Raw genomic sequence first — 72,089 nt, forward strand, 5'->3', positions numbered from 1 at the left:
CTGAAAGCAGACAAATATATAGAAGCAGAACATAACACATCCTAACTGAATGATAATACTGTGCATATCGGCAGAAATCTGAAACGCTTCACATAAGATTCCACTGGGCTTTGTGCTTTTGCCCGTTTCATTTTCAATATCTTTCCGCCTTAGGGAGATGCACTTTGTTTTACACTGATATGCTTTTTGTCTGCTTGGTCTTTGTCTGGGCAGAGAAAATCAGCATACTGAGATGCTGGTGTGATGCTTGTGTGGTCTACAATCTTATTGTGTTGTTTTTTTTGTGTTCACATTTATTGGAGTTCACCCAGAGACTACGTTCATGTGTTTGGTAGCTCTACTTTTCTGTTTTCTTTGAATTTTATATTCTATTTAAATAGTTTTAAATTCCAAATAAACCACTAAAATCCAATACTGAAAACTAATCTTGCCTAAGTAAAAAGAGTCTCATGAAATTGAACATATTCCACACAAAAAAATAAAAATAATAATAATTTTTTTTGTTAGATTCTGTTCAAGGTCCTTGTATTATCTATTTGCTGAAGAAACAGCACACGAAACTCCTGCTAAATATGTAATTTGCAAGCATTATTTCTGAAAAGGAATCACAAAGAAATGAAAACAAGACAAATAATATACTGTTTTTATGTAACTGATCACGAGGATCTGTCCATACATTATTTGGCTTGCAGTGATGTATGTTCAAGTTATTCATGTAGCTAATCAAATAAACATGCACATGTAATATAAATGTATATTTTATACATATATTTAAAACCCATAAGACCCATTCAGATCTTACATAGATAAAAAAAATGCATATCTATTTTTAATATTGATTGCACAGGGACAAAATGTTTATGATCTGACAGCAGTAAATATCTAGCATTTAAAATAAAGCCACTATTGGCCCAATACAGCCAACATAACAATCTAACTGTAACACAAACAGTCAAACCTAAAGGACTATCATTGCCTCTCGCCGTGTAGTGTTGGGCAGACGAGCAGCATCTTCAGTCTTGGGGTAGTGTCAGAGGAAAGGCCTTGAGATCATAAAAAATTTAAAGTGCAGTTCATAATGTGAGTCTATGCTCATTTAATTTTTATGTAAATTTTTATGTTAATTTCATCCTGCTTATTTTGATTGTGTTACTTTATGTGTTAGTGAAATGTGTTCAGCAGCAAGAACGCTCAGCTGTTGTTAGTTGCTGAGAATTCCTTCGTCCAAACCACCATGTTTAATGGATCGCCATCATCTTTTTGGTGGCTGGTGAGGCAAACATCAGCCTGTCAGTCAGTCTGATGGCTAAACTATCCCGTCAATCATCTGAAGCAGACTTCAACAGATACAAATCTTCTTGTTTCTCATTTATTTTTAAAAGAGATTATTTAATATTAGAGAAAATTTCACAAAGCCTGCCTATGAACACTGGTACAAACAAAGCAAGAGACACTGAGGTTATCAAATAATGATATGGCGCCTGTTTTTTGCAGTTCTGCCGAGCCGCAACTTCCTGTGCTGCCCTGACAAATGATATAATCTGTGAGTGACAAACAGCCCGGCGTCACGGTAAAGCCTTCCTGCGGGAAGTGTCTTAGCCTTTTATTTCTGATGCACAGCAAACATCTTTCCTGATGAGGTCAGAGACTGTATGCGGTATAATACATGCAAGTATAATTTTGCAAGTTCATGGGTGCATGTTCGTGATTGTGCACGCGTGCGTGCAGAGCACGGGCAGATGATGCTGTTCGGATGCAGGGCACACAGGATGTATTTGTGGCAGAGGTAGGATCGTCTCATTGCATGACAATGAGCTGGCGTGTCAGTCCTGTGTGTGTTTTCTGCAAGGAGTGACACAACCCAGGCCTCCAGACCTCACAGGCGCCTGGTGAGAGAGGAGGTGGAAGGGATGATACAGAAGCAGCGATTATTTTAGAAAGAGTGAGGCTTGATGTTCTTAGATAGACTTGAGGATGTCGTTGCACTGTTTGCTAAAGTGTGCATGTCCTTCCTGCCAAACACAACGAGCCTTCACGGTGATGACAACCAGCTGAGCCCCACGCACACGTCATCTTGCTTTAACATAATGTCACCAGAGACTTTGGCCTTTTACTGCAGTGTGTATGTGTGCTGATTCACACTTATTCACAAATAGATACAAATAGATCTAGATATACAGTATATATAAAGTACATTTATTACACAGTTAAATGGCTACAATCTGTGGTCTGTGTGAGACACAATAAAGGTGACAATATTGCTGTTACTGATGGCATATTTCACTGAGTCCCAGTGGGCTGCATCTGGAGAACACACACACACACAAAAACACACATTCATACATATACACATGCACAACTGTGCTCTCTTAATGAGTGTATCAGAGAACAAAGCTGATAAAAATGCGTGCCATAACCCAGCCTTTAAAAAGGAATGTGAAATAGTCTTGCATGCAATCGTACAATCATGCAGCGTGCCTGATCCCTCCACACAGTGCACACAACTTGGATACTGTACTAGAAAGAAAAAAAAACCTAAAGACACACATACATATGCATACTGTGATACAAATATAAATTTAAAACACACAAACAATATCTGTTTGTGTGTATCTGCCGTCTTCTCTCTAACCCATGCTGCTGCTGCTTTCAATGATAATTCAGTAATAATAACTCATTCACATGATCTTTTGCTCGCTTTCACTGCCCAGCTACTTTCTCACTCTCGCCAAAGCAGCCTCCTGTTTTCCTGAGATTCGTGCCCTTTGCTGTTTGCTTCTTCCCCACTAGGGGGCAGTGGTACTACATAGATGGCTGCAGGTGTGGCGGGAGCTCCTATCTACTCGGGAAGTTTCTCAGCATGTTAGCGGACTGAGCTGCATATCAATGAGTTATGATGAATAATGAAGGTTCGAGGAGGGGGAGAACATTTTGTTATTAATGTGAATCTGTTGTCTTTCATTTAGATTGCAGAGTTTGTCCCTTTGTAAAGAGAGGTGTGTTGACACACTCTTATGGTGGGATGGTAATTTACTCAGTGTGTGGGTATGAGAGTGTGCAGACAGCAACATGCATCAGTAGCTGTCACTCAGCTGTAATTAGAGGGGTCTCTCTTGCTGTCTTTAGATAGGCTTTGAATTTACTTAGCAAACACTGTGTAAATGTGCTCTGTGTGTGTGTGTGTGTGTGTGTGTGTGTGTGTGTGTGTAGAGAGAGAGAGAGAAACAGCTTGTGTTCATGGCTTGTGTGATCATCTGATTTGTTGCAAGCAAATGTTTTAGACTGCTTTATTTGGCATGTTTCTGTTACGCAGACCTATTTTCGACCCAGTTTAATTTTTAGTGTCTTACACACACACGTTTTGCGTTTTTCCATTGGTGTATTTACGCACATGACAGAGTGTGAGGGTTTGTGAGGGAGAAGGGGAGAGACGTGTGATGTCTAGAGTGGGGATCACATTCAGCCTGGGGGTAGGTGAACCTATTGTAAACAATGGATCTGACAGAATCTGGGCCTTCACATCTCCACCCCCTGTGTGTGCGGGTGTATGCTTGTTTGTGTGTGTAGACCTTCATGCAAGGCCATCCGAGGCCACTGAGGAACTCCAGGGCAGCCTGGCCTCTCTGACTGAGCGTGTCTTTGTACCTCCTTTCTCCAGAGCCTTCTTCTGTTTGAGGTGAGGAAAAGGTGGAAGCAGGAGGAAGAAGAAAAGGAGGAGGTGATTTGAGGTGGTGTGAGTGAATGCAGCCATGGCCTGTAGCCGCTGTTCATAAAGAAGCCACACAGTGGAAGCGAGACCAAAGGAGACAGATGACCATCAGGTGAGATGGCGTCCCGCATCACGTACTGGCAAGTGAAACACATCTCGTGCTGCAACTAATTACTGCTCTGTGGTTTTTGTTAACTAAGTCATTGTTTTAACAATAAAACAGAGTAATTATATGACTTGACAAGTTCCTACAATTCAAGGTAACATGGTGAGATGGTTTCATTTCTTTTCTTTAAATTAATTTCAGTTCTTTAAATTAACTGATAAATAATTAATAAGTAGATTAGATAAATGAATAACTTAATTTTTTCCAGCAAAAATGCCAAAGTTCACTCAATATAGCAGCTCAGATGTGAAAACCTGCCTCTTTATTTTGTCATATATGAAGTTAAAAGCTTATCTTTTAGATTTGGGTTGTTTATCACAAAAAAGAATACAAGAAATTGAAACAATTCACCTTTGGCTTTTTTGGACATGTTTAACAGCCTTAACCAGCCAATCAAGAAGCAACAGCAGAAAAAAAGCCCAATCATCAGCCTCTTACCATGTATTACTGTTTCTGGGTTAGACATGTTTCCTCTGCTCTAACTCTTGTAAAGTCAGCCCTTTTGTAATTTGCAGCTGCAAGAAGAAAATTTGAAAACTTTACACTAACAGAGTGCTTTTAGCGCACAGGTCCTGCAGTTTCTATCTAAGCCTTCCTATAGTATGTAGGAAGGAATTTTTTTGCAGGCCTAGTCTGTTCTCAAGCTTCTCATTGCTTCCTTTGACCTTTGACAGTTACCTCTCACATAGTTTCTGCTTCTTGGAAAAACCAATATTTTTTGTGTGCTCTGCTGTTGCCTCCTGTTTTTTTTTCTTCTTGTTTTAGGTACAGGTTCTGACCTCTCACGATGACCTTTTCATCCTCTTCTCTTCCATTTGTGCCTCTTCTTGCTCCATTCCCTCTCTCTCTCTCAGGATGAAACTGAGGGGGAGGTCAGCTTGGCCTTGGCAGGTGGCCTTCCTTGTTGCCTTGGTGATGCTCTACGTTGACCCAGTGTCTGCTGGCAACCGTAACCATCGGGGACCGACAGGTACACCAGGTCTCGATCCAAGCTCCCCTTCCAACACCAAGAGAGGTTAATTACACTGTCACTTCAGAGGTGTAACACATGTTCCCTGAGCCTGTCGCTGACTGAGCCATCCACGTCCTGGAGGAGGGGGACGAGCGGGCACAATTTGCTCCGTTTCCCAGCATGACAGAATGTAATCTAGACAAGACCTCGTTTTAGTCTTGGATGCAAATACGTCTCTATTTGAGTGATCCAGCCCGTACAGATACAAATGGCACTTAAGCTGTCAGGGGCTGTCAACACAAATAGATCAGTGTGGGTGAGATCTGATCTATTCAGAGTGCAGACATGCAGCAATTCGGGGCCAACGCTGCGGTTCTCAAGAGGCCTCTTAGTGGTTTAGTGTTCGCAGTGCCATAAAACAGGGTGCATGCCTCACGCTGAAGAGACCCGTCGGCTCATGACTTCTAATCCTCAGGCTTATAATTGTCAATGCTCACATTAATATGCACAACTCTGCAGCCCCCACTTAACTTATTCCTCAGAAGAAGAAGATAGAGACCATGGCAAGCGCTGACTTAATTCAGGCCTGCGAGCTACATCTCTACTCTAGCTTTAATTTCCATAAGTCATGGAGACAAGCCACCCTAAGCCAAAAAAAAAAAAAAATGACCAACACAGTCTTATTAAAATTTCATTGAGGCTGACAACGGGGACAGTTGTGCTGAGTCACAGCATCTTGTGCTACAACTTGTTGGCGGCAACCTCCCCTGTCACCTCTTCCTCGCTCTTAATTATGACAATTTCTTTAATTATCTCAGTTTCTTCACTATCGCTGCTCGCGTTTTGCAAGGTGACCTTTATATGCCACAGAAAATGCTACCAGCATCCAGTCTGTTCACTGACTGATGGCATTAGTTTCCTTTAGACAGAGAGGAGGCTGCCTGCTTACGGCAGGGACACTACTAATTGCAGGCCTTGTGTGTTGTGAAGGTCAGCATCGGTGCCTGCCCCCTTCTTAGTTTCTCTCTCGCGGTAAAACAAGATGTCTTCCTCTGAAACTGACTCGTGCTTTTTATTTGAGGGTTTCCTCTAATTGCTGGAAGTTTAGGACTTTTCAGTGGTGAATACAACATGACACTCATAATGCCGAGGCTGAGGAATAATTGGACGTGTGTTATGATGGCTGTAAAGATTTTCCAGAGGCAGTTTTACTGCTGTTTTGTTTTCCTGATCATTCAGACATTTGCTTGTTCCTTGCGGTTGTACCATTTGGTTCCACATGGTGGCTCTATAGGTCAAAAAATACTCTTGTATGTTAAGCTCATTCAGCCAGTGTTGTTGGCTCTCAGGCAATCAGTATTTTTTTCAATCAAGCAGACATAACATGACTAAGAGTTTTTTAGAGGAAAGGAAGAACATAATCCCTGTAGCTCAGGTTAACAGCACAAAGTGCAGATGAATAATTTGGCATGGATAGTAGCCGTCTTCTTTGCACACCTGTAAGACACACTCAGCACAAGAGAAAGATCATCTAGCGTAAGTCTTGCCTTCACAGCTCATTTCGCAGTCTGCCCCCTCATGAGCAGAACAAAGCTGTGTAGCAACACGTACTTGAACACAGCTCCACTTTTAAATGCTATTCCTTTCGACACACACCATTTTTTCTTTTTCTTTCTTTCTTTCTTTTTTAAAAAAAAAAGGCAAATAGAGAAATTCATAAACTGCATTACAGGAGCAGTAAATGTAATCCAAGACATACCAGTGTCACGTACTGTTGAAACATCAGCCTTTCTCAATGATAAAGTCATTGTCTGTGCTCATACAGCAGTGCTTCGCAAAAATATCTGAAATTCTCTTTTCTTTTCTCGGTTGAATGCTTGAAATTAGATTATTTGAGATTAAATTCAATCACTGCCTTGCAGAACTGATATATTTCCATACACTCTTATCACAGCTTGTTATAGCACACTTAATCTGGGAACCCATCAGCTATTGCCTGATATGCAGATATCTGTTTACAGAGATTAGAGGGTGGTTGGCAAACCACACATTTTGTTCTCGTGGAACAGTTACTAATCTGGCAACCCCATCATAAATCAATTTATAGCGTGTTGATGGCTCTTCTTTGCCCACCCTGTTCATGCCAGGAGCCTCCTTTTAGCTTTAAACTGTCTCTGTTAGACTTAAACAAACATTACGCCACATCTGCATGTCCATCTATTTGAGAATGCTGCCTGTTTTTGCCTCCCCTTCAGGCTGTTTCTAAGATGCCTCCTCAAAAAACATAGCAGGCAAGGTCAAAGGAGTAGGATTTATTGGGGATACTTTTGTTCCACAGAAGCACCTGTTGTGATATTTAACATAAATCTGTGTTGGGCCTGGTGTGGACTTGTGCAACATTGATCCTGTAAGAAGGATTGATGGGTGGTGCAGGCCCAGAGTAGAGAGGAGATGGGGCAAAGAAGGTTAAAGAGTGGGCTCAGAAAGCGGAAAATAGGAGGACATGGAAATTTAAAAAATACGAGTTTTGAGTATATTTTGTAAAGGAGAGGTTGTGAGACCTGGTCTTGTGAGCTTGCTCTGCAGAAACTTAAAACTTGACCTGTGCGCTCTACCAGAGACAGTCAGTATGTCTTTGCTAAACTGGCATTGCCGCCTCTGACAGATTTGCTAGATACCTGGCCTTTTATAGCAATGTGCATGCTTGTCAGATATTGACAAGGGATAGACACTGTTTTTTTTTTTTTGATAAATTGTACAATGCTGCTGCTTGCCAGTGTCTGTCAGAATACATCAATCGCCTCGCTAACCCATCAGTTCAAGGGAGCTCCGTTTGTCGGCCGCCTGGCTCTCTCCCCTTCGCAGGAATAGAAGCGTTTAGCCTTGCCAAGTCTTTTCATCTCACCGGGCTCTATTTAACCAAGATGGCCATAACAGAATGATTTAAAGGCAACACTGTGACATTAGATACACTGTTATTGTATGTATATAGCTGGAAGCTGGCTGCTCACCACATGGATCTTAAGCAGATAAAGGGTGAGAAGCAGCAGAGCTCTGAACAGAGGCTGAATGGGGAGGGCAAGGGCTCAATTCTGAGGGCTCACAGTTGAGCTTCAGTTGTTAATACTCTTACTGCTACTGTTCTGATCATCAGACTCCTTTTTTTTGGTTCAACTTTGCTTCATTTCTTCTCAAACTATCTTCTGAAAATGTTACTTTTAGTGGTAAAACTCAAAGCAAGCAACTGCAAGCTAACAAGTTAGGCAACACAGGACAGCACCAAAAGAATTTGATGATAATGAAGGCAGAGAAACACATGTATCCATTTGTGCACATATCCACATGCCACCGGTGATATGGAGCAATAGGTGAGGAACAAAGGGAACAGAAATGAAGTGACGATGCTCTAAAAGGACGATACGTTTTTTTTTGTGCAGTTAGTTGCACAGCAGCAGGCTTGACTGTAGGGTGCAGGTGAACTACATGACTTCCTACACAACTGTTGTACTGTCGCTTTCAGTCCTGTGAGACAGCGTAGGTTTTTATATATGAAAGAAGAATCAAACAATTAAAGTTTCATTTTTTTTACTTTTACATCAGGATGCACTATATTTGGTTTCACTGAATAGCTCGCACTACGAGTGGCTGTCAGATTCAGCCTTGTGAAAACAGGGTGTATGGTAGACTTTTTGTTGAACTCTAACCAGATTAAATATTGTAATAAGATTTTTGGTGACACGTTGGAAGCATTATGTGGATGAAACTGTACATGAAATGCCCAAATGTGAGCTACGGACCAGTTGCAGGAACCAAAATATGCTAGGTAAGTGTGTTTTAATCTCATGATTCATATAATACTGATGATGGATTTTTAGGCTAATAGTTAGGCTAACACACTTACCTCTCATCTTATCTTTCCTCACAAAACCAATAGATCCTCCACTTCTGTCTCCCAGTGCAATTCTTAGCATATTTTGGTTCCTGCAACTGGTCCGTCGGGTTATTGTCTCCCCAGAAACACTTCCCTTGTGCTTTTGGAAATCTGTTTTTTCCTATTTCTGTTTTCGTTTTTCCTATTTCCGTTGTGTTTTGTGCGCTTTTGCAGCGTTTTTCTTATTGCTGGTGTTTTCTTAAAACACCAGTTTGGGCTCTCAGGGCCACCGTAGGGAAAACCGCAGAAATACTAAAAAATGCAGTTCCTAAACTGGCCACTTGAGGTCGGCTCCAAAAGCGTGTCAATCCCCGTAGAGTACTATGTTAAAGGGCTCAAATTGATAGCGTTCAGAAGCAGAAAACTAAACACTGGTTTTGAGCATACTGACTGTGCCGTGTTGATTTTTTAACTCAGATGACTCAAATGCAGATTTTGACTGACAGGTGTGGCAACACAAGCCTGTTTAGGCTTCACCAATCCCACTTACTATTCTGATCCTCTTGATCATGTTTGGTACCATCTGGGGCATTTTTAATGGAAGTTTCTGCCAAACCATCCAAAAAAACTTGTGCTTCAGTCTTGGTGAGTCAAATGCTAGTATTCTATTAGTTTGTTACTTAACGCTAATTAAGATAACTAAAGATAAATAAAATGCTAATTAGCAGATACATGAATCTGCAGTTCAACTTGCTAATCACACTTGCTAGGTTTGATAACTTCTCACTTCACCCTCTGATCTAAATATGGTTAACACAAAATCAGTGTTGATTTTGACAGCAAATTTTCATTGATAGTTTTAGTCATAATTGAGGCAAATCCTAAATATCATGCGATACAGTGGAGTAAATCTGAAGTTTGCTATACGTATTTTCCTTGACATCAAATGTTAAATCTGTCCATGTGTCTACTCTTCTTTTCCTCCCAATCGCTGACATTTTGTCACGTTTTTATGAGAAACAGGGAGCATTGGAACTCCACTCTGTGGAGATCAAAGTGTGCGCATCTAATCTTATTGCAGAAGGAGATTAATTCTGACTGGCTCGCTTCCAAACTTGTCCCGCCTTTTTTACAAAACTTAATTAGTTCTGATTGGATATCGTCTAGTAGTTTAGTTATTAGTTTTTTGTTTCAGTATCGTCTTGTTTTCGTCAGGAAAAAGAGGTCATTGATGAAAACTATGGAGAAAATTATTAGTCAGCAAAATTAACACTGCATTTTGAAGCTAACATGTTAACCATATTAACATCGTACCTTCAAAATGCAGAGTCTAGAATTTTGGCGGGTGACATCATTTATATACAGTCAGTATTTGCCAGCAGTGAAGTAGCCCAAACTGACTATGTTGCAGCTTTCTAATATGTTGTATTATTTAATTTTGTTTACTTTGTTACTGTTATTGCTGTCTTGGAGCAACTATGATCAAGTAATATCCTGTAGGATTGATAAAGTATTCTGATTCTGATTAAAGCACCAGCACCTGCCTCACTTTTCAGACCCAGAGACTGCGTGTGCATATGCTCATAAACTCACTTTCACTGGTGTTGCAAGCCAGTGGTTTTCTGGTTGAACTGGGCTTCTTTTGACATGTTGCTGCAGTCCACTGGATTAGACCCATTGTGCATGAAAATTGTATTTGCGTCTATAAAAAGCAAACATTTTATTTTACCCAAATCCCACCAAACTTAATCCAAATCAGCACGTTAAACTACACTATCACACTTACTGTGCTCACACATGCACATAAACACTCCAAGTTAAATGCTCTGTCCTCATTTATTGATATTACTCACCACAAAGACTAGATAGGCACACTGTATGATTAACATTACACTAAGAGAGAGTGAGAATGAGAGTGTTTGCAGTGATACCAAATAAAAGCTTTACTCTGTTGTTTCTGGGCAACAAGAGTGGGCGATGTTGAGTTGATTCCTCCAGCACAGTTTGGATGGATTTATATAGCACTTTTCTAGTCCTATTGACCACTCAGAGCACCAAAGGATGCATACTTTTAAAAAAGATTTTTTTGATAGAACCTTTTCCTATGACCCCCACTTATTGATTCATTAGAGGTGCTAAAGTTCAGTGTCTTGACCTAGAGCACTTCACATACAGACTGCAGGAGCCAGGGATTGAACTGCTTTCTGATTAGTGGATTGTACTACTTGCCTGCTGTATGGCTCCCAAACCTTTTACTGACTGAAACATTTTGATGCTGGAGGGTATAACCACAGCCAGATCTAACTGCCGACTATCATACATGCTTACAAACTTATCAGTGAATCAGCTCATCTTGTATAATATTTTCCAGAAATTAGTTTATTATTTTAACTGTTTCCTCCTAGTTAGATTCAAGTAATTTCAAAAAATAAATAAATAAATTATTAAACGCAAAAAACCAGCAGCTCATCAACCACTAAAGAAAAACAATATAAGGGCAGGTAGGTTCTCACTGATTCAAGGAAAATAACATAACAAAGATTTTTCTTTTCTGCTCATTGCATTCTTTTTAATTTACTTACAGTTTAATGGATATTTAAAGGCTATTTTAGACCTAAACACTGGACAGTTTTTCAGTTTTTGCTCCTATTGAAGCAAATCCCTTCACCATTATATAAAAACTGTTGTTTTTTTTATTTTAGCCACATAATGTCTCCATAGATTTTCTGAGTTTCACATCAACAAACCACAGGCAGTCTAAGCGAAGATGGGTTTCGGTATGCAGTGTGTTGTGTTGCTCCTCGATGAACGCGACAGTGGCAACATCTAAAATACTCTGAAGTTGTTTAGAGTGTCCTTTAAACTGTCTATGAAAGAAAGCCTCTTAGAGCATTTACTTGAAGAGCACCTTGGTCTCTTTTTTTTCTTCTTCTTCATTAAGCTGCATATACTCTAAGAAAACCCAGCAGAGGCTTTCTGTCTCCTGTCTTCTTTAAATAATGGAAATCACATTAAGAGAAGGATGTGGGCTGTTCTCATACCTTACATCAGCCTGAATTTGCCTCATTTGCATCCATTTACACTTCGTTGAGATTTTAATTAGGGTACGCGCCACGGACAGACAAAAAGAATGTGCATAAATGAAGCTGGGATGGGTTTATCATCCACTGCTCAAACATACCCTCAAAGCTTTAAAGTTTTCAAACGTAAACATCTTCTGCCCAGTCCTGATATAGGCAATAAAGAGAGAAGGCCAGTGCACCTCCTGACCTCATTATGCCAGCGGAAGGCGAGCTGCTCTTTGTTCTCTCTGCTGCCTGTGACACTGCTTTCCCTCCTCCTGCTTGACTCTCTTCCTCTCTTTCCTCTCTCGTGCTAACAAGCTGCCTTTTTCCTGAGATAGGGCCAGCAGATTGAGCAGTCTTACTCAGTTACAGTTCTGCAACAGCAGCAGAATAATTTCTTATTTATTTTGTAGAGGCTATACAATAAGGGATAAAAAAAAAAATCAAGCTTCATTGCACTTGAATTCGATTTTCCTATTTTTACGCTGTTACTTTGAGCTTCAGTTGTGATTATTGCTGTTGTAATTATGACTTAATGTGTAGTTCTTGTCCAGTTAACTTGTGCTGAGTTTGATCTTTTCTTGATTTTTTTCATTACACAGAGCCTATATATATGTTTGTGTGTGTCAGTGAGTGCATGTGCAGTGCACGGGTGTAATCCGGCAGCTGCTCCAGCCTCAGGAGAGCCCGAGACAGAGGAGTGAGGGAAATGAAAGTGGAGGGATGATAGCGGAGGGGCGCCCTCGGAGAGCCAGGGATCATTGATGGGGCTCTCTGGAGAAGAGAACAAACAAACTTTAAATCAGAAAGGATGAGAGGGGCCATGGCCTGCAGAAATGGAACCCTCTGCTGAGTGTGTGCGCTGTATGAGTGTGTGTGCTTGTGCACACTTTTGTGTCTGCCTGCAAAGCCCATTCAGCTTACCATGAAAAGTTTTGGAGTCTGGGTATAGTCACGTACATAAATGAAATCTGGGCTTATGGTACAGTATAACCAAGGTTTTTCCAGGGCTGTAAAGAGGCTTATAGGTAGTAATGTCGCCAGCAGGGTTTGCTGTGCTCAGGAAACGGTCCCAGAGACTCTCAAGAGTGCACAACAAGCTTTGAGAGGGAAGATAAGGCAGCTGGAATCCATTCAGAAGCCATAAGCAAAGCTTAGATTCACTAAACATTGTACCCAACAGTTTTGGTTGGCACATTTTCCTTTAGGTAGGCACAAAAACCTTTCTCCTAAGGGATTCATGGGTTTATTCATGTGCTGAGGGGAATGTAACATTAACACAGACAGTGAGCATTACACACTTCTAAGCATTACTATGCAACATAATTTACAAGTCATCCTTGCTGCCTTGTACATGTGACAGATCAAGTTAAAGTATAGAAGTAATACATGCATGACTGCTCTCGTGAGCTTACTCATAAAATGAAGATACAGTCACCTTTTAGTCCCTGAAGACTCTGAAAACAAATCATGTGTGAGGAGGCAAGATGTTCAGAAGGAATTCAACTAAAAAATACTGAAACAGTCACACACATAATACCACATTTTGCCATGTGCAGAAAGCTTTGGGTTTGCGGTACAACCCCTCCGGTTCGCTTGCTGTCCGGAGAGTCTTATAATTAACCAGACCAAGGCCTGCTGGGAAGTGAGAAGCTAATAAGAGACATTAGAAGTGGCTGGTTTGTTGGCGGTGTCAGGTACAAACAATTATCCTCACATATATCATGACTTTAAGAAGCACACACAAATGCACAGAACCAAACACACAGACAGACGTGCATGGAGAAAGAATGATAAAAACAAAAATGCGGATGCAAATGTGACAGCGATTTCCTCTAACTAAATAAAATGCGCACGTCTCTGCTTAGATCAAGTGCTTTGTCTGAAAGGAGTCAAAAAGAAATGATTATTTTTTCAACATTTTCTGCTCTCATTTGCTTTTTGCTTTTTTTATTTCTCTCCATGCACACCATCACGAGAACAAGAGTCGCCTCTGTGACAGAGTTAATGAGGGCGCTGGGCTGAGAATAAAAGCAAAATATCACTAAAAAGTGTTTACTTATGAATCAAAGACTGAGACCGGAATAAATCGAGGAGTTTAAACAAAAGTAAATTATTCAGCAGGTCTGTTTAATCCTCAGGAAAGCTGGCGCGTATTTGATTGTTATTTGCGGCGCAAATGTATTTGAATTTCGACTCGATTATTTTCAACAACAAACGCCAAAACACCAACAGAATCTCCCTTACAGTCGATGAATTTCAAGCAAATAATCCCCCCACCCTTTTTTCCCCTCCTTCTCTCTCTCTCTCACAGCATCATACCAAGTGAAGCAGGGGACATGTGAGGTGGTGGCGGTGCATCGCTGCTGTAATAAGAATAAGATTGAGGAGCGCTCTCAAACCGTCAAGTGTTCCTGTTTCCCGGGGCAGGTCGCTGGCACGACCAGAGCCAGACCCTCCTGTGTGGAAGGTAAAACTATGTGTGAGTGTTAGTGTGAGTGCGTATATCAGGCGAGGCGTCTCTTCCAGTGGTTCCTCATTTATACAAAACAAAACCCGATGTAAGAATCTCTTGAAATGAAGTAGAATTAGCGATTCTAGTGGAGCTGATCACTGACCAACAGCCTGAGTGGATGTTTGGGCTGAAAACAGCCCTGTCTTCTAACAGCGCACAGGCCTGAATTTGTTGGGCATTGTTGCTTTGTGAAACACATAAACAAGTCGGGTGTGCTTTCGGTTTCTGTGTTTTGTGCATCATATTGCAGACATCTCCCCCACAACACTGCAGCAGAGCCTCTCCATTTCTGCCAGATCTTTTTGGTATCTGCTGGAAACCTTTGCGAGCGTGACTGGAATTCCAAATGAAGATTTTGCAGGTTTGGACAGTGCTTCGCTGCACAACATGTTTTTGTAATAATTGACACGCCGCTGAATCCGGCGGGGTCACGAAGGCCAAAAATGTTTTTAATCATCTTGCATCATTAAAGTTTCTACATGAAACTTCTCACCTAAAACAAATCATTACTAGATTCATTTTGGAGATATTAGAAACGTAAATAGATGAGTTTAAATTTGCTGCCAGGTTGGATTTTGTGTGAAAATGACTTTTTTTTTAATGGCACACTGCTGCTGGATTGACGACGGTGCTCGTCTACTTCCGCAAACAAGAGCTTTAAAAATCATGAAAATGTATTTTCAGTTTATTTCCCTATAATAGAAGGAGTGAGATTGAGAATGAATTCCCACCATTGTCTTTACTTAAATTATGATTGGATGTTTACTGGAAAATGGATGTAAAGCACCTTGAAGTGTGTCTTGAGTAATAGGATTTTTAATGTGTTATAGTGCTAAAGTAAACCTGGATATATCTCTGCCCTCTTTCACCAGCGGTTTGGGGTTCATCGCATCCCAAGGAGATAATATAACATGAAAAGTTAAAGCCACTAATGCGGTAATGTTTCTCCTTGCCTTGCTAATTCCGCCATGCCATATGAAAGGAGAATCAAAAATATGACATCAGCTTAACATTTCATATCCAGTCATGCCGCACGAGTATTTGACAGATGGTGATAGAGAAAGTATTTTCTTTGCATGTTTTTATGGGTTCAGACAGAACATTTGGGTGATTAGCGAGAGGAGAGTTTTTAAAAACAAATAAAAGCATGACATCAAACCCTTATGTTGGTTATGATTTTCAAGTCAACAGTTAAATAAAAATGTTGTATTCTGAAAAATGACAACAACAAAAATATCATCAAAAACAACATCAAGCTAATTAATCATCCAGACTTTTGCTCAGATACACAAATGTGTCTGTTTATACATGCTGAGTGTGCGGGTGTGTGTGCGTGGGGCTAGTAGCAAAGATGGACAGACGAAAGCTGCGGGTCGTTTTCATAGACCTCTGTTGCACCCGTTTGTCCGCTTCGAGAGCTGCTGCCCAGCAAGAAACAAGCAGTGTCAGTGACCCCTATCATCCACAGACGCTCCACTGAGATCAGACACACACACACTGTGTCAGCCAACCTCATCCAATCGCACTGTATTAGCCCCCTACCAGAAGAAAATACACAGTTGTTTAATACGTGAGCGGAGACGCTACCTCTCCAAAGCATGAGGGTTATTCATACTGTTAAGGTCACCTCGGGAGGGGGGACTGGAAGCTGATTCCACACTTGCAAACAAATAAGTAATGAATCTACACAAATAGAGTCTTTGATGTGAGATCTGTGGGCAAACTTGAAGTGATGTCTCTTTTTTTCTCTCTCTCAGATTTGGAGCTAGATCAGATTTCACAGTGTTTGCTTTATTTTCCATGAAAAATAGCGTATTAGCCCCATTATCACTCTAATGCTGTAAATGAATGATATGGTAATTATCAAGAAGGGTAAAAAACGAGCCAACACAAATCTCATTCACCCCGGCTCGCTGTTTGTTGACGTCTATTGACAGACAATGCAGCACACAAACAAGAACTACTCAGTCATTTAGTTTGGCAAATAGCAACGTCTTATTAAAATGCACATTATTTTTGACACTTGGTTCCTGGTCCTACCGCTGTGCTATTGCTACATTCAATCAGCTTTAATACAACTTCCCATTTGCATTTGAGTCTTCGTTTTATCTGACTTTGCAAATGCCCGCACGCTTTCCACCTTCACTAGTCAGGGCTGTCCACACACTGCCAGTCTGTGCCAACCTCCAGGCACTGAGTTGCTATTGCTGCGTGTGACCAGTAGACGGTGCTTTCCCCATTGAAATAACTTAGTAACAAGCATACCTGCTGGTTCATTTCAGCACCATTTTCACCCAATAAAAAAGTAGATTTGTTTTTTAACCTCTTTGATGAGTTCCAAGATGGGAACTATTGCTTGATAATGATAAAACCAGGCAACCATAGCAAAGATGATTGGCTTTGTAATGAAAGCCAGGATAAACAAGGAATCACGTGAAACTTGCTAACCCTTCAAAGCAGGCACTGCACTGATTCCTTGCTTTTATTTGTTTACTTCAAAGACGTGGTCTCGTTTGCTAAAAGGAGTGACACTAATGAGAACCTAATGCACTCTGCGTGTGATTGAGAGTTAGTGATGGATTCTTTTTGATGGTCTTAATCACTTTTTCAACTCACACACACACACAGACGGCGCGGTTCTGCCGTCACACCGGTCACGAGGCTTTCTAATTTCCTATTCAGATCTCACCTCGGACTCTCACCTCCTCTCACTTCCAAATCCAGTGCTCAGCAGCACTTATCTCATGAGTCAGGCTTGACCTCTGAGTTCACCGTTCCAAAAGATCTCACCTCATCCGGGGTTTTCTTACGCACACAAACACACCTCAGCGTGCGCACACATCCACGGGTGCTTCTCTCTCCCCTTTTTTTTGGCTTGAGCATTGATGGAAAGAGACAAACCCCTCTCAGCAGGTAGCCTTTGTAGAAAAGCCATAGTGTAAATGGAGTTACATTATTGATGCTGGCTGAAAGAGGAGTTAATGGCGAGAGGTCCCATTACTGGGCTGCTGCACTGCATGGTGGGATACGCTTTTTCAAGTGAACTCTATTCATCACAACAACCCTGAAACCCACTTCTGTGTTGGCTTCTTTTCTTTTTCTTCTCTGTTGGAATTAGCGCTGGTGGCGTGTGAGAATAAAGGGTTTGTCCTGCAAAAAGTAAGGTCATTTGGAAAAGTCTAAATCTGCGCGTGAAGAGTTTGCAGAAGGTAGAATTGTTAACCGGAAAAAAAATAGAAGTCAAGCGGTGAAGCTGTTTTCGGGCTAACGCTGTAAGAGAAATGCACCCGGTCCACTTCTGAGTGGATCACATATATTTTATATTTATATATCCAAAAAACAAACAACACACAGGTCGATGTCAAGAAAACATGTGCAGTAGCAGAGTTATGTTATGGAAATGTCAACAAATATCTTTTTCCTTGGTGTCACGGTACGCTAATCTATCTTTGAAGGACAGGAACAAACTGTTGCAAATTGTGAACTGTAACAGCAGCTTAGCCCAGAGCCTCTTTATACCAGACAGCTGCAGAGGATGACCAGTTCCATCATAAATGCTGACGGCCGCCCCTTATGTGGCGAGGTTAGCAGTCCCTAAATGCAGGACAAAGCTGTAAAGAAACAGCTTTGTCCCATGTTGCTATTCTTTATCTGAATAAGTAATATCGGTTCCATTCATTTTTAATTTGTGTTTTATTATGATATTGTTTTTAGGTTCTTGGCCTTTTTTTATTGTATTTATTAGTCTGAAGGTTTGAAGTTGGGGTTTTAGTGAAGCCTGGAGCCCTCTCTCTTCTCTCTCTTTTATTTTTCTCACCATGTGTTTGTGAATATTGTCCAGGGTCTGTGTTTGATGTCTGGTAGAAGGGTTGTCTGCTCTTTTGACTGCAAAACAAATATGCCTAGAGGTACCAATAAAGGAACCTTGAACCTGAAGATTGACCATATTCACTAGATGTGAAGGTCCCAATTGTGAACACTATCACACAGTGTGAATTTATTGATGTAAGCAGTAGTTTTAACAATATGTCATAACAAATAAACCTCTGCACTTGTATCATCAGAGTAGGACCTGCATCCATCTGATCTGCTTTCTCTGGAGTACACTTCTGTACAAAAGCAGAAAGTTTTTTACAGTGATTTTTTTGGGTACCAGACAAAATGACTTTAAATCTTTTCACAGTCACTGTCATTAAAGTGTGTTTGGCGGTGGGGAACGAGAGAGAGCACGGCGACCTGATAAAAACGGTGGCTGAGTGAATTTTGCTCGCTGTGTGATATGGTGACAGACAAACTGTGTTTCATTGCTGGGCCAAGAAATTTAGTTAAGTGTTTCAGCACACATCAACCTGCTGTTGTTTACAATAATATCTGCTCCTTAATGTCATGCTTTTGAAATTTTGCCAATCTGTTCTGGTGTATGTGCATAACCATAAACCGCGTGCAGTCTTTGTCTGACAGTTATACCGATGTGTTTTTTGCTTCTTCTTGTTTTTTGTCCACATACCTGGGTGTGCTGGCATGGATGTGCGAGCTGGGGCAATGGAGATAAAGTGTGTTAGTAAATCATTGTAGAAAGAGATGGATGCCGCTCTCCAACTGCTTCTGCACTTCAGGATCACTGAGTGGAACCGTTACAAAGCCTGGGAGCATTCATATATCTGGGCCCACCTCCAAACTGCCTATGGGTGTGTCTGGGTTTGTGTACATGAAGGTACATCATATTCCCTTTAAATAGTGATGACCTCAGAGCAAGGGCACAGGAATGCTCTGATTGTGCATTATAGTTTACACTTACTGCACATTTGGGACTGTATAGATGGACACATGAAAAGCACATTACATCTATAGTGCTCAATAGACATGTGCGCACATATAAATGTGTAAGCACCCAGACACAGACGCAAAGAAACCCTCCTCTGCTGCTGTCTGCTCCATCATGTGAGTTCAAGCAGTGCCTTTGTAAAGTATTAATGGGGATACACTCCCACAGACACATGCTTGAGTGTGCACAGTGTGATAGGATGTCCTGGCTAACATCAAGCAGACTACAGCGGAGTTACACAATTGGATAGGTAGTCATTAAATTAGTTTTGTTATATCAAAGGCTAATTGGTTACTTTAGATGAAAAGGTTAGGAGTCAGGGAAGTGCCTTTGAACTTGGTGACTTTTTTGCGTTCAATGTGACAGATACATTTTTTGCCCACTGATGAACTGAGGATGAGGTGGGAAAGGCTCAATCCATCCAAAAAAAGCTGTATGGATGAAAATGTACATTTTCTACTGTGGTATATCATAAAAGGAAAGGTCAGGAGAGTAATGAATAATGTACTATAATATAGCTAAACTATATTCATTACCATATCTCACCCTTAGAGGGTAGGCCCTGAGTAGAGGTGCTACATTCAAAGCAGCCAGTTGAGGCGTTTGGGCATCTGACCAGCACGCTGCCTGAGTGCCTCTTGGTGAGGTGTTTTGGGCATGTCCAACTGTGGGGAGGCCCCAGGGTAGACCCAGGATATGCTGCCGAGGTTGTGTTTCTCATTTAGCACAGGAATGCCTTGGTGTCCCCCAAACTGGAGGAGGTGGCGAGAAAAAGAAAGAGAAATGATTTAGATTATGCATAACAGTTTTTTTTGTCTTTTGAGAGTTCAATTGTGTTGACCTGGTAAAAATCAGAAATTAAAGCAGTGTTAGAAATCAGGTTTATATTTTTGGCATCGAGGTGAATGCAGGTGGTGGATTTTTTTCAGTCAACACTTGTTAATTCACCTGCTAAGCTGGAGCACAGCATGCATTCTTGAAGTGCTAATTGGCAAGAATCAAGGCATTGCATACAATAACTGAGCAACGTTGTGCCACAGGGATGTGAACAAAACATCTTTTTGCTTTTATGCAGTGGAGAAGGAGACCTGCAATTTCAACTTTGTCCACTTGATGTCACAAACATTACAATATCAATGCAAGCAGTGGCAGAGGAAGGCGTGAACAGAGGCGGCGCTGGGATGAATGCTCATACGGCTGACATGCTTGTTTGCACACACAAAATGAAAAAACTGAAGCTGCAGCTGGCAGAATGCTGAGTGACATTTACCAGGTGTGTGCTAGATTGACATGTTGTGATCAGTAGCAGGCGAGCAAAAGCTGTAGGCACCCTCGTAGCATAAAACATCCGCAGACCTTATTTAGACAACCCAGGAGACACTATGAGAGCCAGGGGAATAACATACTGTAGCTCCCGTCCCTTCTGTTGCCTAATCACCTGCACCTTAAACAAAGCCCTGTCTAGACGTTTGCCCTCAGCTGATCCCATGCTGAAAGTTTGCAGGAGAACTTAAAAGGCATTCTGAGTGCAGCTTCTATAACGACTGCGAGTAACTGTGATGAAATGTATGCCTGAGCTGCAAACCTTTTTTTAATTAGCATGGGCACCTTTTGTGAATATAAATGTAGAGTCTTAATGAGACTGATGCAATTAGAGTACGTAGGCTAAGGGGGAGTTCATGTGTTAAATGCATTTTTCCCTGAAAAAATGGCTTTCTGTTTGACGAACTTGGCAGTGATTCATTTTCACATGTACTTGTTGAACATTATTGTGAAAAAATTACAGGGAAGACTGTGGAGACGCAGTGGAAAGTCGTCATTGTTACAATAGCTTAATAATTTTGAAAGTAACTCAGCTGATGATTGTTTTTCCACTTTGTTTTGTTTTGTAAGAGAGACTTTAACTGAGACCAAAGAACAACTATTTTACATGAGTCACGGGTCATGTGGTATGAAGCAGCAAGCAGTAGGTACTTAATGTTGCTCCCTTATTTCCTTTGGAGTCGACACAGTGGCTGGATCTGCCTATTGCTCCGACGCAGAATTTTGATGTCCTTCCTGATACTCTTATGTGCCCGCTATGTCTCAGGGCTCAGTCACACAGGCCGAGAGACCTGTTAGCGACCATCTGGCAGCCACTGATCATGAGGGGGAAAATGTGCACCTCCTGACTAGTTGTGGATCATTTTTTCGGGTTTTCCTGCCAGTCACTAGCATGAAATGGATCACAAAGATGTACATGATGCTGCACTGAAAGGCCCGTTGCAAATGCTTTGGATGGCAGCAGATTCCCACCTTTGTTGTCTGTAGCTTGCATGGAAGACACTAACTTGTCTGTGAACACTTGCCAATTACTCTCTGAGCTAAAATGAAACGGTGTGATGCAAACTGGAAACGGAGGCCATTTGTCTTCAAAGTAAAAGTTGTCCTTATCGCTGCAACCAACACATCCCAAAAGGCACAGATTTTCTTCGAAGGAAAACATTCTCCACTGCTTGGTGAGTAGTTTGTGTCTGCAGATAAGTTGGCCTCTTCCATGCAAACTGCTGGGCGACAATAGCAGTGCCAAGGAACTTTTCATTTCAGCACCATATACATCTCTTTCACCAGTTCATGTGACCAATTTCACATTAGAAAATGCCAACAACCTCCAGCAACTGAATTTTTCCTTTTTTCTGGTGACCAGTAGCTACCAGGGCGGGTCACTGACAACTGTGTGGGGCTTTAGCATTTTTATTTCAGAGTGACTGCCAGCAGCCGTCATTTACTATTGACAACCAGTTGGGGAATGCACATTTTTCCTGGTGGTTGCCAGATGGTCGCTGACAGGTCTCTAGGCCTCTGTGACTGAGCGCTAAGACAGCACACAGTCTTCCATAAATCCATCATGTATTGCTTATATGCTCTGTTTTGTTTGTTTTTGTACATAAAAGGCATATGTATATGCCATGCAGTTTAAGAGTTTTGATAGTGATAGTGGATGGAGTTGATTATTTTTGACAGGTCGCTATTTAAGCCTGTTTCTGGTCTGTGTGCTAAGTTAAGCTAGCTGGTGGCTGTCTGTGGTTTCACATTTACTGTAGAGGCTCACGAGTGTCAGTAGTGTTAACATAGGTGGATTAGTGAACTATTCAAGATGACTATCTAAATCTTCTAAATGTAAATATTGAATTTCAGTCATTCAAACCGTTGCGCACCTTAAAAGCTTCCTACTGGCCTCTAAACTTCCTCCATCAGTACAGCGAGGAAAAATACGGCTCCGGTGGAGATAATTTCAGAACTAACTGGTGCACAGTATCGCTGTAATCTTTTTACCATTGACCTGTTGAGATCGCTGTCTGAATGTCATCCAGTACTTGAATTATCCATGACATCACAGGCCACGTACAAACTCCTGTCCATTTTCTCACTTGTCAGGCAGGTTCTTATGTGTCACGCCCCACCCTCCTAGTAATAGCATGAGATAAGGTGCAATAAACACTAACTCCATAATAGCACTCAAAGGCCATGCCTAGTAGCTCTATATAACACTCTAGCAGTACAAGCACTGTCGTTGACACTGTAATGGCCACATTAACAATCATTACACAGCCATTGGTTTTTAGAACCGCTTACTGCCACTGAGCTCATGTATCATAACAGTGTGTTCAACATTACGTCTCATCATAGCGGCGAGAGGTTTTTGTTGTGTTGACTGGGCAACTTCAAGTTAGCTTTCTGCTTCTCGCCAATTTCCACTCCGCCTCAATTTGTTACTCTCCTTTTCCTGTGTTTTCTTTGTTTAATCTGCTCCTTTCACCACTACACTCAGTGATAGTCATCCTCAAACAGCCTCTTTCCTTTGCACCCTTCGCTCTGCCTCCCCGAGTTCCTCTCACTGCTCATTTCCTCACTACAAAGATGTTTTCTTGGTGAACAGCTATTATTTAGTCTTGTCTCCCTCCCACCCTCCTCTCCCTCTTTCTCTTAGTGGCACTGTTTTCTTCTCCCAGAATGCTTGAGAGAATTGGCCCATGTTCTTTTGCATTATGCAGTTGAAAGTCCATTTTCCTCACAATACCAGCTTATCTCATTCATTTGTTGGAAACAACAGATATGAAAAAAATTTCTTTCTAAACACCATCAGTCCAGCAACTTAGTGATGATGAAGTTGGGGAGATGGGATTCTTTTTTCTTTCTGCATTCACCTTTGAGACTAAAGGATGGACAGATGATGAGTTAGGAGAGCGGGGACTGAGTTATTCTCAGCTGTCAGACTGTCTCTTGTCTAGAAGGTGGGGTCAAATGAGCTGTGAGATTTGAGTGCCAGCTGCTAAGATGGAGGAAACTTTAGCTTTTAATACCGGATAAACTATAGCTTAGCCCAGACTGCATCCACTTTCCTACCTGTGCAACAGGATCCAGTAGCTCAAGACCATATTTACAAAATCAGGTACATTTCCAGTTGTGTGAGGACATGCTTGAAAAACTATAATAACATGACATTCACAAAAACATAGATTCCGCACTGTATCTAGATGTGCAGTCAAATATGAGCGAATGTGCGGCATTGACCATGTTACCTCCTCTGTACACTCAGGTTGACTCTTCAGGCTTGCTCATCTAAATCCTTGTGTAGTCATTGTTCACCCACATGTGATAGTTTTGCATTAATATGAACCATGGCACTGGAACTAAGTGAATATGTCAGATGTCATACCATTATTCTACATATAAAAGTGTCAAAACACGGCTGGAATGATGGTGGGAAAGCGTTTTACCTTAACGTGATCAGTTTTCACCCGAGACTACAATAAGAGAAGAAGGGTGCATCAAGCTTTGTTCACTGAAACACAGAAAAGCAACTTTGTAACAGACCCAGGAGTTGCTAACAAAGAACCCAACGCCAAAAACAGCAGTTGTCACAAGCGTTAGCGGAGACTCAAGCGCAGAGCGGGTTTTCAGTTCCAAACACAGAGTTTATTTACAAACACCAAGTGCAGAATATGTACAGTGGGGGGAAAATCCAGGGATCCTAGGATCCAAGGGAAAGGTCCAGGGGAAAGCTCTCACACACAATCATCCAGCGTCGAGAAGGTCTGCATCCCGGCCTTGGCAAATGGCAAACACATAATAGCAAACAGGTGTGTGGGCCAAGGGCGGGAGCCCGCAGTGAACTCCGCCCAGGCGGAGCGGCGAAGGAGAGAGAGAGCAAAACAGCCGGGCAGACACGGAGACCATGACAGCAGTTCTGTTAAAGCGGCAGCTCTTTGAAACATTATCATGCTGGGATGATATGAGTTATTAGATTTGGTTCAATTATGTCTTTGACTGGATGCTGCCATTAATCAAAACTTAGGTAATTATAATTATTACAATTATAATTGTTTAATAAGATGATAACAAATATAAAATCTTCACAAGTGTTTTGTTTTTGTGATCCTGCATGAATACCCTGCCGTCCAAGTTTTTCTTAGTTTGAACTGAATAAAAGTTATTGCAGTCGAGAAATAAAACACAGCTTCTAATTGTTTGCTTTAGTACAAAGAGCTCTTTTTGACCTGCAAAAATCATACAGCAGTTCAGAATCAGCGTGTTGTCTTAAATAAATGAGCCTTTTTTTTATTGATAGAATTTCTTCTTCATAATCCTATTTTTCTCTTGGTCTTATGCAATATGAATAATGCTGGTTCAGTTCACTTAATGTGTTTTGCTGATTTTGCATGTAACAAAAGGCAATTAAATGATAAGCAGAAATTTCATTTGAATTACAGGAAGTGACTGTCAGCTCATGCAAATGCACACATCTGCACAAGAAGCAAAAAAAAAAAAAAACACAAACAAGTGAACATCAGCAGCGTTGCAGGAGGGAACTTCTCAACTCTTCTCATTCTACTTATGAATAAAAAAAACCCCAGTAATTTTTATTCACAGTGTGCTGTCCATGGTTCTGGTGGTTTCCAGTGATCAGTGTTAATTATTGCGTGGTGTGCTGGTCACGTTGGTGTTGTAAATTTGCCTTATTCTAGCCTTTTGCTCTGCATGTCATATAATCCATTTACTAACCCACCGTCTTTAATTTTCTCTCTGAACATCCGCTCACTACTCCAGCGTCCATTGTAGCCCAGAAGTGGTGGTGTCAAATGCAGCCATGTATGGATGGGGAGGAGTGTAAGGTCCTTCCTGACCTGACCGGTTGGTCCTGCAGCACTGGCAACAAAGTCAAAACCACCAAAGTAAGAAGAATGCATTCGTCTGTTCGTCTACACCTGCATGTGCCTGCTCTCTCTCTCTGATGTGAAATCACTGATCAACGCTTCTCCTTTTCATGGATTTCTTACCTGTGTTTTTTGCGCTTGTGCACCGTGACCTACGTGCAGTGTGTAACTCTAATTATAGCGTAGCCTGTGAAATCTTTTCATCAGCGTGCTACAACAAAGCGCGTGAAATTATCAGTGTTCACATCAAAAAGTCCCACGAGAATCATGTGATGTCCAAAAAAATAAAATAAAATACAAAAAAATGCATGTATTACCAACCTAACTAACATTTGATGTAGATAGATATGACCTTGATCTTCAATTCAATTGATTTCTTTTGTCTGTGAAACATCTTGCTTTAATTAGTGTTGGGTAAACAAACTTTCAACTTGATGACTCTTGCTGGTGTTCATATTGTATACGCCAGTATATGAAAAGAAAGAACTCAGAAGGGCTTACCAAGCAAATTAAAGATGATCTTGTAAACAGAGATTGTTTGGATCTTCAAAATGCCCACAGAAGACCGCAGTCTAATTTAATCACTTATTTCAGAGATCATTATAAATTACAAAGAAAATACAGCGCTAATCAACAGGCAGGCCTCCAGGTGATTGTTTGTGAAGCTGCTGTAGTCGTATCTCTTCAGGTAAGACGAATCAAAAAGAGCAAAAAACAAAAACAACCGTCACAGTAAACCCGAGACCTCTGTACAATCTACCCCACACAACCGCTATGTGATGTCGAGTAAACTGATGCTATTCATATGAGATAAATTGATTTAAATGAGGGCCCTTCATGGCCCTTTGTAATCTGCTGAAGTGTGAAAGTTAATTTGTGGGTCTGACGACCGGGCTGTGTGTGTGCATGCGCCAGAGTGCGTGCCGTGGGATGGAGCAGGTGTTTATTTACAGGTGAAATATAAAAAGAGAAACAGTTGGACGTGAAAGCGGCGCAGGCGCCATAAGACTAATTGCTCAAGAGATGGCATAACAGAACAACATCTGTCGCATTCATTAGAATGCATTATGGCTGGGGCCTTCCACAGAGGCTTCACAATTAAGAGTCATAATTAAATTGGTGAGTGGGGTAGACTGAGGAACAGAGGCACTGCCGAGCTCAGTCACAGGCAGTGGAATTAATGACCCTGGGCCTAACACCAACTCTGGGACTGATAGGTGCAATTATCCCTATTTTGTTGCACGCTGCCGTCTCCTTCTTCACTCCCTTCCTCTCCGTTTTGTCCCTCCTACCTTGTCTGATGAGGCCTTTAAGCTAACTGCATCAGTGGACATTAATTGTGAATTTGCAAGGTGCTTCGGGACTGGCGAGCAGTTACTTGGAGACTTGGTGGCAGATGTCACTGTAGATAGTTGCAATGAGACATCGATTCCTTGGCAACTGCTCACACGGCTCTGCTCTCTTACTTTCTCTGCGGCTCTGTTCTTTACACTGGGTCTCTCTTTCTTCCTCTGACCTCCTTGCACCACCTCAGCATATTATTCACCATGATGATCAGTATATGTCAATCTTTCTTTCACTCCCACACAGCGTAGGTGTGTTGTAGAAAGATGCATAGATTGCCTGACTGAGGCATCATCATTTAACAAGAAACAGCAAAAACACCACACCATGAGATCTGTATTTTCATTCTTACTTAATGTAACTTTATTTGCAGGAGTGGAACAAGCAGAATTAATATTTTATGCATGAACATATCTGGTCATTGTACAGCATAAACACACACCGGACTGGGTTTGCTGATAGAAACAAGTTCTTTACATCTGCAATTACACTCCTTCAGCTCTCTGTTCAAGTGTAAACAAACCATTGCAGCTCCAAGACATGTGAAATTCATCTTAACCAGTTGAGACACTGTTGGTTCTTGCAATCAGACCACCGGCTAGACTGCCAACAAGCTCTTTCGGTCCAATGAAAAGGACACAGAGGCAGAAATAGAAAGGAAATTGTTTGACTTTAAATATTCACCCCTGACGTCCGATTGTCTCTTTCAAATAGAAACATTTGTTCAGCCACTGTGAAGCACTTCATGTGATTAGATGTCTCTGCGACCCTGATTCTCTTATCTCTCTTTTTTTTCTTTTTAGGTCACCCGATAGCAAGAGAGCCACCGAGCCATGAGGAAACATGAAGCTTTCCATGTGGAAAGGATGGATGACTCACACATATTGTATTTACTGTAAGATGCGGGAAAGGAAAGGACTGCTGTCAAGATATCCATCACAAAATAATGGGATTAAACGTACTCATCACAAACTATGTTCACTTGGCAACATGGAGCCACGTGTACAGCATATGTAATATGCTGGTTGTTGAGACCAATGGACTACAATCAGGGTACCAGTGGACAATAAGGGGACTCTTTTTTTCCAATAATGAACAGTTTGGATTAATCAGAAACGTTTGATTTCAAACTCCAATTAAGCATTTCAAAGTATATATTTCAACAAAGCTTTCTGGGACGAGCTTAAGATGTGAACTAGAGGCGGTGCTGAGAGTGTTGCTGGACACGGTTCAGACCTGTTGAACATATACTGGAAACACTGGCGGCAGTCTGGGTGGGTACGTGAGAGTTAGCAGCTTATAACTAGCAAATAGCAAATTAGATTTAAACGGCTCTTGTGGGTCAAGTCACTACCACAAAGACTGTTTTGCGGGAGTCATTTTGCAGTTCTAATTAGGAATTGCAATAGGATCATAACAACATATTAAAAATTCATGTAAGATATTTGCACTAGTCGAAGCCGTTTGGGAATGTTTTGTTTTTCTAGATATCTCCCATCTTTTTGCTGTGGATGTCACATGAAACTGAAGGTGAGCATTTTGTAACATGTCTGACACTTGAAGTAGATAAATATGTATATCACACCTCACTCATTCTGAGTAGTTATTTGTTTAAAAAAAAAGGCTCAGACTGTCGAGCTTCACTTACATACAGCTTGGTACAATATGAACTATTAAAGTGTGATTCATCCGTCTCATTTTTTTGCCCAGAGAAATTTTCCAGGCTCGGCCTTCAGAGTTATATATCTTTGATCTGTTTTATTCGGTACTGCGACATCTCTTATTTTGACTGTTGAAAGGAGGACCATAAATGTTCAAACAAGTGTGACCTGTTCTAATGTTGTTATTTCTTTCTTCCTTCTTTTTTTTTCCTTATTGAAAATGTTTTCTAAATATTCTGGTTCTTAATCTTTAAAAGCACCGCAGATACGAACCCACCGCATGATTAGTTTTTTTAGCTTCTTTTTATTAGACGTGTTCGTTTTTTTGCGCGCACGTTGCCTATTGATTTTCTCCAGAATTACCCTCCGCATCAAAGCTTGGGTGAGACATACTGAAATAATTGCCACACATAATGGCAGTTCAACATTTTGCAAACATGTTTTTTTTTTTCCGTACAAGGCTCGATCATTACTGCCCTGAGTGCAGTAGCATCGCGCCCGGTACAAACATCATAAATCTCTCCATTATCTCTGTCCATTCTCCCCCGTTCCACTCCCCCTTTCTTTGAATCTTTCTCTCCTTCTCTTGTGCCCTCTCTTTCTCTCTTTTTTCCTACTGTAATGTCTCTGAAACAAATGATGGCACAGATGAAATGGTTTTCACGCAATCTACCCCACGCACTGTATCTTAATTTCTCAGCTGTTCGAAGTTGTTTGCAGCTTTTTGCACTGATGCTTTCCAAATCATACCCCCCCCCCCCACCACCCCACCCTTCTTGTGAACACACAACCAAAAGAAAGTATTTTTCAAACTGCATCATTCTGCCTCTCTGATTTGTGAATGTCTTGGGTTAGTGTGCCCACGGGTGAGCCTGGTGGGGGCTGCTCCTCTGTGAATGAGAGCCTCTGCTTTCAGACATGCTGCCTTGTGAGCTATGATAAATTTGTGGGAGCTGAGCAGCTAACTCTCCGGCTCCAATGCCGAGCTCTGAGCCAGAGGGAGCTTGGGGACAGCAGGGCTACCGGTTGCAGGCAGTTCCACTCTCTCATTACTGAGAGGCCTGGATAGCACTGGGCTTCTCTCGGGAACACTGACATGGAATATTTTTAGGCTTACGGTGCAGCACTGCAGTTAGGCCAGTCACACCAAACTGCCCTCTTTCCACAAGCGGCGTATCAGCAACAATGGTCCTTTGGAGAGGGGAATATGATGACATCCTGTAACCGCTTTCACGCACAAACAAAAACACCTACGTCCACATGAGCTCATCCTTTTTCAACTTTTTTCCGTTTCATGCATACGCACATGGGCGTGGGAGAGCTGGAATTCACAGAGAAAGTGACGAGCCTTAATTACAGCAACCAGAAGGCGACGCAAAGGTCTTGAGATCTGTGCAACATCAAACTATATGGTGGATCTGTTTCCCATTCGCCCCTCCTTCCCACTCTCTCTTTCCCTCCCTCAGAGAGTTCATGTTCTGTAGATGAGCCTGGCGCCTTGCTCCCCCTCGTCCTACATGGCTCTGCAGCAGAATCAATATTTGAGGACTATTTGCGCCTCTCCCCGGTGGCTGGGGTTTGACGCTCCAGCTCCACCTTCAGTTTCAACTGTGTTTAGAAAGACAAAAAAAGAGCTGCCAGGGACAGATTCACACCTCGTCCCAGGTCACCAGTATTTAACGAGAAAATCAGCAGAGTGCACCGTATGTACTTTTACTATTGCTGTGCTGGACAGCCAACTCTGCAGCAGAGAAGCCACACACCGCTCTGCACAACACTCCACTTGTGCTAGTTTATAAGAAGAAAGTCTAAAAAAACTCACTAAGAACCCTTGAGGTATCTTGGAGGAATTTATATTACCATTTTCACCTTTAATGATGCTACACTGAATGCAAATTTAGCAGACATCAGTGCCTATCCAAGGCTCTATACATTATCCATTCTTTGTGTTTAAAAAAAGCTTAAACCCTGCTTCCAAAACCTTTGTTGCTAGCTAGCTTTTAAAAAATGATGAAAGAAATGTATTCTATGTATAAACTGTGCTTACATCACATTATCTAGTGTGAAAAATAATCTTGTTTTTAACTGGAAGGGGATGTGTCTTAGTGTGTCAGTGGGGGTCTAACCTCAAACACCCCGTTGAGACTGGAAGCTTTCATCTCCATGGGTTAGCAACTGGTGGGACCCAGAGGGTAGGATCCTCAGAAGCAAACAAGCAGCATGGAAGAAAAGACTGCAGAATATCATACTAATGAGAGGATAGATGGCTGGAGTAAAAATGGAAAACAGAAGAATGACAAGATACCTACAAGAGATAAAGAGGTACAGCTGTAGTCTTTTGAGAAGTGGGGGAGAGTCTGAGGAGAATTTTAAGTATTTCTTTGTTCATGTGTGAAGTCTGGTTGGTCAGTTCCAGAGAGGACGCATACGTCATCAAACCAAACACCAAAAAGTCCATCGTCACACTTGTTTAAAATTTGTGCAATCATTATCTAACGAGGGAGAAAAAAACGGATGAAAAGCTTTTGTCTTATTTATCATACTTTGTCAAGTCCAATTTGCATTAGCCTCCAGCCACATCTGACAAATATGGGTTCAGGATTCATTTTACGTGAGAGCTGTAATCTTCAGATGAAGTGAGACGGTGAGAGGCAGGGGGATCCGTGTGAACTTGACTCGGTTGTAGGAAAAGAAGAGTTCGCCGTTGCAGGAGGAAGAGGCTGGAAAGCCTCGCTGTCTGAAAGTGACACTGATTTAATATAAGTCAGAGGCAGATTAGCAGATGAAGAAGATCTGATTGGTTTTATTGTTGCTGGATGGCACTCGCTGGTCTCGTCACTGTCACTTCAGATGGAACAAATCAACCCGGGCCAAAGTGTTTCCTTCAAGAGAGCAAATCATTTTAGCCCAAAACCATATTATTCACACCACATCTAATTGCATTCAGGCCTTTTATTATCGCTGAGCTCACTTGAGAGCACAATGTAGTAATTTCCCTTCATTTTGAATCATGGGGCAGGATGTTAGAATAGTGCAACAGCAACAGCCGTCACGTGCTTTTTATTGGCCACCACAGCTGGTTGGCTGTCAGGTGATGGTATGGGGATTAATTGCATTAGCTCCAGTCTCTTACCCAGCATAGAAAATGTGACAAAACACCCTAACATAGCCCATTAAAATTCTATGAAACCAGGAAAAAAAGAGGACAAACAATCAAAAGCGTGTTTAATATTCATTTTGTGGCAGGCCTGTGACTGGCCGATATTGACGGTGGAGTGAACGGGGGGAGACATTAACATCTTCTCCCTCGCTGCTTCCTTTCGCTGAGCCGTCCCTTGCTGCGTCGTCAAACTCACTTATCTCTCTGAAGCAATTAGCCACTGGAGGCTCCATTGACCTGAGCCTTTGTTAGACTAACGGGTTACATTAGCATGGCCGTAGCCTGGCAGGCTTGGCAATGCATGTGTCGTTGCCAATGCGAGCAGCACTGATAAAGAGGGGCCCTGCAGTCTGTGTGTGTGTGTGTGTGTGTGTGTGTGTGTGTGTGTGTGTGCACAGGAGGATTAAGGAGCTATTATTAACATATTAACTCTCCATTACCATTTTGGCACTTATACTGAATACCTACTATATGCACTCTGTATATATGTATACTATACATGTGTTTGCTGCAGTCCTGTTTACATAAGGAAGGTGTCTCGTATCTGAGTCAATATGGTTTTCTCTGCATTTATGCTATGACATTCAAAAAATTGAGAAGCTGAATGCAAAGCAACACTGATAATGTACACAGCAGATATCAGACTCCAACAATATATGTCCTGATGCACAATATCTCCATTGTATTTGCTGGCGTGAGGTGCATACATACAGTAGAAGTGACAGATTTAATTCTGCCTACTGACACTTTAAAATTCCTCAGATATGCACATGACAGTATGATGAGTCGCCGTGCCGACTGGGTAAAAGCATCGCTTGCTCTCTCAGCTGAGCATATAACAATAGAGAGACCATGCACTTAGTTGGGGAATATGGTATGGTAACGATGCTATTTAAAGCCCATATCTATTTTGTGAATATTGCATTTACTTTACTGTCACACTGTATGACTGCCAGCTCCCGACCATATAACAACAGAGGGTCCATATTTAGACAGCACATAAATATGCATTGAACTCTCTGATAAACAGCCAGCATTTACGTTAAGCAGAGAAATGGGCTACTACTGCTAGAGTGTTTGCACCAATGACAACAAAAGCTAAATATGCAAGCATTATTCATAATTAATTATCCAAGTGTGCTACTCCTTCCTTATTTACCAAATTAATGGTTTGTTTTCCTGAGAAATGTCTCCTGTCTGGCACGTTGGGTGGAGAAACAGCATCCTCATAAATTTCCCTGGCAGGTGGGGTATGGAGAGAGTGATGAGACAGAACAAGGGAGGATCAAACACAAAGAAAACTATTAGTTCCACTGACTCGCTGCTGATTTTTACAACTTTAAAGTCATTCCTTGTAGAGACCTCGCGAATTCTACCATGCTGTGGTACTTGTCATATAACGTGGAGTCAAGCTCATCCCCCATCAGCTAGCCACTCTTTGCTCTACAACCATGTGTAAAACAGTGTGTTTTTCCTTCATTCAACTTTATGCATCACTGAATTATGTAACAGTGGTTTTGTGTCCAAATTTTCAACTGAAATGGATGTCTTCTCCTGTCATGTTATATTTCCGATTAGGCTTAAAGCAGCACTTTGCCGATGCTTCTTGTGTAGCCATTGTCAGCTTTTAGAAAGTACAGCTCCAACAGAGCGTTAAAATGAGGGTGGTGTTACACTCACCTTATTTAAGAAGGAATTTCACTCTTAGCTGTAAGGTCTGGTGGGGAGACAGAATCTGATATAAGACGGGAAGCATACCAGCATTAAGAAAACGTAATTCAAGATAATGCTTGCACTTTTAATAAAACAAATCACCTAAAAAAAATGTTAGTACCCAAGCAGCAAAGGCATAGATCACACAGGAAAAATGACTTCAAAAATGGGCTTTTTAAAAATGTTAACCCCCCAAAAAAGAAAGTTCAAAATATAATTAGCGGGGCCATAAAAGAGGTCAACTAAACATAACGCTACTCAAAAAGAAACTTCCAGAAACTCAACCAAACAAACTAAACACAACTTAACTCACAAACTGACCTAAACACAAAGACACAGGAGGCACAAAATAACATAAGTAAACCTAAAACACCCCAGTTTGTGAAATGCACTTGGTTGGTCCTGCTGAGCAGGCTTGTGTTTTCAAAGTCCTCAGCTCTTGGCCACGCCTTTTTACCCAGACAGGAAACAGCCACCTCCCCAAACCAGGAAAGATAGAGAAACATAATTAGTATAACAGAACACATTTTTAAAAAACCACACAATGCTATTATGTGATATCACTGTTAGGTTTAAGTAAAGACATGAATGAATAACATTATTGAAATAAGTGCAAACCAAACTAATGAGATATAAGGTATGGACTGTGGCTGATGCCGTCACAATAATAATGAAATGTTAAATAACAATCTTTTGATTTGCCCAGACACGAGTAGTTGATTAAAAAAAAGAGTAACAAAAACAATATAATTGCAGCCTGCTTTTGAATTTGCATCCCTGTATTATAAAGTTAGCTCTAAGTTAAGTGTGCAGGTGAGAAATAAGTGAAAACAATAGGTGCTCAGATTTTACGCTGCGGTATAGAAGTAGACGCCACTTTATCATGTTATGTGTGTACAGAAAAAAAACTGTGAGAAAATTCATTGACATATAGGAGCTGCAGGCTTGCTAGAGGAGGTGGCGCTTTTTTCTTTTTTTCTTTTTTTCTTTTCATATAATAAATTGCACTGAGAAACAATGCTGGTGCTTTCTGTCCACCAGCTATCCTGGTGCTCTGCAGAATGATTTTTAGACATATATTTTCAGAGTCCTCTGAGCGTGGCTGCGCATCTGCTGGGACTGGCAGCCAGATGCTGTGCCCTCAGCCAGACCTCAGCCCAGATGACAAGCTCCACAAGCCGTGATTGGCGTCTCTCATCGCGCTCTACCCTGTTCACCCTCATAGCTCAGGGCTTTCTGCCGCTCTGGCTGCCTCTGTGCCAGCCTGACAGATGCCCCGTCGGAGCAGATGTGAGTGGTGTGGAAGTGGTGGGGGATGGCAGAATAGAGCTAAATCACTGTGTAATCAACGTGTGTGGCTGGGAGGTGATGGGGGCTCAGCGGGCACGCAAACATTTACAATTGGCCAGGCAGTCCTTGTAAACAGGAGTGGTTGTACAAAAGAGGCAGGTTGAATAATTGATAGCATGTAAGAGGATCTGGCTTTGGGGGATTTTGGAGCATTGATTCTGGCTGAGAGGGAGTGAGAAGGGGAGAAAGTGAAAGGCTTTCCTGGTGCCAACCTGTATAAATGCTTCTCTCTTTCCCTTAGACCCCACCTCTGCGCTTGCCAGGTATAGTTTTTCCTGTCCGCCTCTGTCTTTTTGTAAAGCTTTTCTGTATGAAATAGTGGGTAGGCCCTCATGCCAGTGCCTGACAACAGCATAGCCAGAAACAAACAAAAGAGCAGATGGCTGCAGAGAGCAAGTGTGAGAGTGAAAGAATAGAAAGAAATGATAGAATGAGAGGGATGCGGGACGAATTACAAAAGTGAGAGGGAAACAAATGGGACAACCAGGCCCAACAGCGCCAGTGAAGAGGTAGAGGGAATGTACAAAATGTGAAAAAAGAAAACCCAAACACTACTAATATAAGTGTGGGAGAGTTAACCTAGATGAAAACCCCAATAATTAGATTTTACACACACCAAATCAAAAATACACGCACCACATACTGTGGTAACCCCTTCATCTCACCAGCTGCAGGGCTCATAAAAAGAGCTGATATAAATAAATTCACCAGCTTGGTTTCAAGCCCTGCTCTTAGTCTGCCAGCGAGCAAAAACACACAGGCATGCGCAACACAAATGTGCAGCAACGAACGCAGACGAGAAGCACACACAAGCCACACACAGCCTCTTTTGACTTTGCACACTTCACATTCACAGCATGTCCGCAGACTGAGAAACAAGCTTATCTGTGGTTGTTTCACTCGAGCTCTACTTTGCAGCAGCAAGAGAAAATGTCTTGAAGTCTTATTCTTGTCTCATCAAACAGAATAGGTATCAAGATGTGGCATTTCACAACACCGGTCACTGGTAAATGTGCTGCTGCCTTGTTATTGTTGTGTAAGTGATGGGCACTCACTCTTCAAATGCAAATTTGTCTTTGAACAAAGTTGCACAGCTGTACCATCAGCTGCTTTGACGGTATATTGCCTGCTTTTATCAGAATCCATCAGAATATTGCACTCCAATGTTGTGCGCTACAACGTCGGAATAATTCATACTTCAAAGTCCTAACATATTCACATTTGTCTTCATCCTCGGATGACTGCGATTGCTGCGGTAATTTGAAGTCCTTGGTCTTGAAGTCTTCCTAAAACTCTATGCAATTAGCTATTATGGCTATGCTAATGCTTCCCCTCCTCTTGGCAATGGTCTTAGCTTTCCTGTGAAGCTCATATATCATGGGAAAGGTATGAAAATAAGGACCTTTGCTTTTTATTTACTTTTTATTTGCTTTATCTTTAGTTCAAGTAAGGCCCCCTTTTATGCATGAAGTAACTGAGAACAGTGGGTGGCTTCTCCGAGACAAGAGACATGTGTTTGTTTGGCATTGGGTGGGTGGGTTACATCATCTAACTGTCCGCCTCATGGCCATGCACTCCTCAGTGCCGAAACAAAGACAACGCGCTAAGACCATCATCAGAGGAAATTAGCTCAGTAGCGTTGAAAGCGCTCGCTTCTCACAATAGCCAGTGGCCATGCTAAATCATTAGCCTGTCACTTCGTTGGGGTTGAGTCCAATTATTCTCTCAATCCGCCTCCAAACCAAATTGCATTATTGCAATTATATCCATTGCATGACATATTGTCATTGCAAGGGCGTATAAGATGGGAAAAGGAGGAGTGGGGCTAAAAAAAAAGAAGGAGATGGAAGGGGGAAATAATTTTGGTGGCATTATCAAGCACTGAGGAATGTCTCCATGTTTGCTAGCTGGCTCTTTAAAAGGGCACATTGATTATGTTTTCTGCTTTAATGGATGTTTCCAGGCTATTTAAACTTCTCTCCCAATCACCCTTCCCCACACTTATTTTTTCCAAGTAAGATTTTCCCTTGTTAGACTTTGTTATAGGACCAATCCATCTAACTTGTTACATAGATTTTTCTGCTCTTCTTCTCGCTTTCTCGTCACTCTCAGCGTATGTCTGCACACACTTTCCCCTGTCTTCCTTTCACACATCTCTCAACACATTTTTTTCTGTCACCGCACCCTTGTCATCAAGCTGTCAGCGCTAATCAGGGCACGGTGCAGCTGATCGCAGTGCATCGGATCATTATTGAGATCTTCCACTCTGATGAAGTCCGAGGTATAATACAGTGCAGTCCCGTCAGCCCCGTCGGCAGTCGTGTTGGAGTTACCTGTTTGTACTGTAGATCACAGCTACTGCCAAGAGATTCAGCGCCGCCACTGGGCGCATCACGCTGAGTTATTCAGCAGTTACACTGACCGTCTTCATATTGCTGCACTCCAGTGTCTAACTTGCTACAACTCTACTTTCTTACTATACGATTAAGTACCCCAAGCGAAAGATATTCTTTTGCAGTCCCACTGTTACTTTTAAGATCGTATAAAACATTTTTTAAAAATAGACTTAGCCATTATTCTTGTGTAGTCAGCGCTCACGCTACCCTTCTCACTATCTTTTCCTTCCCCATTTCTTGCACTGGATAACTCCGTGTATGTGTTTGTTAGTGTGCCCTTGTGCCTGTGTCTGTCTGCAGTGAGACCTTGGACCCAGATGTAATTAGACTTGGTAATGATGTTTACAGCTTAAGCCCTCTGCTAATGATAAATGCACTTGACGTATGTAAGTCCAGACTACACATGAAAAAGACAGTGTGGGACATGCCCCATTTCAGTTAGTCAGCCATCACTAATGTATCGTACTTTTACACCCTGGACCTTGTGCACATGAGAGGCATGTTCTGAGAGCTGCTTGGAGTAGCCCCCATTTTGACAGCTAACTAAATCAGTCTGGAAATATTCAAACATTCAAACTACAGGAAACATACTGACTAATCTTGCACATCTGTTGCTTTTTGTGATGCCTGAAATATTTATTCTGAGTACTCTTCATCAGTTGATGGCACAGCTCCATAAGTTGTTGGTCAAATCATTCTAAAAATAATCCTTCTGTTGGTCACAGTGAAATGTCCCTACGACAGGTGTGGAAATGGACCATGCATTTAACACTGGCATAAAGCCAGAGGCTTGACATTATGAAAGAGAGAGAGATGCCATGCTATCGAGACTCCTCACCACCTGCTCTCTCTCCTTGCTCTCCATCCTGCCTAGGGGGTCACTATGGACACACTTAGAAGACCTGCACTTAAATTCCTTGGAATCAGAGTCAAATAAATGTCCCCACTTACTAATCCGCTCAGTGTGTGTGTGTGTGTGCATTTACATGTGAGTGTGTGTATGGTCCTGCGTGTCCTTGTGTGTGGTGAATACACTCGTCTAGCCCCCCGGGGAGTGAGATCGTGGGATGGTTGGGGATAGGTGTGGGGTGATATGACAGCGCTGGGGCGGAGCAGGGCCAGACGGTGCAGCTCCATCTGTGGCCCTTCTGTTCCTTCACTACCTGACCTTTGACTGTCTTTAGGTGTTACATGACAAGGATATCTGAGCCATGGCCCTTTAGGAACACTATTGCTTCACACTCACTCTATACACACAGGAGGCAGTTTGCGCATAAATAAATCACACCTCAGACACAAAGTCATGTGTATGTGTTTGTGTAAAAGGGTGCTTCTGGGTAAGAGGAGATTTTGTAGCGGCTCTGGTTCACACTTGACACTGTGCTAAAGAGAGAGGAAAAAAAACTGTCACTTCACAGTGCTAATTTGGGTGTAATATCCCAAAGTCAGCCAATTCACAGAGGAGAGGAGAAAGAGAAAATTAAGCATCTGCTTCATTTCCCTAACTGGCCACAGCCAGACTCATTAACAAGAACTATGCTCATCCAGAGAGGCTCTACTGAAGCTCAGGCCCTCATAGAAACATGCAAACAGCCAGTTAAAGAACGAGAGTATGTAGCAGACTGTAAAAATCTGCATCACTGCTCACCTCCATTTATAAAGTCATAGAATCCAAGTGAGAATCTTTTAGAGAAATTACACAGCAGATTAGTGCAAACCAATGATAATTACTTAAAGGAACCCTTCATAATCTAAAATAGAGCGATATTTCTGACATTGCTGTTTATGCGTGCTTTGAGTGAGTAAGAGCATCCTCCATTAACTTCCTAGGTGAGGATGGTAAGCTGCGAGGCCAGCTCAAACAAAGCTCTCTATCACACTGTTGTTGCCTGGCAAGATTTCTGGGTCACTGAATGTGAGAGCTGAGCTCATAACCAAATGGCTGTTGTCGCTGAACAAATGGGATACAGCGACTGTTTGTTGCCGTGGCAATTGCAAAGTTTTCAGTTAAGGGGGTTATAGAGAGACACGGGAATCAATTAGGTTCAGATTTGGGCAAAGTTCTTAAAATTCATTACTGACAGCCTAATTATAGGGGAATAATGTTCTGATAATTACATTTGCAATAATTAATACACTTACTGTAACAAAAGGAGTGCCGCGAACACACTCATCAGCTAATAGCTTATTACTTAGTTGATACAATCAGCCATTCTGTAACGAGAGATGACGGAGCTACAGAAATAAGAGCAGAACAATAGAGTTTGCCAATACAGATGTCTAACACCAGAATATATTCTGAAGAGTCTAAAAGAGTCTGAAATGCATGGCTGTCAGTAAGAAATACCAATGAATCTATTAGCATTTCATGTAAGTGATGAGTGACATAAGCACTCAGCATTAATCTGCGCTAACATGGATTGAAATTTTAATGAATACATGAGTGTCTTCTCTTATCTTTGATTCAGCTCTCTGTGTGCTGTATGTGTTTAATTAAACGCCGAGTTAAAACATTTTTTTTTGCAAAACCGATGGAATTCATAAGATTTACCCAAGGCTACCAGTAAACACTGCAGCAAACACTTCAATAAACAAAGCCAGCCTTAGCAAAACATACCCAATGATCCTAAGGGCTAAGACAAGCAAGATGTTTAAGGTTTGTTGAAGGAAGCAAGACTGCCCAATTATGTTCACATTTCACCGATTTCTTTGGGGCAGCGAGGACGGAAAAGACTGAAATAAGAACTCTATGTTCGTCAGTGATCCTATACATCCGTTGTATCGCTGAGGTCCCTGCCAGGCTGAGGGAAGTGTTCATTAGTACAACATGTTGGAGGGACATCAGTGCTGAAGGCAGACGCCAGACACGCCAATCAAGGCCGTGGGTGGACAAGGTCATCCTTGACTCCAGGTAAGCTATGTTAGTTGTTGCTTTTTCAGCTGAGAAATATGGATCACAGTTTTTACAGCTCAGACTTTTTTCAGGTTTTGTGGGAGAGAACAAGCAAATGTCAATGGGCTCCTGCAGAGGAGGTTTATATTGAGCCCTTAGTAAACAGATCATTGATTGCTTAGATTTTAATGTTTGTGCCTAGGTGATGAAAAGGGTGCAAACATAAAACTCCCTGATTGTGCCTTGAAAGTATTCCCTTTAATATCTGCATGCAAATAAACTGAGAAAAAAATAACTACTGAGGGGAAGGTTTTTTAGGGACTACTACCCCAGTTTTAATATATTACAGTATTTCTAACTTAGCTTACATGTTCAATGATCATCGATCTTGAATTGATTTTGTATGTAAATAGCTGCAGTATTACATATATGTAGATGTGTTTATGAATCACAAAATACTAGGTCTCAGTAGTTAGCAGCAATTTTTCCAGCTTCATGAACTTTATCCTACCATCCCACGCTGTAGCTGGTAATTTAAACCCATGAGAAAAGGCTACATTTTAATTAATTTTTGTATGCTTGGCAGGTAATGCACAGGAAACCCTGGGTCATGATCAAAGGAACTATAAATGCTTATTAAAAAAAGTTAACGTCATCGATATCCACAGGGAAAGTCATAAACCATCTCCTTATTATTGCTCTCGGACACCTTTGCTTGTGTGAAATGGTGTTGTCTGCAGCAGTATAAATGCTGGAAAAGCCCATGAGACCTGACTGCCTGCCCTGTTCTCAGCTGCCTTGACAGATGTCAACATGTGAACAATTGTCCTTGGGTAAAACTCCAGTGGGTTGGGTGATATGTGTCTATATATGATGTAAGCTTTGGGAAATGCAGAGTCCTTGAGAGTCTGAGGCTTTGTTTGAAAAAAAAAAAGTGTTATGTTTTCTTGTGATCGCCAAATCTGGTGTAATTTTTAACATTCAGGAGGAAAAGGCTTCAAATAAAGACTAGACAGATGCAGATAATACAATAGGAATTTAACAAATTTTGCATCTAACAATCACAATATGAAAGATTACAGTTTGTGTGTATTACTGAATATTTACTTACTGCCCTCCAAAGATTTTCTGTGCATTTCGCATAAATGCATTTTGAACTGCATTCTGAATTCTGCTCTCGCTGTGAGATGATCGTTTACGTGGTGTGTGTGGCAACTGTGTGTTTTGTCAGTGTCATGTCATGTGTGCTAGGCCCAACTTTAACTTGCATGCTTGATTGCAGATTTTGTATATTTAAGGTCTACACAGCTGACACTAGGTTGCAAGGTGCTGATGTTTTGGCTTGCATGTTTTTTGTTGCAAGTCATCAATCCTCTCTTCAAATACCTGGGCCCCTTTTCAACACAGCAATCATCAACCGGGTCTATCCTAAGCCAGTGTGTGACAGTTGTTGGTGTCTATCTTGCAGAATTTGAGATTTTTGTTCCATGTGTCTTTGTACCTAAGGAGTGGGCACCCAGAACACCTTGTACTGGAATGGAGTAATTAACTGGTCCAAAGCTCAATGGTGTTGGAAATGTTTCTAAAAAAGTTGTCATGAGCAATGATCATTTAAACCCTGTTTTGAATTTGAGCATTTCAGAAAAGTTCACAGAGACAGAACTTCTTTTAACACCATTTTAATAGTAGCAGACCAGTTGCAGGAGACCAGTTGCCATAATTTAGAAAGCCTAATGTTGTTTTTCCTTTCTTTAGTCTTTGTCATGCAGCAGTTGTGGAAAGTTCTTGTGCTATCTGAGAATTGTTTGGCTTGTTGGTAAATCCCACAGTAATAATTTTAATATTTTATGAACTAAATTAAATTTAACTAAATACATGCCTGGCAATTAAATGTTAGGCATATATTTATTTCCTGGTTGGAAATTGTTTTGCGGGTTTTCTATTAACTCATGCACACTGTACTGACCACTAGAGAATACTCTGCCTATATTCACGTGTCAGTGCAATTCATTCAGCTATAAGATAAAGTCTGACTTGTATAAAGTACATGCTTTTGGATGCTATTTAGGTTTACATTTAAAACATATTAAGAAAAGAGTAGTAGTTTAATTTTGGCTATCTTCTAGATTTAAAATGATGGTTTAACAAATCAGATTACTCGTGTCAACGTGTCAAAGGTGACTCCCAAGCAGCAGAGGAAAAATAGGCAGACACATTCAGACACTTTCAGCCTGGTGCACACTGACTGCACACAGTTGGTGAATGTAGAAATACAGCAGCAAGGAAGATGCTTCCTATCAAAGGGCTTTAGACTAGTGCTTTCTTTTCAAATTATGGTCCCTTAAATCATGAGACATCATAATTCAAAACACACATCCTTATGTGAAGCGGCAGAGCTCTTCTCTGCACTAAAATGAGTTGCTTCTTAAGTTGACCTTTTAGTGTCTGCCAGCAAATCTTGTGCATCATTGCAGGAAGCTGTTGGAAGCAATGGAGTGAGTCCTGACTTGATCAGACTATGTGTCTGCCAGTCTGTCTGTCTGGCAGACAGGTATATTGACTTTCATTCATAAGACATATCTCGCCGTTTGCTCAGGGTAAATGTTAGCACTATGACTATGCTTGACTGATGCTGAATATCTCTCTCAAACCATAAGTAAATAATACCCTCATGAGAAACCCTGGTTAGGTGGCTACTGGCTGTCAGTGGGACATTCACACCTCTATTACATCTGGCAGGGCATGACACAACTCAGCCTGTTATTTACAGCTACTCACATTCTGCATGCTGTATTTCTGACAGTCTGGAAGTTCTCCAGCGTCATCCATTTCTCGGGGAAAATATGGAAACAGACAATATTTATCTACTCAATAAATTTACTTAAAGTTACCATCACTTGCTGGACAAAGAAATTATTTTTTTCTGTACACCACCACAGTGGGTTTTAAATCAGCCAATCCAGATGTGATTGAAATGCAGATTTCAGCTTTCATTCAAAGGGTTTGAGAAACATTTTCTATTAACCAGCCCAGAGACACCAAACGGACACAGACGACACCCAAAGTGGATGATGACAGAATTATTTCTCTGGTTAAGACAAACATGTTCACAACAAGCAAGTCAAGAACACTCTGAAGGTGCTAGATGTATCTGTAGTCATTGCTGTCTACAAACAAGAGACACGGTCATGAATGGAAGTGCAATAAGGTGTAAACCATCGGTTACACTCAGGAGCAGGAAGATCAGAGTAGACTTTGTCAGAAAACATCTAAATCAGCCTTTTTTTGACAGATGAAAGCAAAATTAATTTGGATCAGAATGATTGGAAGAGAAGAGTATGGAGAAAGGGAGAAAGAACCAAAACATAGCACATTATCTGTCACACATGGAGGCATCATTATTGAATGGTAATAATTGGCTGCTGGTGGAACCAGGCCACTAGTGTTTATTGACGATGTGACTGCTGTTAAAAGTAGCAGGATGTATTCTGAAGTGTACAGAGCCGTACTCTCTGCTCAGATTCTGCCATATTCTGCAAAACTGATCAGGTTCTCAGTGCAAATGCATAACCTGAGTTTCTCAAGGAAATGAGACATTCTTCAGTGGCTAAATGAGTCATGTTCTACTGCAGATAAGGAGGCGGTCTGCTTTCCTCCACCCCAGAGAGAAGGGTTACATCTCCTGGGTCTGGGTACGGTTTACCCCTCTGGGGGCGGGGGTACCCGGACCTGGGATATAGAGTATGTTTGGGGAGTGTGAATGTGTGTACAGTGTGTCTGTCTCCACGTCGGGTGAGTGCTGAGTATTTGTTTGTGCAAATGGGGGTGGGAATTCACGTTTGTGTCTGCGTGCGCCTGTTCGTCTCTGTCTATATGTCAGCTTGGGTCTTAGACTCCACCTCTCTGGGAACATCTCAGGCTCTCCGAGGTATGGAGGCCTATCTCCCCTCACCACACTCCCTGCCAGTGGCTGATGCCCTCAGACGTTGGTGTGTTGGTGGTTCTTGGTGTCTGGGGCTGGGGCTGGGTGCTCATGTATGTACCGACTCACTCCTGGTGGCCGATTGGCGGGGCCTGGCGCCCGTGGCCCGGCTGGGCCCCTTCCGGGGGTTGGGGTGCCCTCAGGCCTCTGGCCCCTGGGCCTGAGGCCCGGTCTGGCACAGCTGGCTGCCGGCAGAGCCCGCGGGCACATCAATGCAACCCCCTCTGGCCTCTGCTCCGTGGCTCCTGAGTGACCTCTCATTTGGGGCTCTCCTCAGCTCTTCCCAGGAGGGTAGCACTCTTGCCCCCCTGGTGGTCCTCCTTGGGTCCTCGTATTCTGGGGCCTCTGGATGTCTGGGGCCTGGATCTCCTCCATACCTGCTTCATGCCCTGGGGGACGGGGCTATGGCTCTCCACACTCCCTAGCAGATCTTTACATGGAGAAACCTTTTGGATACAAGCGTGCTGATCCACACAGGTGTGCACACAGGTGTACACAGACACAAACTACACCTTTCTTGGCTGCTACCTCAAAGCACATTGTGCGCTGTCAATCTTGTGTACTGCACAATAACATGTAATATTTAGTATCTACTGTTATCTACTGTTAGCTAGTTTATTGTGATGGTGTTGTATTTATTATGTTGCTCTGTTTTGTTTGTTTTCTCTTCTGTTTTTTCTTCCCCATACAGGTGATCCAGGTGTTTTGTTTGTTTTTCTTTTCTTTTTTTTTCTTCCCCCCTTTCTCACCATCTCTTCTCCCCTCTATTTTTCTTTCTCTCCCTCTATTTCTTTCCTTCTTTCTCCCTGTCCTATCCCCCAGTCATGTCTGTCCCGTCTGTAACAACCGAAAATCAAATCAAATAAACACATAATTATAATAAAGGTCAATCAAATGGACCAATATGGCAAGGCCATGATGATCCAATTGGTAAAGTAAAGGCACTTGGCATCTTTCTTGGCCTTCAGACAACAATTCTGATGGCTAAAGATCCAAACGGGACAGGCAAAAAAAAAAAAAAAAAAAATAAATGAGTCATGTTATTATCACCACCAGCAACAATAACAATAACAATAATCACCATCAAAATCATATTAAGTATGTTAGTTTGTCTGATTCATTTTGAGCCTCTGTAAATGTGGGGCTGTGTATAAAAAGGTTTGTAATTCTGAAACCTTGTCAGACTCTTGAATTAAAGTTGAAACTAAACGTCAATCACATCTTGATTATTTGACTTAAAATTCAGTGCGATGGGGTACAGAGGAAAAACTTTGTAATTTTGTCTTTGTCTCGCAATATTAGGGATCTAAAGGTAAACCCATCTGTTTGTTTTTTATATCCTCTCACTAATATTTTGGATTATTTCTAGCTTGTCAAAATCAAATCATATTCTGCAACACCACTGATAAATTAAAAACAAATATGATCTCAAATGCCAAAAAGGTGATTCTGTTCATCTGGCCGTAGTGTTTTCAGTGGGAGAAACGTTTCGAGACCATTGATCAATAACCACTGATCAGTGGCCATGAGTACTGTTCACAGAGAGTTGTATATGTGTATCTGTGGGGATGGTGTTTGCTCTGTGTTGTAGCGTCCTGATGACACCCAGTTTGTGCTCATGTGGATGATGAGAGTCAAAATACTGATCCGTATGCGTTGGTTTACAGTACTCATCAGCTTTTAAATATCTGAACAGTCTAAGAAGCCTAGCCTGTAATTCTTTTATATCCTCTCTGGTGAACTTGATGTGTTGGTGCACCGAGTAAATGTGATCATGTCGTGAGATTTTATTTTCACCCAGGTGTCATCTACATACCTAAACAAAGACTTGGTGGTGTTCCAGGGCAGGATAACAGAGGACTCTTTTTCACTTCTTCCATGTGCAAGTTGTCCACAGTGGGTGAACTGGGGGAACCCATAGCGCACCTGTGTTTCTGCCTGTAGTACTGACCCTTGTATGTGAAATAGGTGGAATGAAGACACAGATCCAAGAGCAAACACACTTGGTCGGTGCTGAGAGTGGATCTGTTGCTGAGGTTGGGGTCATCCTGTAATCTCTTACGCACTACCTCCACTCCTTCAGTGACTGGAACACAAGTGAAGAGAGATGTAACACGAGCCCATAGGGGTACATCTTTCAGCATCTTACAATGCTGTGATTGCAGCTATTCCTCAACTCTCATTGATCAATTGCCAGTGATCAATGGTCTTTAATCAGTGGTTGTTGACGAATGGTCATGACAATTTGCATATTAATGATCAAGAAACTGACCTCACAGCCCATTGTTCATCAGCGGTGCTAGATTCAGTCATTATGGAAATGTATAAGGTTGAGGAAACCTGCAGTGAGCTGAGACTGAAGAAGTCACGTCGATGAGTGACGAAACATTTCTCCCACTGAAAGCGCTACGTCCAGATGAACAGAATCAACTTTTTGGGTTTCCTTACCTGGATGATTGAGCATGCACCAAGATATGATTTCAAATGGGTGTAAAAAAAGAGATCCCCTGTCAGCTTAGATGGGTTTTAATAAGTTCTTGTATCTAATGCCTAAACTACAAAAAACCACCTTTTTAATCTCTGCTCAGGGATCATTGTCAAATTACTCGTAGAATGTCCACCAAACGTATATTTTATGAATAAGTTGGAGAAAGGCAGTAGTGGTTTTCAAGTCAGATTTTAAATGCTAAAGACATAATTTTAATAAATATTGTGAGTCCACTGTATTCATGCTTACAAAAGCAGTTTTTCTTATCAGCCTAACTGCAAAGACACTTGTCGGCACATCTTTGCAAGTAAGTGGATAAGGAAAGCAGAAATGTGTGAAACCCAGCTGTTTGTGTGGTTGTATTGTGTTTTATTTTGTAATGCTGTTTAGTGGTATCAGGACATTGTTCTCAATCCAGAGAATAAATGGTCCCAGAACTGATGGGGGAAAAATGTAAAAAATAAAACAAAACAAAAAACAGGTAGGTCAATTATTCTCCTATTGCTTAAAAGAAGGATAAGGGTATTTAGGTTAAGCAATAATTAAATTATTAAGTCTTTGATTTATTTAACATGCAGACTCGGCAATCATAAATCCACTGAATTTATTAAAATTGCACAAAAAATGTATTATCTATGTTGAATCGAAATGAATTTAAAAAAAAGCAAATCCACAACTTTGTTTGTGTTTTTTTTTAGTGATAATGCATGAAATAAAAATTAGCGGGCAAGTAAAAAATTTAATATTGTGTCGAAGTCTGTCTGCAAGACTGTCATTGTCATTCTATTTTCTGAGAAATTCTTTGTGAAAAGTTTCTGATCCAAGAAATAGTCAATACACTTTCTGTCTGCATCACACAGGCTTTGTTTAAATCCTGAGAAATGTCTCTCTATCAGTATGTAAAGAATATGCAGCACTGTAGGCGTGTCTCAGCACAACCTTGAGATTAAAAAAAAAGGAAATTGCTTAAACACTTGCAACATGTGCACAATACTCTTCTGTTATGAAATATCATTAGTAGCATCTACATTCAGTTATGAAACTTATATGACTTCCCAAGTTGGAATCAACTGACTTGGACTTTTGCCATTCTGAGGCTTCATTGCAGCCTTTTGGAGGGCTGGTTTCACTCTCCTGGGTCAAGCCATGGCCCTTCCCAGTCTGCCCATGTAGGATAAAACAAATGAAGGGGAACTAATGGTTTAACCACAATTGCAGTACTCTGGAATTTTTGGAAATTAGTATAGCAGTGTATTGTGGCGCATTTGCAAGTGAACAATAATTTTTCTTGCAGCTGCATTCAGTCCCTGTGTTTGTTTGTGCTTGTATGTGGTTGAATGCACGCGGCATAGACACACAATAATGCATTGTATGTAAATTCAAGTAACCCTGCATACTGTGGGCACATACAAATGACAGACACAATATCTAGGACAGCTACACTGCAATCCAGAACACAGACTCAAATGAACTACGGCCTCAAATATTATCATAAAGTGTAGATATTGCAAAATTGATTGAGTATTTCTCAGTCAGCCTCTGTGAGGCAGAGGGGTTCAATCTGAGGTTCATGCAGAACATCGCAGATTTTCCTCACAATGATCAAGTTAAATGCAAAGCGGTTGGGTTGCATTGTATACAGATGTTCTCGATATTACGTGTACTCTCTGCAGGTGTAAACACAATTACAAACACACTCGCTCCCCCTACCTGTCCCTCCAAATATAGCACAAATCAATTAGAATTCACTTGAGAAATTAATTACCTTCTGTTTGCTTGCCTCCACTAAGCTTTTCATCAAGCGTCACCGGGAGAGAGCAGGAGGTGAACCGGATCATATGATGACAGCATAGCAACATAGACATTATGGTCTGCCAGAACTGTGCTTTGTTTTGGATTGCCATTTTGACATCACACAGGGACGTCTGCGCTCCCCATTGTTTACAACATTCAAAATTGGTGATCTGGCAGCTGTATGATATTCGTGGCGCTTTTCATGTATGAAAACCAGGCATTATCTCGGCTTTTGGTTTACACTGCATCTCTCCGCTCCCTCCCTCTACTCTGTAATCACTGGCTTTTCAGTTGAAACAATTATAAACACACATTATTGTGCGTCATTATATAATGTGGTTGGACATCGCGTCATAAGAAGACACCATAACCCAACCCTTAATCTCTAAGCATGTGGAAATCTTATGATTTCTTATGGTCCTCTGTGACTGCGAGTAAGAACTGCAGCACTCATCTTCTGTTTTGGTGGCTCAGTGACTAATGCCCCGGCCTTATCTTTCCCTCTTTCAGTGCTTCGATGTGTCATGCAGTGTTCCTACCTTCTTAAAAGATCACATTATATCTGGAATGTAGTTTGATTTTACCTCCACCTACATAAATGACTATACTTGTTGCTTTATGATGGCAGTATGTCCAATTATGGATTAATAAGAATAATGTAACATCAGAGGCTTTGATTAAATTACACTCAGTCCCCTGTCAGTGACTTTGTCACAGGGCTATCTATCCAAAGTCTCCTTTAATCTGATTGCTTCATGTGGATCACAAGTGGATTTTCGTTCCTCTCTCAGCCCCCACTATTCATGTTTTATTAATGTCATATGCTGTCGAGTTGGGTTCTCCTAACTGACTTACCAAGTCATCCTTTTCCTTGTCACAAATCAAATTAGCCCAGGCTGTGATTAATCATCAGGCAGAGCACCCAGTGAAAGGGGGCTGACACCTTATTAATTTCCTTAATTACATCTTGTATTAGGTTTCAGAATCGTCCCGTCTAATTATGCCGCCTTTGACTCCCAAGTCTTTCAACCTGGCTACACAAATAATTTGTGCAACCAGGGGTATTTAAATGGATTTCATTTAATGTAGGCACATGTGATTAATGTAATAAAGATGGGGGCAGGAGCGGGTTGTTGAGGTGGAAGATGGTGGAAAATTAGGAAAGGTGGGTTACACGTAAAACAGGCGTTATATCATCTTGTGAAGTTTGTGTTATATTTCCAGTAATCAGTCTTCACTGTAACACTGATTTCATTGCTTTATTAAAGTGAATAAATCGCTGTAATATCGCTGGAAGGTTGTTGTTAAGATAGATTTGAATGTATATAAAAGAAACTATTATGATCTGTTTAAGCTCACATGTTATGTTACATGTTATTGGCTCCACAAGTGACAAAACACATTTTTAAAGGCTATAATTTCCTTCAGCTGTAATCTGGAAAATACTGGTATATTGCTATTTAGGATGCAGTAAAACAAATATCTATCTGATGCAGCAGAGAGCTGCGCTTTCGGGTAGCGGAAAATTATGAATCAGCTAAATGATCAACGCATTTCATATGAGCTCATGGATAGGCTTGCAGAGCTTTGCTGCCACTGTCATTATTTGTGTTTAGAAGGCAATTCTGGAGGTGCTGAAATGAAAAAAAGAGATTATGTGCCTGAGTGCACGCACTCTGCCTATGAATCATAGGAGAAGGACTGTGCTGTTTAATCGATGACACATTCCAGGCATTCATTTACTAAGTTGTTCATATGGGGAACGACTTTAAGTAGTTTTGCTCTGAGCACTTCAGGAAAATGCACTGCCAGTGTTACATGAAATGAGAGCAGTGGCAGGGGACATTCCTGTAACAGCCTACAGCAGACTGCACCGGGGGATCACAGCTTCTCTCTAGCTGAACCTTATGCACTAATGGTTTGCTGCACTCAAAAAAACAGCTTTATTTAAAACACACATAACGGCTGATGTCACTTTTATTTTATTTTGGCTTTAAGAAAATATAAAAACTGCACAGTAGATTAGACAAGGCAGTTTCACAGCACTGGTCAAGTGTGCACTGAATGTCTCTTGATTAGGATATACGATGAAAAAAAACGAAAACCCTTTCCTTCATATTTCAGCGGCTCTATTGACTTTGTCAGTTTGCATTATGAAAGCATTGTGTCACCTACAGGTATTATGTATACACAGGCCTATTTGTCTTCTATCTACTGTCTGCCAGGGAAGATAGGCTAGACCGAGAGTTAACTTTGCGACGGCTTCCAGAAAAGCTAATACAGAATGCTGCATAACTTTAAACAGCTGGATTAGAGATGAAGAAGCTGTTGTAGGGATGGTGTGGTGTATAATATCAGCTGACATGTAACTAACTGTGAATGTGAAAGTGGTAGCAGCTCACTTAGATTATGAAACTATATGAGATAAAAACAAGATGTCTTAGTAGACGGCACAGAGCCAGAGGGCCATGAGCTGTTTCTAGCTAATAGATCCACGAGGGACAAGAAGCGAACAGGGCACTCGTTGGATGTTATGCATTGTGGCCACGTTAAGTTTGTCTGATTTTCTGTAGCTGTCGTGGTTGTGGTCAGTGGATTGCATTTATATAGCATATTTCTGGTGTTTTTCTTACTGCTCAAAGTACTTTAGGCTGCAAGCCCCAATCACATAGCACTATAAATCTTTAACCACTTTGTATATCTCACATTTACACCTACAGGCAATTTAGAATCACCAATTAACACAATGCTCTTCCGACTGTAGGAGAACCCTGGATAACCCAAAGGAAACCCACACAAGCACAGGGAAAGCATGCAAGCTCCACACAGAATCGCCTCAGGAAGGTTCGAATCAAGAAGCGACAGTGCTAACTACTGCACCAGTCTTCCACCCTGCTGTACAATACCATAAAGGCAAGCCATATAGAGACGTAGATCCTCCAAACTGTTGTGCTATTACATATGAAACATGCAAATATGACAGTCTATTGCTTAATTTATAGGCTAATTCCAATAACTTCCTTTTAAACCTGTAAATATGTAGTTGGAAGCATTGGGTCACACACTGAGATGTTAAAGCTCAGTTGTGATACGCAGTAGCTGATTTTGACACGACCATGTCTGTGTACAGCCAGCACTTTTGACCATCTATATCCAGTCACTGATGCAGTCTGACCAATAACAAGTATTGTGCTGATGGCACGGGCAGTAGTGTCTCACTTCCAGTGTGGATCAATGGCCGCCGCCTTGAGGCGCAGACACCATTCTATTTGGGATGATAGCTTGGGGGGAAAAATCAAGGTGGGAAAGGTAACACAAAATAGAAAATACCCTGGCTAGTCATACCCAGGCACTGTCGTGGGAATAACATCTAAATTGATTTCTGCATCATGCTCATCTTAAAATTCCAATCTAGCAGCGATGTTTGCCGTACTGGCTGCTTAGGTAAAGGCATGTGTTCAGCCCCTTTGTGTACTTGTGTGTGTATATGTCAGCTGCCAGGTTAAGGTGATTTTCTGAAGAATGTATGCTGCTGTAAGGTATGCTTTTATAGCCCAGATAGCACATCGTTCACATTCAATTATTAAACAAGATTTCCACACTGGACTACCGGTTGCAATCGTTTTGTTAAGGAATGCCTGCTTGTGTTCTCAGCACTGTATTCAGTCTGAGTTTAGCACCTACGTACTTCATCTGCCGAGGGGAAATGATCGTGTTGAATCTAAATGAGGCATCCTTGGCCCTCCGGGGTGGCTCCGTCTCCTTGTGGCCTAAAGACTGTGTCCTTCACAATCCCTGCTTGCCCTTGTGCCTCTCATTTGCATACCAGAGAAAGAGGCAGCTCATTGGCTGAGAGTGGAATTGGGGAAAGTGGTTCCATCCTGCAGCCATCAGAAAATCACCTTTACCATTAACCCAGACTAAAGACTCTGCTGAGACTGTGCTCTACGACCGCTCAGTTTGTACCTGACACAGGAGAGAATAGCAACAATTCACTTTCTGTCTAGTCAGTCCATGAGTTTTTACGTGTTACTGTGGATTTTACATACTTGGTGTTCTGCGTCATGTTGTAATCACAGAGGACAAGGATTCACTTTCAAATTCAGAAAAAAAGGAACTTTTTGTGAGAAGGCCTTGAGGCATGATATAATGTGGAAGAGACAGATCAGAGTAGAGAATGAATATGAATTGTAGCAATTTATTTGTGAAAATGTTTTAAATTTATTAGATTATGGCTTAATGGAATTTTAGGATTTCTATTATTCGTGAAAGCCTGTGTGAGGACAGAGCAAGGACTGAACATGTACTTGGTAGTTAGCCTTGGTGTATTACTAGCCTAACGCTAGTCTACAACAGTAGAGCTGCTAGTAATTTCCAGTTTAAGATTCAATTTGATCTTCCAACGGTACTATTTGTTCAAATTGAACCCACATTTACAGGATAAACCCAATCGATTAGGAAACTCAGGTAACTTAATGGAGAACAGAAACAGAAATTGCATGAACTTGATGACATGGCAAAACTTTTCAGGCAGTGTGTGGGCAAGACAAATGCTCTAGTTTGCCTTTCCATCATCCAAACTTTAGATAAGTTCACCGCAGATACTGTGTGTGTGGGCAGGTTTGGACTGACGGCACAGTGCTTTGTCTCTGGCAGGCAGCCTGGGGGCCAGGCCAGTTGTGAACTGTCTATACAATTGTGGACAAACAACATGAAATTGTATCTGACCTCTCCTTAAAAATGCCAAGGTACAATCTTCTCTGCAATCAAAGCAGCATCTATCTATCTATCTATCTATCTATCTATCTATCTATCTATCTATCTATCTATCTATCTATCTATCTATCTATCTATCTATCTATCTATCTATCTATCTATCTAGCAGATAGATAGATAGATAGATAGATCTCTGATATGTATGTCTTTATTTCTTTACAGTATGATGTAATTGAAGCCAACACCAGAAAATAGCTGTGTTGTGTTTACTGGTCTGAATTATATTGCTCTGTGGTGCACTGGCCATTTTATGAAAAAAATAATGCAATTTAAAAAAAACACAAATTCGACACAAACAAACAGATTTTTAAACCTGTGAGATGTGCTGTGTGTCCTCATCCTGCTCTGTGTCCTTCATGAAAACATTATTTTGTATTTTATAATCATTAAATGTTGAATACTGTGCGATGTACAGGCTAAACTCATGTGACGTATTCGTGTACTCTGCGGCTCAGAACAAGAAGTTAACTCCTCACTCTTTCCAGTTCGGCTCTCGGTCATTTATTCAGAAGTGGCAAACAATTGAGAAACTGTGTGTTTACAGCTGTCCCGCTGTGTGGATTCAGCACTATGAAAAATGCTCTCTGTTTAATGGGAAAGTGTGAACTGTGAAATCTCCCAGGGAGGCTGCTCTGTGACGACATCGGCGCCCCTTGTGGGACATGAAATGTCATCCTCAACGCTCGACCATTCAGCATGTGCAGCATGATGGATTTTAGTTTGCTGCGTTTTGGGTTGAAATGGGAGAGGAAATAAGGTGAAGAAGTGTAAAGGAGCACGGAAATAAATTATCATTATGGCAGCCGCTGACAATCATAGACAGGCTAGTCATTTGGCTGACAAGGGTATTGGTGGTTGGTGGGTACGGTTAAGTGTCATGGGACTAGGACAGTGATGCATTGCATACCCATCAGAGTATGTGCTCATTTGTTACAAACAATGGTATACAGCAGGGGATTGGTGTGTTTCACTTGAAAGTATGTGGTTCACCATTTTGACTCAGTTTCAGCTTTTGTGTGTGTGTGTGTGTGTGTGTATCAACTTTGTGTTTTGTCACCACTACAAGTTCTTTTAAAAAATGTGTGATGAACATGTTAGCTGTGACAGTGCTGCCACTGTTCCCATTTCTTGAGTCCAATAATTAAAAGGATTAATTCTACTCTATCTGATACTGTGCTATTACATTTCCTAGAAAATGGGCCACTGGTAATAATGCCCAAAGTTGCAGAAAATAGCTATCATTGAGGGGAAGTTTTAGTGTCATTAATGATTTTCGAACACTCTTAGTTGTCCAGCTCTAGTGAATGATCATTATAAAGCTGATATTCACCGTGACTCATGGCCATAATGACTGTAATTATAGGCCACAAAGCCCCCACAGGTAAGGAGTGTGCCCTTTCCACAAATTATAGGTTGCTATCCAAAATGATTAAAGAATATGAATGTGATAAAGTGCAAAGACAGAAGTGCCGTCAAAGAGGAGTGAGGCTTTTTATGAAAGCTCCTAAAAGCAGCCAAGCATTTACCTTCTATGCAGGGCAAAAGTTTAGGTTTTACTTGAGATACCCTTGGAAGTTACAAGTGCACGTTTTATAAACAACACTGGCCGACATCCTGCGCGCACATCTCGGCTGCATGAAAAGGGTTGTCCTTGCTGTCAGGCGTTGATTAGCCATCCAGCGTGATGTGGTCATGGCTGTCTCCCTGTCTCAGTGGGAGGTCGGCAGGACTTGATGGATGTCTCTCTTTTGAGATTGTACAGTCCTGTGGCGTGGGAGGAGGACCTGGCCCCGCTTATTTATTCATGCTGGGCCCCTTTCTGCTTTGTCTAAAATGGTGCAGGACCTCCCTCCACAGCACGACTCCATCATTTCTGGATAGAGCTAAGCAGTGCATAAAAGAGAATGAGAAAAAGCAAAGGAAAAGCACCTCTTCCGTTTCTGATCCCCAAGCACCTTTTAAGCAAAAAAAAAAAATCCACTTAGAACTGCATAAGCAGGAAGGGAGAAATCTCTTGATTTCCTACACGAGCACTGAATTTGAGGATAATCTTCACAGTACGTCGTCGCGGGATGTCTTTCTGCCAGACTCTGGGTCTAAAATACACACACACAGGGATGTGCGTGTAAAAAAGACAAACGTTTATGGCAACAAAAAAGCACCCGCAGACAGGTCGTGCATATGCACAGACTCCTCCACTGTTTCATTTTCTTTAGCACACGCTAAATAAGACTTAAGGACGGCAAATCCCCATAAATAGGAGAAAACAAAGACGGAAATGACCCATTCAGGAGGAGAAAACAGTCTCTCTCTCTCCTTTACCATATTCCCTCATGATTCTGGCAAGACCACTGGGAGATTGATGTCTCTGTCTTTTTCATACCTTCTGTGACTGCTCAGCGAAGCACCGGGCTCCATGAAACTAGCCAAATTCCTAAATGATGAATGTACACTAGTGCATCCACTGGGACAAGAAACGAATCTAATATCTGCAGAGAGAGGAGGTTGATATTGAAAATCATCTGGAATTGTGCCTGGCCTGATATTGGAAATCCTTATTCTAATTGCATGAATGAATTGAATGTTCTGTTTTGATAAATCCACTCTGCCAGCAAGGGAATTGTATAAATGAAGCATCACAGATCCGTTTGTGTTTACTGCATGTGTGTGTGTGTGTTTGTGAGTGTGTCTGTGCCCGTAAGTCATTTTCATACTCGTCCTGTGCCGTTCTTGATTGCTTGTTTACTCAAGCAAAAACTCTGTTCACAATGTTAACATATAAAATAAATGAAACTCTGACGAGATCTTCCACCCACATATTACAACATATCAAATAGTCGTAAGAGGAACATTTTTCAAAATATCAGTCACCTTATGGAGAAATGGGAGGCAGCATATCAGTATAGAAAACCATTTTTATTTCTCATAAGGCTGTCCTGTAATGTACTTATAGCTACTGGGGGATAACTATGTTTCTCCTTTGTGACTAATACTTTCTCACTGTCACTTTGAATAAATCATCTCTCTGGTGTGTGTAAGAGGAACATCTACATTACAGACACTCTCACCCGTGACCGCTCTCCGCTGCAGAAACTTAATTGTCCTATTATGGTCAGAGTTTCTCTGATGTGTCTGAGGGGAAAGGTCATGGGTGGGTGTTGCTGCTTTCTTTAGTGAGGCAGTTCTATACAGTGTTTTCCTCAGCTTTACTGAAACAACAAGCGCTTTCTGGAGTAACCAAACAACATTGCTGAATGACAAAAGTGAGCAGAACTTATTTTTATGATTCCGCTGTGGCTTTTTCTTCCAATGCGAAGCAGTCCTAGACACACCGCACTGTGACGACAGCCTCTGGCTCATGTTTAAGGGTTATTCAGGATTCCAACACGGGGCTTGAATTCTGTAAATATATTTTTCAGCTTCTTGGATCTGTCATCTTAACATGTAATGTATTTATATATGTGTATATATACACAAATTATCTTACATACAAAGAAAAGAAGTGCTCATGAATTTACACTGGGCATGCCCACCAATAAAAGTCAGAATGTTCGTCGTGGAGGATGAGGGTGAGGCCATGGGGTTGACCCTAAAGCCTCTCTGAGAGTCTTCATTAATCGACTATGGGCTTCTAGCGGTTACAGCTGATGGTTTCCTCGGTGCAGCCACAACAAAGCCATCAGTCTCAGGTAGTGAGTCAAATACAAATGCTTTCCACACAGAAATAAAAATAAAGCGACGTAATTTCCCCCAATGTGCCCTCAGTTCCACAGATTGCATGTTCAGGTCTATGAAAGTTTGCCAGCCAGTTCACCCTCAGACGGGCGGGGAGAACGTCTTCAAATTATGTTTTAACAACCTCTAAATAGCCCCTGCTAAGCTGCTTCAGTTCTGTAGAGGGAAACAGAGTGAGGGAAGAGTAGGTCAGAAACTGGCCACAGCTGTGTGGAAGAGGAGAGTCACCAACATGGAGCTCATTGATCAAACACGGGATTAGTCTGGTTTCAAATCCTTGGCACCACGCGAGCAAAGCCGTTTTATCTGGGTGGATATCCTTTCTATGGTCCCAGGTAATCCAGTCAGTAGTCGTGGATGTAATAGTTTTAGTCCATTCGATGAGAAGAGAAAGGGTACATGAGGGGAAGGAGCCTGGCGCTGAGCCCTGCAATGGGAGCTCTCTGTTAGGTCCTGGGATGAATCTGCAACACAGAGGAAGAAGAGGAGAGGAGAGAAAACACACATATGCTTAGATCGAACAAAGGCATACAAGTGTGTGAGGATTAGACCCCGAGGAATTGCTTCGTTCGCACGTTTAAAAAAAAACAACCCAAAAAAACGAGGGAGTCTTTTGAGCTGTGGAGGCTTTGTACAGCCCCCTCTCACCTCCTGGTTTATGCTGTGACGGAAAACAGAAAAACAGACAGCTTATATGCTTGGAAACCACACTGAAGATGGAGGTTTATTTGGCATTTTTATGTGTACCAGGACAAATCAGCAAAATTCTTTGCATAGGAAATCCTGGTGTGTTTCCATGCTGTGCATGTCTGCTTCATGGTATAATTTTTAGCATATTTTTGCCTTTAACATTGAGCAGTTTTGCAGGCCCCCTCACAGCCTGCTCCAGCACCTTCATTTGAACCTTCATAGTCAGCCAGCCAATTTCAAACGACCTGATAAAATAACGTTAGCTTTTCTAAATGGGATTGGGGGCCCCTGCTGTGGAGTCTGAGCTGTCTCTCCGTGACTCTGGTTCAGGGACTCTTATTCAGCCCCAGTTGCAGACCTGGACACTTTTCAATGCTGCATTGTACAGCCTTGAGACTGCTATTGAAAGTCCTGCTTTTCAGCATCCTGCTCATCCTGAAGCTCAATAAAAACTGTGCGCACGATGTCTGCAACAGTTACAGTTGTCGAGTTCCTTAATCTCTTTTTATTGTTGTAACAAAAGCATGAAAGAGTTTCATCACATTTCTGACTTATGTTACTGCTTTAAGAGTTTACACTGAAGAAACATCATGTTTCTCGCACACGGCGGTGCCAATTAGAAATCCCATAATCCTCTTCAACAAAGAAATACACTCATGACATTTCCAGCAGTCTTGGCAGGTGGTAACCAGGTGTATGGATTTGATTATGGAGGGTGCTGCATTGGACTCTGTAATCTCTAACTCACAGTCAGAGCTCCAGTAACTTGTACGTGCCAGTAAGCAAGCCATGTGATTTTATTAGCTTTTTTCCCCCCAGTAACAGTAATGTGCACCTATATTCACCCATTCCATTTATGAGGAGGTCTTATGATTAATATCTGAAACCATATGAAAACATGTGCATCTGAAAATATAATGCAGTGCAGCCATAGCCCCGACAGACTTGTTATTGACTTGACAGAATAATTGAATGCAGCGGCAAAGTAAGAATTTTAGCAGGCCATTTATTTCATCTTTGAGCCGTAATTCAATTTTGTTGCAAAACACCGAGTTGACACCAGTTGTAAATGAACATCAGCTCATTTATGCAATTTTCAAGAGCCAAGAATCATCTATTATTCTGCCTTTTTCCCCATCAGAGTGGTGGATTTTGTTTTCAGGACATTTAGTATTTAAAAAATATATATTTAAAGATTTTTTTTCTGGTTTCTCTGCAACGTTTCTGGTGGATACCTTAGTCTGGGGCAGATGTAGATAGTTTTTTGTTGACAGTATTTCAAGAAAATCTGTAACGTGTCTTCTTTTTAAAACATATACCAGATATTAATGCATTATCTTATAAATTAACAGTAGAAGGAAAATATATTTAAAATGTCAGTTGAAGACAGAATTGTTCATTCTAAATAATGTTCATTTTTGCATCTATTTTATCCAGCAGCATTTTAATATTTTGTTTACTTCTTTTATAACTTATATGCTGTCAATTGCACAATTTTTAAAATTTCATGAAAAGAGAATTTTATAGATTTTACTTAAAGATGCTGACACAACTTCTGGAAAAAAAAGTAGAGTGTGAGTGGTAACAATCACACTGACTTATTTGTGTTTTAGGGATTTTTTTTTTTTTTTTTAAATGCAGTCATCACATCGTCTGACAGGAACAGCAGGATTGATGTAGTCACCTTTTTAACTCTTTTGAATGATTCACCGCAGCTGTTGTTATGTATGCTTTAAATAGCTACTCGGATTTAATATTTCCTCCTCCGGGTCTCTTTCTCTGTATAGATTCTCAATTTTTCCCAATGATTTTAAACACTTTTTTTTCCCTCTGGGCTCATCTGTCCAGCATTTGCATATGTATGATCTACTGTCTGGTGACATATCAAAATTACCTCTGCCAGAACAAAAGCAGTAACAGGTTACACCACTGAGGATCACTTTCGGTCTGAAATGCAATCCACCAGAGGTTTGTTAGCAGGAAGAGAAGGGTTGTATGCAAATGTTGTCATTTCAACCCACATATGCATGTGAGAGCGACTAAAAGTGTCCTCTGTTCTTTTTTGTCCCCTTCAAACAAACAAGTGGAACGCTCAAGGATTTCCTGCCTGTTCCCATCTTTGCTGGCAACTTAGGTGTCTGCATTCTAATTTGCTGGGTGCATTAAATTGCAATTTGCTCAGACTTCAGTTAGTAAAAAGACCCAAGGACAATTGCCTTAACAAAAGGATTTAGTGCAAACACAGCCTACCCTTTCCCCTTTCTTGTTTAGTGCTGAACAAATCAATCATGCTTGCTCAGAAACCACTTGAAATAGCACTAAAGAGCACCCTCTGAAAACAGAAGACTCCAGACAAGAAAATACATCAAGATCCATTTAATGTGACATTGACAATGGATAAAGAAAAGCAAATGAACATAAATTAATCAGTAGCACTTGGAATGAACTCCTTCACCATTACTATGTATAAATATGTCATAAGGATGACAATCTGGGCACTTTTGGGAGTCTGAACTGCATCTGTCAGTTTAGAGTCTCATCCTTTAAACAAAGTGTATATCTCAAACAATGCACTGTTTATGATTAGTTTATAATTATTCTGTTTGTCATCGTGATGACATTATACAAAGCTGAAGGAGAAAGAAGCGTTGTCAGGCTCAGAGATGGAACGAATCATTCCTGGGTGAAGCTGGACTGTATGCGGCACGGCCGTTTGGAGTTCAGTTTGATCAACTTCAGAGCTCGATCTCCCGATTTGACAAATTAGATGGTGAAGCATCTGCTGGCAGGTCACTTTTGCTCTCGGGCTATCTCACAGATGGGCTACATCCTGTCACAGTGTGTTATTTTGCTTGAAAAAGTGCCCTCTGCTCCTTTTAATAAGGGACTTGCGGCACACTGAACAGCAAGTAAATCATGTCAGACTAGCTGGAGATGGAACACACTGAAAAGTGTGAAAGATGGTGCTTCGCTTAAATGTAACGCTTTGGACTCACTAATCTGAACACTTGATAGTGGAAATATTGTGTCTTTATACAGTTAAAACAACTTCTGTAGATGAATAAGAAACGTTTGCTGCAGTGTGAAATCACTAGAAAAAGTTCAAATTCATGGGATGCGGGATGACGCTCGTATTAGATATGTATCACATTCTCGCTTTGATAGTGACAACATATTGATATTCACTCTAGTACACTAACAATGAGGTTATTAAATGAATGTAATTTTTTCTCTCACTATCATCAAAAGGGGAGAAGAATGAATAAGAGAAATGATGCTTCGATTACAGCCTCTCTCATTCTGCCTGTCTCTTTTAAGGTGTGTAATTGTTTGGAGGGAGCAGAAATGGATTGATCTATTTAGCCAGTGGAGCGGGTAATGCAGATCTATGGTGGGCGAGTGTTTTGGAAGGTGCTCCCCAGCCTCGCTCTCACTGTGACTTCCACAAACAAAAGGGCCTGCCTTGTCTGCTGATACAGAACAGGCAATGAAGGGCTCCCTCTCTGAAAGACATAAAGAAAGAAAAGAAGAAACATGGGTGTCAGGCACTGGCTTTTTGCTTGTTGCTTCTTACTTTGAATGCCAATTTTTTGTGAACGATGATGATGATGAAGCCTGTCTTTGGCTGTACATGTACGCACGCCTGTCTCATTGTGTTTCACTTGCACGTTTCAGAACCAAATAAAAACCTATAGGTGGAACAAAATGACTAGGAAAAAGAAAACACGCCGCTGTGTTGTGAGTTTGGTGGCTTGTAAGGGAACAAATACAAATGAGGCAATTTGGCCTGAGAGGCAGGTGAATGAGGAATGTTGATTAAAAAAGAGAGCAGAGTGCAGGATAAAAGCCCTTTCATGTAGCCTGTGGGCTATGCTGTGTGCTGATAGCTGCTTCAACAAGACCCTCTGAGGGGGATCAGGACATCAAGTGGCCTCTGATAAGAAGCCACACAACGAAAAGGGAAGAGATCTGCCCGCCAGCCTCAGTTGTGCACACATGAGTGTACCCGTACAAACACAGACATATCAAACACATCAAACATGTGCGTGCATACACAACTAGGAACACACACACATGGAGGAGCAAGTAGCATGTCACAGATTAGTGCCTAATGGGATTGGCAGACCGGTGCAAGGCACTGTAATCAAACCCACACAGTGGCCGATAGCAAAAAAACAGGACATGGAACAAAGGAGGCAATGAAAGGAAGAAGGACTGATCCTGCCATTACACACTGATCACAGACAGCAGGGTTCTGCTAAGAGGCGGACCTGACTCTGTGTGTGTGTGTGTATGTTTCTACAGTGCTCTGTGAATGTGCTGCTATAGCATGCTGTATGCATATGTATGTTAAGCCATCTGCGCACTAAACATTTTACTGATACATGAGCCACAGTTTCTGTAAAAAATTTGCAGCAACTTGCTTATTATTTATGCGTGCTCTGCCTGCGCTCGGTGATAAATATTTACAGTGGGTGGCGGTGCAATCAGTATTTGTGTCACGCCTGCCTAATCATGCACAGCATGTAAACACACACTTGATTATTTCGCACTGAGTATTTGGGTTAATGGGAAGTCATTGAACATGAATTGGTCCCACTCCTACTGCCCAACACTCAAATGCATACAGTGATGTGAGAGAGACGTGAAAACATAGAAGGAAAAAAAAAGAACAGCTTAAAAAAAGACTAACCTTTACAGAAGCAAGAATGCAGCTCAATTTCTGTTGACGCATCCTCTGCATTTTGCTTCCGGAAGCTAAAAAGGGGAGTATGGCTGGGTGTTCTGCAAAGAGAGGGTCAAGAAAAAAAGGACACGTGTGTATTCGGTAGAAAAGCACCTGCAGGCCTGACCTTTGTGCGCTCTTCTCTTAAGATTTTGACATTAGACCAAAGCCATGTGACAGTATAGCTTTTCCTTCTTTTGTGTGCAGAAATTTACAAACTCGATTTCTGCATCTCATGAGAGTAAAAAAAAAAAAAGAATTCACTGACGCTACAGTACTGTGCCAAACTCTTGAGCCACCCCACATTGCTTTATATTTTGTTAGGAAAATGGCTAATAGGTGCAATGATTTATTGAATTATGCAAACATACATTTAGGACAAAAAAAAAAACGTGTTAGTTTCTAACCAGGTATCCTTTTACTGCTCTGGCAATGTGATTGGGATCATTGTCATGCTCCAAAATGAAGCTTTTATCAATTAGATGCTTTTCCAGATATTATTCCAACATAGATCAAAATCTGATGGTAATTTCTCTTTTAATAATTCCAACAATCTCCAACACCACTGGCTGAAATGCAGGCCTAAACCATGACAGAGCCTCCACCGTGTTTTACAGATGGCTGTGGACCCTCACTGTTGTACTCATTGCTGATACATACTGATCATGATCTGAACCAAATTTGGATTCATCACTCTGTAAGACTTTTCAGTTCAATTCTTGTGCAATTTGGCTACCTCAGCCTCTTCTCCCTGTTTCTCTTCATGAAGATCAGATTATTGACAGCCACACTTCCACTGAGACTGTAGTGAACATTGCTGATGAAGCTTTAGAGAACAGTAGATCAGCTGAAGGGCCAGAGGCATCTCTCAGGTCTTGGCTGGATTTCATTTCCTATTCTTAAGGACATGAGATACTGTTCACCTGCTGTAGATCATTTTTGGGCCTGTCAGTTCTTTGTTTGTCCTCTACTCGCCTGATGTCCTAAATTGGTTTTAACACAATGCACACCATGTTGACAATAGAACTTTGGGAATGACCTTGTTGGTGCAAAAATATTTTATGCCTGTTAAACTGTGTTATCGTAAGCGTTTTTCATAGTTTTGACTAAAGAATTAGGAAGAAGTCACATGCTTTTGCAAAGGGCTGCTAGTCATAAAGTGTCTAAAGATATGATTTATTATTGGTTCTTTGTCAAGTTGTCTGTGATGTGGAGATATAATAATATAATACAGATGCGGTTCATATAATACTATTTGGCTGATTATAAGTCAGTGTTAAGCGACTCATCCAAAACAGCAAACAGAGAGCGCAGGTATAAGGGCTGGACTGGAGAATTAGTGAAAAAGAAATGTCAGAAAGCCTGCCCAAGACATCTTTAAGTACCTGGCTCCTTCGAAGTAAAATACAAAGAAATGACAGGTTGCTCAAGACTTTTGAACAGTACTGTTCATAAGACAGCGATCATTTTAAAACTACTTTCTTCACATTATGCAGTGGGCTGCATTGATACTTCTAGATGTATTCTAAAGAGTAAACCAAGTACTGCACCTTACCTTGACAAGCTGGCAAGACCCCATTCGATCAACTCCTTTCTGAAAATTTTAAGCCTGCGATGGCTGTGAGGGGCCCCTTTGAAAGCTTTATGTCTATCTGCTGGCACATAAATCTACAGAACAACCTTGGGAAGCCCCATGACGTCTAGCCTTCACTGGCTGTTCCCCGTTTCTCTACTATCACATTAGCCTCTGCTGCTATTCAAAGTCATTGTCACCAAGCACTGGAAGGGAGAAAGGGGGTCAATTAAGTGAATACAAATCAGGTGATCAACTTGTCACAGTGCTGGGCTGCTGGCTTAGAGGACTAAACTCTGCATTATTTTTGCATACTGCAATCGAAGTGAGTGCACAAAGCTGAAAAAGCAGTGGAGGAGCAGAGCAGCCATTAACTTTATGTCGTTGACAAGTGTGGCCTGAGGCAGATCCCACCTGTTTGTTTACCACCTGCTTTATATTTATCTTTTTACTACTATGGGCCATTAGATAGGTTGCTTACACTGAACAGAACCAACCTTGTTATAGAGAGGGCACAGCTTTTGGATGAATTTCTTTACAGTGCTATTTCAGCACATTTATATGGGTTTGAAAATCTGTGTTTCAATGTACGCAGCAGCAGGCAGTTGACAAGTTCAAGAAAAACGATTAAATTTAAAGTTGTCTGGCTATATGCAATGCATTGTGTGGAAACGGTGTAAGTGTGCCATGTCGTATGGTTGGTTAGGTGTGCATTTCGACTCGCAGCACAGAAATGACAAACACATGCATGTAAAGTATGCGTAGAATAGCTTCTGTGTATTATGAGAGTATGCGTGTGCATGCGGATGGAGGCAGCTGAACTTAAGTGTGTGTGGTTTCTCACCCTTGTGGTCTTGATTTTGTTCCCAGAGGAGCACATCCATCCAGAGTTGTCAGGCAGAGTCTTACACTCTTCTCCCTCCAGACACGGTTCCATCTCACACCACCATTTCCCAATTACAATGGACGCTGTGAAAGATGAGCACAGACACATAACAAAGCAGCATTAGTTTAGACACATAGTTCCCTGCCCTCCAGCCCCATATCCTCTCCTAAACTGGACTTACCTTCTACTTGAGACAAATATAACACAGAGCAAAAAAGAAATAAATAAATTGGGAAAAAGATTTTCCCAATTTATTTGTGCCTGCATGTGTTTCACTTCAGTACAGCTGTTATTGCTGTTTCCCTCCACTCCTCTGCTCTCTGTTTCACTGTGTGTGTTTCCGCTTCATTGTGTGATCCGTGTGCAAAGTTCCATCCACACACAAAGAACATAGCGGGACAGACAGTGACTTTAAAGTAAAGACAACCACAGCTGATTTGGAGAACAGGGCAAAATGAGTGTTTAAATAATAAGTCAAGTGTCAAAATCACAATTGCTGGGATTAAATTTATTACAAATCCCATTTCATTCCCCTGTGAATGTGATCTTATGTTCTCTGTTTGCATATGTTTCATGTGTCATGTTCAAAGTGCGTTACTCATACCTAACTTAGTGGAACCATTTTCACTAAGAACGAAATGAAGTACTTGAAAAGGCACTGCAGGCTAGTAATGGTAATGACAAGACTTGAAGAAATGGAAGCAGGATGCATTGAAAAGCAACAAATTCAGTTTGTAAAATGTAGGGAAAAATCACTGTTAAAATGACTAATTAAAAAAAATTGTATTATTTTCAAGACTGTGTTTTTCAAATAGGCATGGAAAGTATAAAATGTATAGTAACATACAATTTAAAAACATAAGGATTAGCATTCAAAATGTGGGTGGAATCACACATGCAGAAAACTCCCACACAAACATATTTGGTGTGCAAATTATCCACACAGGCAGAATTGTGAGCACTTACACAGAAGCAGCCACACATTATATTACGAGCATCTCCAGAGGAACATCCAGCAGTGTCTCTAAATGAATATTTTTCCTCCTCTTTGGCCTCAGAGCAATTGTATTGTTGCTGCATGGGTACTTTAGCTGTTGACAATAATGTCTTATACCAACAGAAATTAATCATTATTTTGTTTTGATATAGCTACATTGCATGAAGGGGAGCAATCTCATTTTTAATCAAAACTAATTGCCTCTCATCGACTGAATTCTTCCTCCAGCTATTTAACAAAAGCAAATATGTTCTCATCTTCACATCAAGATGTCTTTCCCTCCCCTTTTTCCATTTCTCTTTCTCTCTCTCTCTGTCTGTAGGTACATATATGGGTTTTTTTTTTAACCCAAAGTATATATGACATGTTAAAGTGCACCAAACATGCACTTTCTAACACTCAAATCTTTTTATGTAGCAATTAAAAAGATACTTTGTTACTTCTTCTAATTAACTTATTTCAGTCCATATGTTTTTATAGTTGCAAACCACCAGCCTCCTGGGTGTTTCATAGCTTGTGCGTCACTGAGCATTATAGTGCTTATACCATTGCTACTTGCCAACAAACTGCCATATGTAATACAACTGAAAATACAACTAAAAATATCAGTTACTCATTTTCAAATATAGCTCATTTTGATCTACGCTTCCACATTAAAAACCCTCCTGATTCTCCCAAGTGTAATACACATTTAAAACTGCATAAATGGGTTTCTCACTGAGAAGCTTCATGTCTTTTTTTTGAGCTTGTCGTTGGTGGTTACACAAATAACTCTAGTTCTTGTGAACTTAAACTGAGGCTCAGCTATTCCTTCCTTTGGCTATGCTTTGATACATGGATTAATACTAAGGTTAAGGTTACTAAATGCTAATCTACACCTTACAACCAATATGAATTTTAAATGGCCATCTAAGGCTGCTAAATTATGGAATTTACTTTTCTTTTATTGAATAATAACAAAACCACAAGTCATTCGTTTGATCTGATTGATTAAAGTGGGTGTGAATGTATCAAACTGATTTTAAGCATAAAAGAAAATATCAGAACCAGCCCAGGCTGTAGTTTAGATTCAGTTGATCATATGGGGTAACATCCTTCCCTGTGCATTTTATATAGTTTTGTAGTATTTTTGTCTTTTAAATTTTTAAAATCCACTCTAGGATCCCACTGCAATTTGTCAGAGTGGGAACCTCTCTTCAAGTTACTGTAAATCCCAGCACAAATCAAAACCAGTCTTTCAAAGTCAAGCTGTGATTCATTTATTAACCATGAAGCTTGAAAAAAGAAACTTTTTGTTTTTCACACTCCTCCTTTAGAGCCTTCTGACAGAAAAAGTTAAAACTTCAAAGCAGGTTTTCAGATGATAAGTGATCTCTTGTCCCAACAGAATTTTTGCTGCATGCACTGTGTTTTCTTAAATTCACTCTTTAAAGAGCATCTTTCCTTTTATCTTGTTGACACAAAGAGGACGTGAAGGTGAAATTATTGGGTAAGTGCAATGAGTTAAAACTGTATCATTTCATTTTCCAAACCTTGTTGTTTTTTTTCTGAACCATTTGGAAAAAATACTTTTTTACCCTCCAGCATGTGTTGCCAAGGTTACAGACCAACCACCAATCAATTGTGAGCATGAGCAACATGCCGTCTCTACCTGATGGAAGAAGACTGTTAAAGTGCCGTCCCTCACAGCACAGAGTGTGCTACAGTTCAGTGTGAACCAACACACACGTACATATACACCAGAGGGAGACTGGACCACTGCTGTTCAGTAAACTCGCCATGTTATGCTGTCTCCTCCTTCATTTTTTTCCCTCCATGAGCCCCAAGAATACTAAATACAGGAACGAGAGCATCGACTAACCGGCTGTAAATGCGCCCTTTGGCTTCCCCCGTGGCTGTTTACCTTATACACTAATTACATGTTGGTCCACCATAAACTGCGCTTCCTTATCTTGGCTTTCTCCGTGTCTTAAATATTTCCCATGTTTAATTGTGTTTACATTGAGCTGCTTTAGGTGCCAAATCATAAGTATGCAGGAAGCCTTCATTAAGCTGCAAATCAGAACTAGACTTGAGGAGATGTGTTTAATCATTTCTACTGAGTGATGATGATGTGCCGTGTTGTTACCATTCTGCTAGCCCCATCCCGTCACTCCAGAGAGTGAACAGGAAACCAAAAAGTTGTTTTTCAATACACCAACAACCCAGGAGGATTTATAGCCAACAATGTGAATGCTGAGTTCACTTCAAATTGAAGAACGGTAAAGGAGTGCCTGGCAAAACAAAAATCAATTCCTTTAAACCAAAACAAACAAACAAAAAACAGGAAAAGGCAGAAAAAGAAAGATAGAAGAAAAAGAAGTAAAAACGAGGTGGGAGATTAAAAAGCTGCATCACATGAGAACTGCTTAGCAGTGAATTGACTTTCTTCTAACCCTGAAATGCTTCCACATAAAGTAGATTGTTCATACAGCAGTCTAAAAAAAACGCATTGAATGCATAAAGTTTGTTTTTCTTTTTTTATTCATCCCTCAATTTTCATTTCGTTTAGGGGCAGCTGTAGGTCAGAAGGTCAGTGGCTTGAACCGTGGCTCCTCCAGCAAGGATGTCAAAGTATCCTTGGGCAAGATGAACCCCAAATTGGCCCTGATGCATCTATTGGAGTGTGAGACGGTGTGTAAATCTTAGACAAAAGTGCTCCAAGGAATAAAATGAAGTGCTATGGAAACAGGTGAATGAGGCTTGTGGAAGAAAGCAGTTTGAGCACACAGCTGGAGCAGAAGAGCACTAAGCGTGTACGAGTCCACTTCATTAACGACTAATGTAAAAATATGCAGTGTTTATAATTAGGGAAGAGCCATAATTCTAGCTGACTGTTTGCACCTCTTACTTGTTGATTATTAATTATTTTTTTGCTAATTTGTAAATGGTTATTATATTGAAGAACATTTACCACTTTGTTTGCAGCATTTAAGTGTGTCAGTAACACCGATATGAGGCCTCATTTTCAGTACTGTACAAAAGTGTTATGCTACTCCTCATTTTTTATATTTTGCCAAATTAAAGAACATTTTCAGAAAGAAGCTGATTGAATGGGGGTCTTGCCAGCCTGTCATTGTGAGATGAGGACTTGGTTTACTTTGAAATCCATCTATAAGTTTCAGTTTATCCCACAAATCATTGTTTTATATACAGTACTGTCAAAAGTTTTAAGCCACCCATCATTTATTTGCCTTTTGGTGTCAAGGAGCCAGACTTTATTGCAATTCTTAAAGTTTCCTGAAGGGCAAAGTTTTTCTTTGGACATTGGCAGCTTTTTCACTCATTGTACCATTTTTAGAAGATTTTCTTTGCCTGTTTTTGTTTGCTTGTTAAGTTACTTAACCTTAATCTATGAATCACTCAAGAATAAATAAGGCACCTTGCTCAAGGACTGAATCAGTGTAGTGTGTGACAGACACTTAAATTGTATCTTAGTCACTCTGTTACTTGTCACAAAAACACATAATTTCTTTACATTCTTTAGTTGAACCTAGGAAAAATGCCAAAGATCAAACAGTTTGACAGGCATAAAATAGTGTTCTTGAAACAACAAGTTGATTCCCAAAGAGGTATTAGCTGAAAACCTGGCATATATTGTCATGGTGTGCAGTGGCTTCTTAAAAATTTTGGATGAAAGTTGTAGAGGACAAACAATGATGCAGCAGGACTAAAATCTCTACAGAAAAACAATATTAGAAAGTCAGTTCCTCAGCGCTGAGCTTCTTAGACTTGTAGAAACTCTGTTTTTGCCTTAAGGTACTTCCATGTATGTTTGCATATCAATAAATGGCTACATGCATTTCCGATTTTCCTAGTAATATAAAGAAATGGGCGGCTAAAAGTACTGCATATTATTGACCTTTCCTTCCACCTTCAGTTTGTTTGTTTGTTTAGTTGTTTCATTGTAAGCTCTTCTGTACAAGACTTTTTAATGCTAAAATCTGTGCTTTTCATTTGAACTCTCTGGTGTTCTTGTAACATTAACTTAAAATGACCCTTACTTGTTTTAGATTGAACTTGATTGAAACTACACATGAAATCCCACGAGTTTACATACTGAACTTGGACAATCTATTGCATATCTATTTTTTTTACTTTAAAAAAAATCCCCTTTCACTCAATAATTTCCATGTTGTTACATTACAAACATCATTCTGCGTATTGAACTTCCAGTGTAACCGTCAATGCTCAGAATGATCTTTTATGTGTGTGTGTATGTGTGTTTTAAAGGAGACAAAAATTGTCTGTGCTCACATCTGTGCATCTCATTTTACAACAGATTATTGTTTGAAAGCCAATAATGCTCCAATATAATGTATATCGAAACCTTCAGTGAAGAAATAGGTGATTGAACATAGAGAGAACGCTGCCATTTTTGGGTGTATCACTGCTGTTGATTAAAAATGTATTTATAAACAATGTACATGTAATGGACATGTAATGGACATGTAATGTTACCTTTGTTTTGAGATCAGCTACTACATATGTATATATAATATGTAAGGATTGAGGTATTAGAAAAATTATTACCAAAAACTACATGGACGTCGATAATCGTGGTACCTTAGGCATGTATTTTTTTTCACGGCCTTGTTGTTGGCTCTCTTTCTTATTTTTCACTCCCTAGCATGCTCAGCCATTCTGTTCTGTTCATTGAGCCTTGGACGAGGAGTATTCACAGTCACCAACAACTGCTTCAAGTTATAACTTTAAGTATCTTTCGCCATTCTATAGCTTCAAAATAAATTTGTCAGCCAGAGAGAGTGCTAAAACATATCAGCATATCAGCAAACTGAAGCAATGGTGCAGGGCTGTGGTAAAAAGTGTATTGGTATAGTTATTCCACCGCACAGACCACCTGATGTGGAAGAGTCACCATGTCTTAAAAAGACACTTTATCATAATCTTAATTAACATCTTGACAGCTTTTCATCTTGCAATAAAAGTAAAAATTTAATGAGCAGTGACTATGAAATACATCTTATTAACATTCATGCTTTAATTTATTATTGCCATCAGTATCTTTTTCACTGTATGAGAACAACAATGGCTCAAGAAAACCTCAGAAAGCGCTCTTAATGACATGTCTTTACACCAGTAGCACAAAGAAAAAATAGACAGTGTTAAGCCCAGTGGGAACACAGACACTAGATGTACACGGCTGTGCACCGGACAGGACGTTTGGCTTTGACCTTGACCAATGGAGAAGAGGGATCACTGGGCTGGGATCCATGCATCACTCTCTGGTCACCACTGACCTCCAACAGTCGTTTTACTTAACTGCTCTCTGTGCAGTTGTCAGCATAGAGGGCACAACCTTTGTTCCAACATCAGCAAACTTTACTCCTCCTCTGTGATGGTTGGGGAGTGAAGGGGAGTGGGGGGGAGGAGTGGGGGGGGAGTCTTATGCTGGGCCACTGTCCGAAATCCTCCTTGGTGGCCATCCATTAATTTTCAGATCCATCTGTTTACAAGATGAAGGCACTGAATGTGATTTAAAGCACCATTACAAATTAAAACCATCCTCACATATTACCATAAAATAGCTGCATTAGGGTGTCAGCGATAACAGATGGTCTTCAAATAATCAACACACGGACAGGAAGGGTGCTTGATTCAAGATGTCAGCGATGTAGCAAGCTGGAGTCTTTAGCTTTGATAGACAAACAACTGAGAATGGGACTTGAATTGATTGAAAAACATGAAGCGATGGACCTTTTTACAAGTGCATCTGTCAGATCACTGTTAGCGGGTTCTGTGATGGATTGAACTTGCTGACACGTCCCTGCCACGTAGCAGAATGTTTGAACACCTTGACGAATGAGGAAGAGAATTGATCTCTGTCGGTGTCAAAATGTGAATACGTGTCTGTAGGTTCAATGAATAGTTAATGTTTTTTAACTTGTACTCGCTTGGCAGACTTTTTTAAATTAATCACAGCAAAAACGGTAGCTTTCCAGTGATGTCAAGTGGGGTTTTTTTCCCCCCAGATGAGTAACTTAAATAACCTTCAATCAAAATCTGGACAAGAAAGCAATTGACTTTAAATTTTGACACTGTTTTGTAAGGTTGCGTCTGCAGTTTGGGCAGCGTGATCTATCTGTAATGCGATGGCATCCGGCATTTGAGTGTGTGTGTTTTTAACACCAGTGCTCTTCAAGTGCCCTGAATATTCACCTATTAACAAAACAAATGTCCAATCAATCATCCATTCATATAATCATGCATGCAAGCAAACAGTCGATCAAATTATCCCCCTCTCACGTTGAAAGAATTAAAAGGACCCGCTTTCATCTTAATGAGATGGAGTTATAAATGCGAGGATTTTGCCACAGTAAAGTACTGGAAGGGTCACAGGAGCATGAAACAAATGAAGCAATTGTATAATTATGGAAGGATTGAGACTTGAACCCCTGAACCTGAGGTCAGCTTCAGATAGTCATTATTCTACATTAATCTTTGCCCCTCTCTGAAAAGAGAGTGCCAAGATTTGATTAGCTATTCAGAAAATATTGTTTAGCTTTCTAATCATAGCTTTACTGAATTTCTGAATTTGTAATGGACACCCTGCCACAGCAGCACC

The 72,089-nt window shown here is 41.0% G+C and overlaps 2 protein-coding genes and 1 long non-coding RNA gene across 12 annotated transcripts in view; 1 reads left to right on the forward strand and 2 right to left on the reverse strand.

Moving 5' to 3' along the window:
• Window positions 1-2,215: 2,215 nt before the first annotated feature.
• Window positions 2,216-4,782, reverse strand: LOC120440279. Its single transcript, XR_005613134.1, has 3 exons — window positions 4,655-4,782; window positions 3,570-3,667; window positions 2,216-2,304 (listed from the first exon to the last, which is right to left on the reverse strand). It is a non-coding gene; the product is annotated as an uncharacterized LOC120440279 (long non-coding RNA).
• tafa4b (TAFA chemokine like family member 4b) lies at window positions 2,828-28,467 on the forward strand. Of its 5 annotated transcripts, none has more exons than XM_039612555.1 (7): window positions 2,828-2,909; window positions 3,659-3,821; window positions 4,730-4,845; window positions 14,078-14,233; window positions 14,529-14,639; window positions 25,194-25,318; window positions 27,448-28,467. In XM_039612555.1, the coding sequence occupies exons 2-7, from the start codon at window positions 3,742-3,744 to the stop codon at window positions 27,457-27,459; spliced, it is 600 nt and encodes a 199-aa protein (XP_039468489.1). In that variant the 5' UTR covers window positions 2,828-2,909; window positions 3,659-3,741; the 3' UTR covers window positions 27,460-28,467. The 5 variants fall into 5 exon arrangements, with proteins under 5 accessions (XP_039468489.1, XP_039468491.1, XP_039468493.1 ...); XM_039612556.1 differs by lacking the exon at window positions 2,828-2,909 and adding an exon at window positions 3,309-3,470; XM_039612557.1 differs by lacking the exon at window positions 14,529-14,639.
• Window positions 28,468-55,783: 27,316 nt separating this feature from the next.
• LOC116330188 (chemokine-like protein TAFA-1) overlaps window positions 55,784-72,089 on the reverse strand; it is a 123,997-nt gene continuing 107,691 nt past the window's right edge. The window contains exons 4-7 of one of the 6 annotated variants that reach the window (XR_005613004.1): window positions 64,426-64,550; window positions 63,564-63,787; window positions 61,976-62,067; window positions 55,784-57,056 (exon numbers count right to left, since the gene is read on the reverse strand). Coding sequence is in view for 2 of the 6 variants with exons in the window: in XM_039611879.1 (XP_039467813.1) it covers window positions 57,039-57,056; window positions 64,426-64,550 (143 nt within the window). In the remaining 4 variants the exon portion in view is untranslated. Of the gene's footprint in view, window positions 57,057-59,662; window positions 60,786-61,975; window positions 62,068-63,563; window positions 63,788-64,425; window positions 64,551-70,446; window positions 70,971-72,089 lie in introns of those variants that run through there. The other 5 variants (XR_005613003.1, XR_005613006.1, XR_005613005.1 and 2 more) reach the window with 5 other exon arrangements.

This window comes from Oreochromis aureus, linkage group 5 (assembly GCF_013358895.1).
Source record: "Oreochromis aureus strain Israel breed Guangdong linkage group 5, ZZ_aureus, whole genome shotgun sequence".
Lineage (NCBI taxonomy): Eukaryota > Metazoa > Chordata > Actinopteri > Cichliformes > Cichlidae > Oreochromis > Oreochromis aureus.

Coding starts and splice junctions, on each gene's coding strand:
- tafa4b (XM_039612555.1), top strand. CDS start 3,742: ATGCAGCCATGGCCTGTAGCCGCTGTTCATAAAGAAGCCACACAGTGG. Junction 14,234..14,528: donor CAGACCCTCCTGTGTGGAAG/GTAAAACTATGT, acceptor ATCATATTGCAG/ACATCTCCCCCACAACACTG. Junction 14,640..25,193: donor TCCAAATGAAGATTTTGCAG/GTTTGGACAGTG, acceptor TCACTACTCCAG/CGTCCATTGTAGCCCAGAAG.